Below are 72,089 nucleotides of genomic sequence, written 5' to 3' on the forward strand. Positions count from 1 at the left end.
CAAGGAAATGCTGCCAGCATTCTTGGCACAATTCCACGCGGACATGATTTATACCAAAACTATCTGTAAATATTTAGTTTTGAATTATAAATATGTACATAATGTTTAATAAACTATTGTTAATCTTATTTATGAAATAAAAAATTTGTATAACGATGATTCTCAAGTTCTTTTAAAGTCTGCTTGAATAAAATAAATTTTAATTTTGATTTGTTTTAAAATATAAAAAGTTATTTTCTGGCAGAATTTCGAAATAGTTTCGAAAATTATCTCCTTAATTGTAACTCTAAACTTAGATGACAATATGGGATACAGAAAAACAATTAAAGAAACTAAATATATTGCTCCAATAAATACATTTATTAACTTTTGCTTTACATTTTCTAGACGATTAAATTGAATATAACTTTTTCATTAAATGAATTCTAGTTAGGTACATTCATATGAGTAATAAACGACGAGCTAACATCACTAAAACTACGTAGATATACATTAGTAAAATATTACTATTTAAAATATACAATTTTTTTAAGTTTATTGATGTGGCACAGCAGTATTTTTTCACGATTTTTTTTATTTTTATATATTTTTTCATTTTTAACATCTACCTTAAATATGTTAATACCTAAATATCTTAAATATTGAGTATATAAATATATGCTTTAAAATCACTATAAGTATTTTATGACAGTTTTAATTGTTATATTATTATAAACGTACGAAATATATTATAAGAAAATAAAAATATTTTATATCGGCATTTGACTATGAACTGTTACAATTTTGCGCTTCTGTTTTAATATATACAATATATGTATTTTAATAAATAAAACGTTATTTATGTATACATTGTCTATATAATGTTTTGTGCTAACTGAACAAAGTATTCGCTACTCTATATAATTATACTACCACTTAATATTAAATAATTATGCAAAAAATTACGATTGAAAAAGATTAATCAGGTACAAAGCACAGATATTTTGACATGATTATATATTTTTCTACTTTCAAAGCATATAACTGTTATAGGTATATAGCTGTGATCGCTACGATTAGTATAATGATTATATCATTACTTATTAATTCTACCTTTATAGTGAAAGCATTTCTTACAAATCGCATCAGCCCTATCTTTTATAGTTTGAGTAGTAACCGCTTTTTGAACTTCAGCATTTGTCTCTTCCGTTTCAAAAGGCCCTTCACTGAATTGTTGTATAAGTTTCTTTATATAACTACCCGGTCCTTTGATAGTAAGTTTTGAATTCGAGTCACCGCTTTTATCAGCAACTTTATCGCTGGTATCATTTCGCTCAAGCAAAGTACCTTGAAAACTATCAAACGCTTGACTGATCCTGTCGCCTATATTGAGTTTACCATCGACAGCGTTAAAACGAACTTGATCGTCGATTGTTTTAGAACCAGTCGGAGTGATTGTTATTTCATTGTTCTTCATATCGATCGATACAGTAGCGTCATCTAATTTCAAGTCTGGAAGCGATATATCAAAGGATTTTGATCGAAATTGTCTCGATAGCACCGCAGGTACTAGTAGTTGGTTGGGCGGTGGGTTATCTGTATTGGTGTCTTGCTTTATCGTCATAGTAGATGTTACTGGTGACGATGAAATAGAAGATCTGTCACCAGGATCGCTAGATGCTGAAACGTGAATAACAATTATTGAATTTATTGCTTCGATTTTTTATTTTTTTTGGGAAGCGTTTAACTAGAGGAAGTATCAGCTGTTTCTGGTGCTGAAGCGTTACCCACCACCGTTTATTTAAAATTTATTACCTCAGTACTTCGCTCCCATAGGTTCGCTTTTCGGTCCTAAAATAAACCAATATAATTAACAATAAACATATACTACCGTAACGTCTGGGCATGCGCATACAACATAATAAAATCTCTGACTGACAAAAAGTAAAAAACATATAAATAACTGGATGAAATTATGAGTGGCATGTTAATAGCGAGACCATAGTAAATTTACCATGCCATAGATACCATATAGAGACCATAGTAATTTACTTTTTGCTTTAAGCAATTTCTTTCAGAGACCCCAGGTAAAAAGGCCTATTTATTTAAAATAACGAACGGGATAGTGTTAAAGATATGTGTATATATAAGTAAATACAGATACACATACACAACATAAACCTTACATAAGAATATACGCATATATTAAATACTTACAACACACACATACAATCATATACAACATAAGTACATATATAGCTTCCACATAACAGTATAAAAAACGTTGAAAGCAATAGATAATGTTAGTAAAGGCGATTCTTAAAATTTAATAACGAATCACAATGACGAACTTTTCCATTCAGGCTAATCCATAGTTTCGCAGCCTTTATTGTAAATGAATTGATTGCTTGCGATTGCGAAACAGACATCTTCAGCTGATTGTCCTTACGTGATCGAAGGTTTAAGTAAAAGTCAGAATTGGAGCTAAGACATATAAGATGGTCTTTTAAATAAGAAGGAGATATGGGATTATAAAGAATGGAGTAATTAAGTAATAGCATGTAGAGGTTACGCTGCAGTTTGATTGAAAATCATCGGCATATATAAAACGAGAAAAGGGATTTGGTGACAGTATTAATAAATATGGAAGAGGGGGGAGCAGAACGCTACCTTGTAGGACACCACCAGTAAATGAACAATAAGTTGAAAGGTGGTTATTATAGCTTTGAGCACACTGTTCACGATCACGAATATTGATGGACTTTAGGACAGCTAAAAGGATGTTAAAGGACGAAAATGCATGTAATAGAAACTCTTTATTCTACACCAAGAGTGAGCAAAATTACAAAAAAAAAAGAAACAGGAGATAAGTACAAAAGGCGAATTTATCTCTAATGAGTGATCTCTTCCAGGCATACTTTTGGTAGGGGAAATGGTATACATGTAAATGGTTTAGGTGTACAGTTCTATCTCAACACATAAAATATATTTAGACAAATAAATAATTTAAAAAAATAAAAATAAAGTATATATATAATACGTACATGGCACATATAAATGGAAAGTTAAGTAACGCTTTGAATGTAATGTACCTATTATCCATATTAAGATAATATTACGTCATTAAATACCTTAACAATATATGTTACAATACTATGGTTAGAACGGATGCCAGGCTGGTAAGGACTAAGAATGTCATTTTTAATTCGAAATAAATGAAGTTGATGATATACTATATGTTCAAGAACTTTAGAGCGAAAAGATTAAATATAAAACCGTTTGAAACGAGAAATAGAGAAGTTGGGTGTGTAACTTAAGAATAGGAATTATTTGAGCATTCTACCAAATACAAGGAAACTTATGGTAGAAAAGAGAGCAATTTAAAATGTGAGATAGGAGATATGTGGTCAAGCAGTAAAATTAGCATATTTTGGCTTATTCCATCCAGCATCATATCCAGCTGCATTCGATTTGACAGAGAAAATTTGTTTTTGATGTCATCTGGTGTTTCTGATCGAAAAGAAGAAGATATTGTAATCGGCATAGATTTAAGGTCATTTAAAGTCTTCTGTTTAATGTCATGATCCATGGGCGTAATGGAAGAGAATTGCTTGTTCAGGGCATCTATATCTAATTTTTTTGTTTATTTAAATGAAGCTTGCTGACAGAGCAAAAAATACAATTATAAACATTTGATTCATGACTGTTGCTGCTTCAATTACAAGCAAAACATGTTTCATAGACAAAATCAACGAATGACAAAAACAATAACATAAATTTACAATTCAGTGTTTATATAAAAAAGGGTTTATATATCTATTAAAAACAAAACGACTATAGTAATATACAATCCGTTACTAAACGGACAATCGAACATGCTCCAAATTCATCATCATCATCACTTCAGCCTATCGCGATCCACTGCTGAACATGGGCCTCCACAAGTTCGCGTTAAAATGGTATGGTCGGTGCTCCAAATTGTTAAATTGTTATTGTTATGATATTCTTATTGTTAGGATTTCGAAAAGTTATTATTTGGTATATTGGTAAATGCTAATACATGTTATATCGGTGACACTGTGGGATGTGCATTTTCCATTACATTTCTTCGATGATTTTTAGTATCATTTACGTGGTTATAATTACCTACTAGGTTATTTCTGAGTCAACCGACTTATTACTATGGAAATTAGTACTTATTTTACCTACTATCCTTTAGAATATTATATAGAATTTGCTCAATCGTTACTTTGTTAATATCAGTGTTCTATTTACCGTTAGAGGCATCCTCTCTCTCCTCCTCAGAGCACTGAGGGAGCGACTGCTCAACCATCAGGCCTTGCACCATATCCATATAGGAGTCCAGAGAAAATTTCTTCCCGCACATGCGCATACCACGGATCCGTCTACGCATCTCTATGAGAAAGTTAGTAAAGCTGATAGTTAGTAAATCACAGGCAAGATGATTTTGATGATTTTTATCCAATTAAAACTAAAAGTGATCGTGAAACTGTAGTAGGCCATAATTATGGTTTATGTGAAGACGTGATGAAAAAAACTAAAGTTATAACCATGGAATAAAATATAGCTAAAACATGCATCAAACACAACAGTCACTCACCAGGGCTATCCTTTGGTTCCATTTTGAGTTGTGCAAATGTTTGCGCGCAAGACGAGAGCACTTTTTCATAATCACATATAGCAACGTGGGTTCCGTTCACGATTTTAGGGCTCATGGGACTGTTGGCGAGGAGAAGGCTTGTACCGAACGTGGCGTTCAGTTCGCGAGTTTCTAGAAAGTAGTTGATGGTACATGTATATAAACAGATAAGGATTTGATAAATCGTCCTGAAATAGCTATATAAATCATAGTTAAAGTTATGAATAATCGTGAAATCAACTTAACTAGCGTAACTAATACTGAATGTGATAAAATAGTTGTTAGACTTGAAGCGAATGAGCTAAGAAAACTTAAATGTTAAGTTTTTATCAAAATATGTAAAAAGTAAGATGAATGATGAACAAGGAAGTAAATTAAAGGAGCCTGTTGACGAATTTTATAGGTGTAATAGAACAGGTACCGCGTGATCAAAATCCTAACCCATTTTTAAATTTCACTTTAAATATATGAGCTATTTTGATAGACTCGTTCCGCATGGTACCTTGCGATAGCGCATAGCTATAATTTACAATGAAAAATATTCAACGAGAAATAGAATTTGTTTCCAAGATCTTAGAAAATAGAATTATAACTATTAGAAATCTTATTTGTATCTATTACATGTGACTAGTATGTACAAAAATCAACATTTCTTATAAGTGAAAATGATAATATGAGATTTTATGAATATGAAATTTTATTGCCAATACGTTACACAATTATTATATATTTACTGTATGCTAGATAGTAACGCTTTCGTTCTTAACAACACCTAAAGGTAATTTTCTTGTCCGCCGTTAGGCGAATCTTCAAATACTCCTAAACATACTACCGAGTGAACTTCCTATCAAACTGTTTGATAAACGCGTCTTACAAAGGCACATTTTTTATATTTGAATCAATACGTTTAATGATGAGGATGGTTTAATATTATATTTTTGTTATTTTGTCTTGATTTCTTTGTTTAGTAATTGTATATAAAATAGTTTTTATTGCTCGAGCTGTGTCTAAAGAACTATTCGTCTGATAATTATATACCCGCAGGCCTAGCATGCATACAACGAGATATCTCTTGACGAGAGAGAGAGAGATAATGTCTACATCGAGTATTTTCTCGATTACCCTAACATGCGCACTACGAGAGACAAAATTCTCTTCCGAAGACTTCGCCTTGTCGAGTAGAGAAACTTGTGCTGCCCTTACAAAAAAATATACCATTTTTTTATAATGCAACACTGGTATCATTCTAAATTTACACTACGTTTAATTATATTTAATTTTTTATTGAGTACTTTGATTGAGTATTAATTGACACTTGTCAGCATTAGACGTGGGTTATAACAGGTGAAACATGTTACCTGTTATATCTGTTACTGTTATAGAAAAATAACAGATATCAATACCTGTTATAAAATAACAACCTGTTATTTAAGTTTATGCGGATAACGAATTTTGTTCTTGTAAATTGTAAACTAAATAATTCCCTTCATCAACCGACTCCAAAAAAGGAGAAGGTTCTCAATTCGAGTGTATTTTTTTTTAATTACCTTAGAACTTTTCACTGGGTAGACCGATTCCGATGTTTCACTCACTTTTTTATTGAAAGACATTTTTATGCCTAAATAGGTAAAAATTGTACACCTAAACTTAAGTCCTAACAAATAATAAGAAAACAAACTAACTATACACTATTTTTAATCGAAATCTAAACTGTATATACAATGAATATAAACACTAACTAAATATTACTAACTAACAACACTAACTAACTATTAAACTAATTTAAAAAACAAGAAATACAAGAATCTTAAAATTTCGCCTATCACTTCCAAAATTCAAAACACTTAAGTAATTCGTTCGATTATGAAATTTTAATAAAGAAGGAATTTCAAAAATTAAACATTATCAACCATAATCACAACTGAATATCATTCTTATTTCTTATGTCGTAAAGTTGAATTTACAAGGTTATTGACCAATCGTGCCAAACCGGGATGAGCCAACGTTTGGATTCACAGTATAATTTCAAACGAGTGACACATGTTTTATTTAACAATGTTCTCGGCCTTTTGGCTAAGATAAAAAGTGTATATCTAATTTAAAAAATCTAATATGGAAAATAAAACGGCTTAAGTAAATGAATTTAATTATATATGTAAAACAATATGCTCGTGTTGTGCTTTATATCTTGTCGCACATTAGATAATTGTAATTCTATCACGCATTGTTTTAGAATAAGAAGCAACAGGGCGCAAATACGTTTTTTGTGCCATTATATGGCACACTTCACTCGACTTTTCGCGCTTCCCGCTCTTCGTATACCGAAATTATATAATTATAATAGGGAAACGCCATGGTATACAAAAAATAGGCACCCAGTTTTATTTATTTTTTATTTGTCGTCTTTCTCGTCGATAATATTGAAAACGAGAAGTTTCTCTTCTTAAAACGTCAAAATTCGACAAAATTAGGATGGCATGTTAGCTTCCGTAGAGATAAATACCACAGATCACTAAAATTTAATGATTATCTCTTCTATTGACGTAACGAGAAGAGTATCACGTGCACGCATGTTAGTTACTGTAGACATAGAGAGATAATACGAGAAAAGGGGTAGACAAAATTTTGTCGTGGCGCGCATGCTAGGCCTGCTGGCATCTGCGATACAAGCTGTGCTCAATGCAGATGCCGTTAGAAATAAGTACCGTTGTATAGTTTCATGGCAATAAATATTACTATTATTAAATATTATTATTATATGTTCAAAGCTACAGAAAAAAATTAAACAAGCTGTATGCTTATAAATATATCAGATACATGCTTATGTTTTAAAAGCAACAGTATTTTTAAATAAAAGACAATTTTTAGTTATTTGCCAGTTTTTTTATAGTTTTAACACTCATATACGCATTATACAAAGTACCTTTCAACGAAATCCTTGGTTTTTTATGTATAACAATATTTCCATTGTCAGTACCGAACATATCCATTAATATTTCAGATGCAACCGTCTTTATTTCATTCCAGTCATCTGTAAAAAGGACATATTTTCAATTTGCTTGTATTCTTCTACATAATTCTGTATCTTCTATATTAAATATGTATTTATTACCAAGTATATCCTGATTAGTAGTTCTCTGGGAAGTGACAGTGAAACGTATAACGTAGACTCCTTTAAAGCAAGCAGGTACTGCGTGAATATAGCCTCGAGCGTTCAGCTTTTTGAGTAGGCGTTCGGTCAAAGTATTATCACCTTTCAGACGAAATACGACCATACCTGTCATAAATATATTAATAATTATATAAAAGTTAAAGAATATGTAGTTATAGATAGTTATAAAACACTATGCGAGTAACAAAATAGCAGTGTGGCGGTACGAAGTTAGCCAGGTCAACTAAATTTTATTAAAACTATTTATAGCTTCAAAAGTATTCCAAATTACATCTTTGTGCCGTTTGCAGTCGAAACACTTGGACCTTGGAGTAGCAGTGCTAAAAAATTTTTAAATGAAATAACACCTCGCCTTATTGCCTCCACTGGTGACAAGAGGGCTGGTGCATTTTTGCCCAGAGAATCGGCATAGCGATTCAACGGGGTAATGCTGCCAGCATTCTTGGCACAATTCCACGCGGACATGATTTATACCAAAACTATCTGTAAATATTTAGTTCTTAAGTTGTGAATTGTAAATATGATAATCACTGTCAATCACTGTAATATCACTTCTGTTTAAAAAAAATAGATAATTAAAGTATTTTTCTTTATCTACTTCACTTTATTAATAGACTATTGATGAAAATATAAAGAAAAATTGACGCAAATATATAAAATTCGAAAATATATCACATAAAAAATATTTTTGAAGAATTGATCACCATAACGATAGTGAAAGGACTAAACTCGATTTTAGACTTTTTTTTTTAATTTCAGGGCGTAATTGCTTACTAATTTAAATGAGGTACTGAAATAGTCGAAACAACCTAAAAGGGCACAGGGTTCTCACGCAGCCTTTAAGGGGCTAATCTGTAATGTTTGACATAGAAAATGAAGTTAATCTATTTACGAAAACTGTTTTTCTTTTCTTGTCTTTCACATTTAATTTCATTTTTTCATTGAAAAGTTGAGTCTATATATTACGGAATCAGTGTAAAATTGTAAATGAAAGTAGTGTAACTATTTGTAATATGGGATGAAACCATTATAAATGCAATAGATTTAAGTGAAATACTAAGATCCTTGAAAAAGAGTCAGTTTTATCAAAAATATACCGTAGATTTTTGTTACTATAAATAATGTAATATGGTAAATTGGACATGAGAAATTGGGACATTATTTCAATATATTCTAAAGTACTTAAATCTTTTGTAGGGTACGGTTTACCTCGTGGTACGTGGTAAGCGATTACCGTAGCTTTTACATGCTTGCAACACCAGAAACATCGCATGTGCGTTGTGTACCCTACCCCTAATCCCCACAGAAACACAACACTTCTTGAAAGTAGAACTATTTGGCTGTGATCTTCTGTAAGATCGAGGTACTTCGCTAGTCGAGCTGCTCCGGATTTTGAGCAGGATATTTCCTGCTATGTCCTACTTCAGTACATACGTATTTTTCTTTATATACGAAGTATTTTATACCGTGCATATTTTTTATCTATATAATTTACCTAAATTCCTTGGTTGTGGAACTTCAAAACGTTGGTCAGCGAGCACTAAAGCTTCAAACTTTTGAGCTAAGCGGACGCTCTGAAATAAAATAAGAAAATGTCTAGTTATTACGAGTATTTAGATTAAAAAAAAAAAAAATAAAAAAATAATCACAATTAAATGCCACGTGTTATTGTGTAATTTTAATGTTTTAGTAATGTATTTTGTTGGTGATCTAATATTTTATATATAATCAGATTAAAAAAATAATTTTGATGGAAATCTGAAATATATTCTGTATATTTTCCCTTTAGTCGATTATTTTGCGTAAGGGTGGCCTAAAAATTTCAAAATAAATCTATTTCTTATTATTATTTTTTTTCCGAAATGTCACACTCTTAAGACATACCCAGCTTTTGCCTTTTGCCTTAATTTATGGAGTGGCAAACTTTATTGGCCCGTCGCGCTAAATCTTAAAATACGCCACTATATATACAAAACAAAAACACCAATACCTATAATAAATTATTATACCATTTAGCATTTAAACCCAGCACCCTGAAGATAAAATTTAATAATTTAGTCATCATCATCATCATCATCATGATCATCATAACCTACCCGCCTGCCCAGCGTGGTGACTGTGGCAAACACATATGAGTTCACGCCATTTTTGGCACGAAATTTTGGAGGCCTATGTCTAGTAGTGGACTGCAATAGGCTGAAATGATGAGGATGATGATGATGATGATGATGATGATGATGATGATGATGATGATGATGACCCTGAAGATAAATTTTAATAATTTAATAACAACGATATATCAGACTTACCTCGCGAATGTGTTTCTGTAAACCGACAACACCGTAGTTTCGCAAGACGAACCACAGTTTCAAGGCTCTGAAACGACGACTCAGAGGTATTTGCCAGTGCTGCGAAAAAAAAAGTTAAGCAATTAATCAAATAGGCGAATAGTTTTAAAAGCTAAAACATTGTTAAATTCAGCGGCATGGTTTAGGGCATTAGCAAAATTTTTTAAAAAGCTATTATTATTGTCTCCTTAATCTTATATGCAAGACATTTTAGTTTTATTTAAATTATATTTAGCTCTTCGTGTTAGGTTTACACTTGTAACACATGCGTGGAGTATGCACCCATTTATTATTAGTAGATTATTTCTTATAATCACAAATTTCTGTTTAATATTAGTATTATCATTATCATTAGTATTATATTCATCTGTTACGTTAAATTATTAGTCTAAATTATTAATATTAGTATCATTCAATTTTCTTTCACCGCTATCTGTTAAAGTATCACGCGACCCTTCATAAGAATCCAACCAAAAAACATACAAGAGCCTCTTTCTTATCTGGGTTTTCTAACTGTATTTTCTGGGCACAACCGTTCGAAATCTTATCATAACCGTGTAGTTTTTTTTCATCATCGCTCTCATTATAAAGTTCATCACCAATCGGATAACCTTCATCGCTGTGGGTTATGTCTTCAGGTCCGTTGAGTTTTGTATCACTCTCATTGTTGATTATGTTTATATCATGTTTCGTGTTCGCTTCTTGAGATCCAACCTAATATTGTTATGAAGTTATAGGATCAATCTTTTTTAACATTGTCGTTTCAGTTATATTCACTGTACAAATGTATTTCTATATATTTTTTTCGAGTATGTGCGATATTTTTTGACGATGCGTTGGCGCAACGGTCACAGCATTAGTTTGTGGCTGTTGCGCGAACGGTTGCGGGTTCGATCCCCGCACATTACAAACATTTTTATTGGCTATACAGATGTTTGCCATGCTCTGGGTGTTTGTGCAGTCCTTGTGTATCTCGCCACCGTGCCTCAGAGAGCACGTTAAGCCATCGATCCCAGTTGTTATTATGTACACCTGGTAGCGGTCGTTACTCATAGTAGGAAATATATCAGCCAACCAGCATTGGAGTAGCTTCTTTTAATGAAACAACTTTTTTCGGATTTTATCGCGGTTTAATATTAACTTTTGATTCCCGACGTTTCGGATACTTTACAGCAACCATGGTCACGGGAGGACTCCGAAAAAAGTTGTTTCATTAAATGAGTAAAATTCGCGTAAACATTAGAAAACAATCGGAGTAGCTTGGTGGATTGAGCTCCGATTCTTCTCCTACATGAGAAAAGTAGCCCTATGTCCAGCAGTGGGATATTGCTAAAACTAAAATGATGTGTACTAAAATGATTTTACTATATGTACTGTTTGTTTTCCAAATGGAATAAAAATATACATTTAATATGTGTAATACTAGCTTCTGTCCTTGACTTCGTCCGCGTGGGATAGTTACTTTGGGCTAACGATAACTTTAACCCGCAAATAAACTGTTTACGCAGCGCATGCAACGCAAGTTCTTAAAAGGAAAAAAAAACCCGATTTTAAAACATTCTTCATTGGTGTTCCGTTGCTATTGGTCTTAGCGTGATGATATATATCCTATAGTCTTCCTCGATAAATGAGCTATAGCACTGAAATAATTTTTCAAATCGGACCAGTAGTTCCTGAGGTTAGCGCGTTCAGACAAACAAACAAACTCTTCAGCTTTATAATATTAGTAATACACACATATACATAGCTGTTAATTGCGTACTACTGGACAAAGGTGATTTCTGTTTTGATATATTTTCTACTAACAATTCCTACTAATATTATAAATGTGAATGTAAGTTTGTTTGTTACGATTTCACGCGAAAACTACTCAACCGATCATCATGAAACTTTGTACACATATTCTTGGAGGTATTAGAAGTAAAATAGGATACTTTTTAGTAAAAAAAATCAAGGCGAGTGAAGCCGCGGGTAAAAGCTAGTATCTAAAATATTATAAGTATAAATTTATAATTTAAATTTATTAATTAAAAGTAAGACTATAAGACTATGGGCAAAACACATGAGTTCACGTTATTTTTGGCGTGAACTTGTGGAGGCCTATGTCCAGCAGTGGACTGTATAGGCTGTAATGATGAATTAAAAGTATAAATTCAAGTCGTTTCTTTTTAAAATTTCTGTATGATTATATGCAGCATTGATCGAAAAGGAGTAGATACATTTGTATGAACTAAAGTATTATTATTATTATTAAAGTGTGAAGGTTGAAAAGAAAAATATTTTATAAGGCAGTATAGACTTATAGTTCACACTTCATGGTTTGCAAAGTAAAATTTTGATAAATGAGCAAAAATATTAAATGAATATATAATATATATATAGAATATATATATATATATATATATATATATATATATTTAATATATGGTGAATGTATATACATATATTAAAAAAATTAACGCATTGCTAAATAGATTCATAGCTCTCTGGTTCTACATCAGCTTATTTATTTTTTTACCTAATATTTTTTTCCTGATAAAATTTTCATGTATTATATGTACTCACCATGTAATCAATCGCTTTGCCTGAAAATAAAATAATAAAAAAATTAATAAAAATAAGATTAATAGAAATTTTCAGTTATTTCTATTGCTATCCTCTTATATATTATAAAAGTTACAACATTTATTTTAATTAAGCAATGCTATGTTTTTCTTGTTAACGTTAGCTATTTAAAAATAAAAAAATGGAAGAAATTTAATTTTAATGACGCAGGAACAGAAAAAAAAATTGGCATTATTCGTTGTATTCTTCGATATCTTATCTAATATATGACATATAGCCACTTAAATAATCATTATTTTATTAAGAAGAATATATTCCAAAGATCATACAAATTTTGAACGAATTCAAAATAATTGTATTTGCTCGCAAACTCGCAACAAAAATCAGTACTCCCAGTAAACAGTTATGCGGTATCATACAACGTAGATCAACAAAAAAAATAGTCAAGTAAAAACGCATTATTAGATATAACTCAAAAAGTGGTTGTTAGATCTCAAATAAATTTAAATGGGACCAATTGACACACACCACCTTTCGATTAAAATTTTTTTTGTCGAAATCGGTCCACCCATTCATACATAAAAAAATACAGTCGACTTGAGAACCTTCTCCTTTTTTGGAAGTCGATTAAAAAGGAGGTTCTCAAATCGATTATACTTTACTTTCGTGTGTTACATCATAACTTTTTACTGTGTGTTGTGTGTATCTATTTCATTTGTTCTTTTTTATATTCAAAAGCTGAGGCTTGTTCTTGTTGTCTCATTTAAAATTGAGCGAAATCCCTAAAAATAAAGATTATCTAGCTGAATATTTTTTGGCTTCCTACATCTATAATAATCGACTCTAGTTAGATGTTAAATTGGAGTCGATTTTTTTTAAACAAACAACAATTTTTAAATAAAATGGATAACCTCTAAAACGTGTCTCTATGCATTTATTACCTGAATTTTCGTGACGCAAGTAAATTGGATTAACATTGAAGGTTCTGTGTAGGGCCGTGCTGTCCTTAATCCTGAAAAGACAATCCTCCCATGAAATTCCAATTGATTAAATTTTTTTTATTATTAATGATTTTAACATGATATGTCGAAGATATTCTAGAGGTTGTCCAGGTCGTCGTTCAAAAGTACAAAAGTACAGAGTGGAGCGGAGATGAGCTGGTCAGTCGTATATATGTCATATCCATGATTTTTTTTAGATACTATCATTTAGTTTAATTATAGTAAACCCTAGGAAGCCTAAATAGGCTTCTTCACGCCCACCTGCAACCTTCAGCTTTGTTCGCTCCGGTCGGTGCCACTGGTTGATTGGCACCGTTTTGTTTAGCTCGGGGCTATATATATATATATATCTAGTTTGAAAGTTCAATCAGCTTCTCTCCACTCAAGCTATTTCCACTGATATGGAGTGAAGATTTTGAGCACTTACAGTGATAGGCTAATTCATTGTCATCACCACTCCACCCAGCTTAGTGAAATCGCAGTCTAATATATATGCCACTATGTATGTATGTGTGGTCCACAAGTTGTATGACATGTGACTTGGGTTCAATAGAAACTAAACTTACCACATTCCGGTACAGTCAAAATTCACCATGAGCCATTTCGATGGGTTAAAAGCAAAAGAATCGGCCAGTTCCACGCCATCCAGCCAGTGTCTGAAATTAGAAAAACAAAAGTACTTCATTTTACTGTAATGCATTCCTAATAGTAAATAATATTTTAAATGTGAATGTAACTTTGTTTGTTACGCTTTCACGCGAAAACTACTTAACCTGTCATCATGAAACTTTGTAAACATACTCGCATTCTTGGAGGTATTAGAAGTGACATAGGATACTTTTTATTTAAAAAAAAAAGCGAGCGAAGCCGCGGGTAAAAGCTGGAAAGTATTTATAATAAATATAAGATGGAAAGATATAATAAATAGCACTGCTCTTAAGCAGTGTTATTTCTGTGTGAGTAAGGTGACCAGAACTCCTGGAACTTGGGATAGGGTCGGCAAAGCGCTTGCGATGCTTCTGCTGTTGCAGACGTCTAATCAGGTCACCAGGTGAGCCGTACGCTTATTGCAGATGTCATGTACCTAGTTCCATTTAAATATAATTGAAATCTACAAGTACTTTTTGAGTTATATCTAGTAATGCGTATTTACTTGACCGTTTTTTCGTCGACTTACGTTGTATTATACTGCATAACTTTTTACTGGGAGTATTGATTTTGATGATTTTTAATTTAATCGAAAGCTAATGTTTATCATGTGGTCACATGTAGATTTCATCGAGATCTGATTACAACTTTTTGAGTAATCTTTGATAACGCGTGTTTACTTGACTATTTTTTCGTCTCCCTACGTTTTACTTGTAGATGTAATTAAAGTCGGTTTTTTCCGCATATACCGTATAACTTTTCGCTGGATGTACCGATTTTAATGATTTCTACTTTAATCGAAAGCTAATATTTGTCATGTAGACTCATTTAAATTCGATTGAGACCTCTTCACAACTTTTTGAGTAATCTTTGATAACGCGAATTACTTGATTATTTTTTCGTCGACTTCCATTGTATATTACTTGTCGATGTAATTGAAGTTGAGTTTTTTTAGTTTGCGATCAAACACAATAATGTAATATTACGGTAATTGTTTTTGTTCAGTCGTGTGGCGGAGCTGAAATACACACTTTTTTTATTACCTGTATTCCGGACAAACAAACGCGCTGCCTGCGTATGCGGCGTCCACGTGCAGCCACGCGGAATGCTTCTCGCAGACTTCGCCTATCTCACGAAGATTGTCGAAAGCAACCGAGCCAGTGGTACCCAAGGTTGCACAAACCTGTAAAATTTTTTACAAAAAAATAATATTATCACATCATCACAGCAGCCTTTCGCAGTCTAATACTGGACATAGGCCTCCACAAGTTCACGCAAAAAATGGCGTGAACTCATGTGTTTTGCCCATAGTCACCACGCTGGGCAGGCGGGTTGGTGACCGCAGAGATGGCTTTGTCGCGCTGAAGACGCTGTTGCCCGTCTTCGGCTTGTGTATTTCAAAGCCAGCAGTTGGATGGTTATCCCGCCATCGGTCGGCATTATAAGTTCAGTGGTAGTGGAACAGTGTTATCCCTTAGTCGCCTCTTACGACACCCACGGGAAGAGTGGCTATATTCTTTGATGCCGTAACCACACGGCATATAATACAAAAATAATATACTAATACTTTTTCAATTATTTTTAGAACAAGATTCAAGAATAAATATTAGTAATTAAGTTGTCTTCATTACCGAAGTTTTTTTCTACTTGTTACTAAGGGCTAATGTCCACAAAATTATGTCAAATATTTAGTTTTAAGTGTTATATAAAATATCTATCAAAAACAAAATAAAAAAAAAATAATTTATTCAAGAAGGCTTCAAAAACACTTCGTTTGATCGTCATTTTAGAAATTTTAATTATATTTGTTTTAATTGACTTGTTATAATTAAAAGTAAAGCTACGGCCGGTTCATAATGTAAATTCTGCTGAGAAGAATCCATCAGAAACGTAGAATATACTACATGTAATACAAGTACTTTTTACTATACACCAAAAACATTACAAGTAAAGAGTAACAATATTTAGAAGAGAAATATACAAGAGATGGCCTTATAGCCAAAAAAGCAATCTTGGTAATCTTAGGAGTGTGCGCAACACACAAATGTAATACATATAGGTACATATCAGAATATATACATAATTATGAGTAATTAAAGTATTAAGTAATTAGAGTATATTAAGTAAATAAAGAATATAAATATACCTAAACAAATTCGAAAAAAAAAACTATGGAGCAAAATAATATTTAATATAGAAAATTAGTAAAGTCTTGTACGTTCATCACAGTTCACCCTTCTTAAAAACGTTTATTTTGTTCTCTTGTGTCATAGTATCATCAGTACGGATTTTCGACTGTTTATCTTCAAATTTATTTAAACATTTTATGAATATAGATATATACATTTAATGAGAACTAAGTATTTTACAAGTGTCAAAGAGCGACGGAGCGAAGCATAGCAGGTTATAAGGGAAAAGATAAAGTTAAAAACTCTGATCTCAGAAGTAAAACCATAAGTACAAATGGAGGTGGACAGGTCATATGATGCGTGACACAAAATTAAAATGGAGTAAGGACTACCATGATCACTAGATAGAATGGTATCTAAGACGGAAATAGGAAGCGCGGACGACAGAAGACAAGATAGGTGGACGATATCAGAATGACGGCTGGCCATCTGTGGACCAGAGCTGCACAGGACAGAGCTCAATGGAAATCACTGGAGGTCTATGCCAAGAGGAACACCGAGATAAGGGATATTTTATAACACACATTTATTTTGTAACTATTTTATGATTTTTGGAAATAAGTATTTTCATCATGGACATCGGCGTCTAAACAAACATACATACATACATATTACTTAATACTTAATAAGGTGACGATAATAATCAAAACACAACTACACAGTGTTTATTGAGTTCACCAAATTAGGTCAAATTTATCAGTTGGATAGCGTCTTCCGTCAAATAGCATTATCCACAACTGATGAAGGAGGTCCTGACTATCATAATCATAACCGAAAATTCGAACAAAAAATACAAAAAGAACGCTTAAAGTAAGAGCGAGTAAAAATGCGCGGATCGTTACGTACTCTGTTAAATATAAATGAACACCTCTCCAATCTTATTTCTGAAACTAATTATCTCAAAGATTGTCACAGCACATACTTAGGATAATATCGTTGAAAAGCTATCGAACAGGTAAGTAATAAGATACTGTAGCTCCTCTTACGTATGTATAATGTATTTGTTAAGTAAGACACTTTAACTTATAGTTAGCCTAAAGAATCAATTATCTAGATTGAATAAATTTTTTATAATTATACTAGCTGACCCCGCAAACGTTATTTTGCCATATATGTTTAACCCCTTAATCCCCCCCCCCCCCTTATAACTTAGGGGTATGAAAAATAGATGTTGGCCAATTCTCAGACCTACCCGATATGCACACAAAATTTAATAAACATCGGTCCAGCCGTTTTGGAGTAGTATGGAAACTAATATTGTGACACGAGAATTAGCGTACAGCTCACTTGAAGGTAAGCGATAGCCGTAGCTTATAAACACCTGCAACACCAGAAGCACCGCAGGCGCGTTGCCGACTCTATCCCTATCCACCCCCCAGGAGCTTTAGTAGCCTCACACACCCTTCTAAAAGGTCGAGGTACTAGCCCAGTCAAGCTGCTGCAGATTTTGAGCAGAATATTTCCTGCTGCGCTCTACACAATTCTATTTCTATGGCTATTTTACTTATTTCAGAAGAGTTTAATACCTAAATATTTCATTAAACAGTACTCAACATAATTAAAATAAGAAGATTGCGATTTATAAAATAAATCATTTGAATATTTCCCCGAGGTTTTATTAAGAAAATAATAAAAGGAATTTTAAATTTGTGATCATTTTTAAACAACATCTGTGGCGTGCGCAGAGGGACCAATTTGTATGAGATTATGAACAAGTAACAAGGGACGAGCTGTCTTGAATGTTATTTTAATGCTGTTTATTGTTTATTCTCTATAGTTTAACTTATTTCAATTATCCGTATTTTAATTAAGCTGCTTAAGATTATTTTTAAATAGTAATTGTTTTAAGTGCAGCTGGAAGTGTCTGACTTTCTCTGTTTTCGTTTATAATATGGTTTATGTTATCGTATGGTAGATCACAAAATTAACAAATCTATATTAATACGTGAAGCAAAAACTTTGTACCCCCTTTTTATGAAAATTCTGCGAACGGCGGAGTATGAAATTTCGCACACTTATACTTTATATAGAGAAGGAGTGCAGAATGCTAATATTATTTTTTTTTAATTATGCATAAAAATATATTAAATCAATAACAAAAACACTACACACACTACCGTGTATTTGACACAACACGCATATTATACTGTTTTGTTGATTGGCAGTCTGTAGTCAAATCGAAAAATTTAAAAAAGGTTCTTTACTTTCAATGTTTTTTTGGTTTTCGTTTATTTACATTTTTAATTATGGTCAAATTTTGGCGACCACTAACTTCTGGGCGACCACTAGTATATAATAATTCTTTGAAATCATATTCGTACAGTAATTTTTACGAAGGTTCTAATCCCGTCAGTAGTAACATTCGCCAATCCATACTATTTTTTAACCGACTCCCAAAAAAGGAGGAGGTTCTCAATTCGACTGTATTTTTTTTTTTTATGTATGTTACATCAGAACTTTTGACCGGGTGGACCGATTTCGACAAATTTTGTTTTAATCGAAAGGTGGTGTGTGCCAATTGGTCCCATTTAAATTTATTTGAGATATAACAACTACTTTTTGAGTTATATCTAATAATGCGTTTTTACTTGACGCTTTTATCGTCGACCTACGTTGTATTATACCGCATAACTTTCTACTGGATACACCGATTTGAATAATTCTTTTTTTGTTAAAAAGGGGATATCCCTAGTTTAGTACCATGATAAGGAAACCAGGATCTGATGATGGGATCTCAGAGAAATCGAGGGGAAACTCTCGAAAATCCGCAATATCTTTTTACTGGGTGTACCGATTTTGATAATTTTTAATTTAATGAAAAGCTGATGTTCATCATGTGGTCACATTTAAATTTTATCGAGACCTGATAACTACTTTTTGAGTAATCTTTGATAACGCGTAGTTACTTGACTATTTTGTCGTGGATCTACGTTGTATTACTTGTCGATGTAATTGAAGTCGGTTTTTTTTCGTTTGTCTGCAAACACAATTATGTTATAATAATATATTGTACGCGGTCGATTTGGAATAAATTTTAATAATTTGTATTTTTAACGTATTTTTTTATTAAGTAAATTAAGTAAAATGTTATGAAAATAAATTTTTATATAATTTACATATATATATTTTTAGAATTTACATATCTCATCATTATCAAAATAAACATTAAAATGTTGTTTGCAATTAAGAAATGCCTTCTTTCAAATCGGGTGTTTTTAATTTTTTAAGTCAATATTTTAAAGGAGCGTCATAAAATATTTACCTTATGTACAAGTTTCAATAAACATAATATTTATTATTATGTTTTACCTTTTCTTCTCATTTAAAACCTAATTAAAAATACTCATAGCTCTAAATACGTTTAGGAATAGGAATTAGGAATTTCATTTGATTGAAATCAATCAGCATTTAAAATATGGGCCCGACTTATTTTCAAATATAAAAATATATGATTTATGTAATACTATGTTATAAGGTATAATATTCGCAATATAAGGTACAATAATCGCTGTGTGGTTACGGTAGTAAGAATATAGCCACCCCCTCTCTTCCCGTGGGTGTCGTAAGAGGCGACTATGGGATAACACAGTTTCACTACCACCATGGAACTTGAAAAGCCGACCGATGGCGGGATAACCATTCAACTGCTGACTTTGAAATACACAGGCCGTAGACGGGCAGCAGCGTCTTCGGCGCGACAAAGCCAGCCCTTCGGTCACCAACCCGCCTGCCCAGCGTGGTGACTATGGGCAAAACGCATGAGTTATGCTATTTTTGGCATGAACTTGTGGAGGCCTATGTCCAGCAGTGGACTGTATTAGGCTGCAGTGATGATGATGATGATGATAATGAAGGTATAATGGCTTTCAATAGTGCCACGAGAGCATAAATGATTTCGTCAATGTCACGTACAATGGAAAAATAAACGAAGAAGTTTATCCGGTGCGGTTTGGGCTACAAACTATGGAATTAAAATAATTATAGGAAATTTTTGTACATACCCAGAAGGGCACCAATCCCTTTGCCTTGTCAGCGAGGATGGCTTCTTCGAGCTTAGCACCACGCATGCACTGGTTGTCATCAGACTCGATGTACCTCATTCTCACCAATGCTAAATACATAATATATTATTATTATTATTATTATCTTATTATTATTATTATATTATTATTATTATTAACAAAAAAATATTTTTAGTACACACACAGGGTCGTCTGTTCCTAAGATAAGTAATTTAATATCTTAAAAAATATTATTTTCTGTATGTTTTGCGATTGTTGCTTTGTATTACCGCACATCGTTATAGGATTTTAATTGTAAATTTTATGTAATGTTCTCATATAAGTGAATAATATATTCTTTTTGAGAATAAAGTTTCTTCAACCCCAATACCTGTTATAGGTAAAATTAGGCTGATATAGCTACATATTTATTTGTGAATTCGATTGTCCCTACGTACAGTATCGAAACTGAAAATATTCTATTTTTTTATTGCATGAAAAAACTACTTTTTATGTATATTTTCAAAGAAAAAATAAAAAATGCTATAAAATACACACAAAATCACATTTTTCATGAGCTTATACTCAATATCGATACTTAACAAATCATTCAGGTAAAAAATGTAAAGTGCCTTTTTTCAATTTCGATATTATATGTAGGGACAGTCGAATTATATGTATCAATCACACGATTGACGCGACAAGACGATCAGACGGGACGCGAATCCCGATCAAATCTGTGGTCATTTTAATCTCCAGATATTTTGACACTATTATCAGCACAGGTCACAGATGGACTTACATTAATCAATAAAAATATGCCATATACCTCGTTTTACACATAAGTCACAGAGTTATTGACCACGAAAATTTATAATAGCTTTATTAATAACTCCCTGAACCTACAGACGTTATGCCGCCTTGCGAATTGTTAAACGTGTCAAAAAAAAAAAACGTTACATTTTCTGATTTTTTTTTTATTTTTTGAGTAATTTTCTTGATTTATCATACCACAAGCTGTGACCCGTGGCAACACACGCGTTGATTTGAGGAAAAAATACCTTATATACTTCCTCGGTAAATGAGCTCCATCCAAATCCAACACAAAATAATTTTTAATTTTGAACCAGTTGTTTCTGATTTTAGCGCATTTTAAAAAACGAACGAAATTTTTAGCTTTTATATTAGTGTAGATAGTGAGTGACCTTTTACGAAGTGATAGAAAAATTCATATAAAAATTGCTAGATTCGTCCAGTGGAAATACATTTACCCATTTTTTTTACTTGCTTAGATTATAGTAACATAACTTTTACTATTATACAATACTTTCCAGTGAGAAACAGAACAGAGATACTTAAGTTCGTACACTGAAACGCTCACTGAGCTGGATTTGTAGTAACTATGACTTTATTATAAGCGTATAGTCGTGTCTCACGTGGCTCGCCATTTTACCTACTTGTACCTTCGGCAATGTACTTCATTTATTAATCCTGGTTTTTTATTTTTTTATTTTATTAAATACTATTTTCATTACTTTTTTCGTTACTTTATCTAGTTTTTAAATGTAAATCTAACTTCCTGTGCTGGCAGCATTTGTAAAGGTGCGGACTGAAAAGCAGCAATAAGCTGAGTCTACGACCTTTTCACCAGCATTTTTTATAAAATCTCTGTAAATTAGACTAAGAAATCTTTTGTTTTTTTTATGCTTGGTAAATAAATGTCCTTATTATTATTATTGTACTGAATGTCACTCCGCCCGCCCAATACATAATAGATACATATATTATAATAACTACTTATATAAATAATATAGTAAATTTACTTATACTTACATATATAAATATAAGCGGGTGGAGGAATACGCCCCGGCAGGGAGATCAAACGGCCGGGGGTTAGGGCTGTAGGCTGAGAAACCGGCGGACAATCCTAGCCGAGTCAAGTAACACCGCCTTCTGCATCCTGGCTGCGAGCGAACCGTCCCGGATCCCCAGTTGCCTCAGATGGTGAGCGAGGCTAACCGGGATCAAACCGTTGGCAGATATTACGATAGGGATTATTTCAGCAGACCCCACACCCCACATGTCGACAATCTCGTGCGCCAGATCCAGATATTTACGTTTTTTCTCAGTCTCGGCTTTCACGAGGTTCTCGTCATGCGGGACGGTGATGTCCACTAAAAATACCCTCGACCGTGCCCTGTCCATCACCACGATATCAGGCTTGTTCGCCAGTATCGTCCTGTCTGTGGCGATAGGCAGGTCCCAGTAGAGCCGGACTCCGTCGCGTTCGAGTACTGGCACCGGTGAGTATTGGTAATACGGCATCCTCTGTTCCAGGAGACCGTACATAAGAGCAAGCTCTTGGTGGAGAATCTTGGCCACTTGGTTGTGTCTGTGCAAGTACTCAGTATTAGCAAGCACGGAACAACCCGAAAGCACATGCCTGAGTGACTCACCGGGATGACGGCAGGCTCGACAGAAGTCGGGAGTGCCATCCTTCAGGACGTGCTTTCGGTAGTTGTTCGTCTTGACCACCTGATCTTGTATTGCACAGACAAAACCTTCGGTTTCCCCAAAGAGGTCGCCGAATCGCAGCCACTGCACGGAGGCCTTACTGTCCACGTGTGGTGCGTGAAGCGCCTTGTAGAACCGTCCATGCAGTTCCTTCTCCATCCATACGGTCTCCCGGTCAGAGGTGCTCAGTACGACCGGTTTCTGCCAGTTCTCTTTGGCCAAGGCTAGGGGGGTTAGTCCTTTGTCACACATTGAAACGTCACCATGCAAAGCGCTGTCCCGTCTCATTTCAAAGTAGGCCCTGAGGCTGCACACCTCGCGGTTATGCATAGTCTTAGCGCTTAACATGCCTCGACCACCACACTTCCGCGGGATGTACAGTCTCATGACCGACGACTTAGGGTGGTGCATGCGATGGTGCGTCATAGTTGTGCGGACTCTTCTGTCCAGGGCGTCAAGTTCGGTCTGAGTCCATCTGAGTATGCCAAAGGTGTACAAGAGAGTGGGCATGACCCAAGCGTTATAGGCTCGGACCTTGTTGGCTCCAGACAAGTAGCTCCGAAGAACTTTTGTCAGCCGTCCAAAAAAGATTTCACAAACTGCCTGTTTCATGTCCACTTCCTTCACCCCTATGCATTGTGACATACCCAGATACCGGTAAGATTCAGCTTCGGAAAGGGTCTTGAATGATGTTAATTCGAGACTAAGCTGCGACGATTGAGTCACCTGACCCCTGTCCACATGCACGACCGCACACTTATCTACTCCAAGCTGCATCCTGATGGAACTGCTGAACTCCGTAGTGATTTTCAGCAGTTCCTGCAGGCGTGCAGCGTTAGGTGCCAGCAATTTGAGGTCGTCCATGTAGAGAAGGTGGGAGACTTTAGTACCTCCTCTCCGAAACTGAAAGCCTGTCCCCGAACGCTCCAGCAGGGTGCTTAGAGGGTTCAAGGACAAGCAGAACCATAGTGGACTCAGGCAATCACCCTGGAAAATACCCCTCCGTATCCTGATTGGGTCATCCGCCCCCGTCAGTCGCTCGCCCTGGAGACATAGGATCGTGCTCCATTGCCCCATACATACTCCGAGGAAGTCTCGAACTGCCTGGTCAACCTTGTACAGCTCGAGGACCCTCAGGAGCCATGAATGAGGTACCGAGTCGAAAGCCTTTTTGTAGTCGATCCAGGCGGCCGAAAAGTTCCGACGGTTGCGTCTGACAAGCTGGCCCGCCACAGAGTCGATGAGAAGGAGCTCCTTTGTACCGCGACCGCCTCCACGACATCCGTTCTGAGCTGCAGACAAGATATTAAACTCACCAATATGTCGTGAGATCTTACAGCTCAGAACGGACGTCAGTGTCTTGTAGATGGAGGTCAGACACGTTATGGGGCGGTAGTTGGTGGGATCTGCGGTGTTGGTGGACTTAGGAGCTAAGTGAGTGATCCCGGTAGTGAAAAGGTTCGGGAGTGTCTTCCGATCTATTGCCTCTTGGTATTGTCGAGCCAAGGTCGCATGGCAGACCGAGAGCCCTTTCAGCCAGTAGTGATGCAGACCGTCGGCCCCCGGACTTTTCCAGTTCGGAGCCCGCCGGACCGCACCACTGACGTCCTCCGTAGAGATGGCGATTGGGTTCATCGGTTCGATTTTAGCACATGCGTCCTGAACCGCCGCAATCCAAGGGCCCTCCTCGTGCTCCACCTCCCCTGACCATATGTTGCGCCAGAAGGCGACGAGGTCAACCGTACTCGGTTTTAGGGAAGCAGAGCTCGATATCGGGTTCTCCAGCTTTCTATAGAACCTTTTCTGATCACTCACGAAGAGGCGATTTTGTCGAAAGCGCTCAACTCTCTCAGAGTACCTGCGAATGCGCTTTCCCCATGCCGCGATTCTCTGCTTCAGGCCGTCGATGCGCTCCGTTAGTTTATCGGCTATGTCAGGCTGATCGAGGCTGATGCCTAGCCCGTTGAAGGCCATTCTAACAGAGCGCACAATCCTTGGCCTTGTGTTGCCCGACCTGAAAGCTAGCAGCCTACCAATGAGGGCCCTGGCCAGGTTGATACGGCGTTCTATTCTCCTCTTCCAGGCTGGTACGTCGCTATTCTTATGAGTAGCGCGTCCAGACTCCTGGGTCTTGGCTCCGACAAGGCGGTGCACCGCTAGAGCGGCGCCGAAGAGAATAGAACCCGTATCCTCCAAGCTGAGGCTGCCTTCCAAATAGGGCGGCAACAGTCTGTTGGCTGCCTCAATGGCATTCCGCGTCGCGACATTGAGGGGGAGGCGAGAGAGTCGCGGTCTCATTTCCAGAGGAGCGCCTCGAGTCTCGGAAATCGCCTCTTGCAAGATCCCTCTCATCTGTTCTACTTTTTGGGCGACTGCTCCCTCAGTGATGACCTCCACAGGCGCTTCGCTACGAACGCCTTCTTGTTGCGTTGACACTTCGTTGCACACCGTGGACACGGGTTCGACTTCAGGAGCAGCCTCACGTCGAAATCGTTCGAGCTCGGCGGCGTCAAATATGCCCTTTCGTTGGATGTACCGAGCTCGATCTGCCAGGTTCTGTTCCGTAACAGTTAGCGTAGGCTCAAGCAGTAGGAACTCGCGGTGCATTACTGCCCGGTAGCCAGTCCGCCCGGTTTCACGTCCTACAGCCCTATAGTACGCACGCATGACACTCTCGTTCATTTTCGGTGTCCATCTCATGCGACGTACTCCACCAGCGGCGGGCAACGAATGCTGAGTCCCTTGGGACTCTGTCGTCGCCAAGCCAACTGGCGGGGATGGTGGATAACCCGACCGGTCAGGTGGTGGTGCCGGTCGGCGGGGTTGGCTGGCGGCCCGCATGCTGCCACGTCCAGCGCCAGCTCCAGACGCGCCCTGGCGTCCCCCAGGCAGCGGCCCTATGCGCCTTTGTAAATCATCCTCCATCATAGTATTTTTTTTTGAGTGCTAATATACTCACTTGGAGAGGCACTCACGCTCTCCAAGGAGGCTGCGCGGGTGTTATGCAGCTTTTGTTGCCCTTAGTCGCCTTTTACGACACCCTAGGCGTAGGAAGGGGTGGTCCTATTCTACTCTGCCGGGAACCACACGGCTATTATTATTATTATTATTATTTCCACGCACTTCAGAAATAGTCTTTAAATAAATACAATACTTAGTCATGATTCAAAAATATATATACACTATAAACTACATGTTACCTCCAAACTGTATATTTTAATAAAAATCAGCAAACTCAGTCACAATGTAAATTATTCCTACTTTCTTAAAAATACAAATGAAAATTTACAAATACCAAATCGTACATATAAGGGAGATTTCACTTGATTTCTAATAAAGTTCAAGTCATAAGTTACTGATAAGATATCATAGATAATAATCTAATCATTAAGTCGAGCTTTCGTCGACTTTAATTTTGATATGTCAAACTCTAACCTATAGAGTTTGACATATCAAAATTAAAGTTGTTCAAATAGGCTTTAAAAGCATCTTCAAATGATTATGTTACAGATTAAATTTTTTATTATTTTTAAAAGTGAAGCTATCACTGATTAGGAATGTAGATTCTGTAGAGAAAAACCGGTAAGAAACACCTTAAAAATGTTTTAATTCAAAATTTGCAATTGTAATATTTTGCATGAAATACAGCGTCACTAAGTCTAGCTTTAGCTATTAGGTAATTTCTTTTTAATTATAGATACTTTAACTAATGAACAACAACTTTTGATTTTCTCAGGCTGCCTTTCACATCTCTCTTAGGTATAATAGAAGTTGATGTCAAAAAATGGTAATAATACCAACATAAATAAAACGAAACTGAACGAAAACATTCATTACGCTATAAGGACAACGAACTTTAAAAAATAGATTTTTTCACTTCAATTTTTCACTTCAAAACAAATAACCAAAAGGCCAAAGTCAACTGATAATTTCTACATTACAACATTGGGCAAAGTACAAACTAAGGCAATGTACCCAGTGTGATGCAATAACTTTAATCATACATACCAATCAATCCAGCTTTCTCGACTGAAGAGTGAGCTTGATCAGAACAATAGCATATCAAGTGTCCTAACAGCTCAGATGATTGTAGATCAGGATTCAGTTTCGACAGCTCCATAAGTGCCCGAGTTCGAGCAGCCAGCAGACTGACCAGAGTTGCTTCACTTGCAGTTGTCTAAGAGTTTTAAAATTGGAAATGAAGCACAATTCTGATCAGGTAGTAAAGATAAAGGGATTTTTTACGATAGTTATTATTTCTGACGTAATCTGTATTATTAGCTAGAGATCAATATGAAATATGTAAAGCTCTGACTGGTGCTCCTTACTTAAACATTTCTCGTGGTAGATTTTTATGTTAAAATAATGACAAGTACCTAATAAACTATCAAATTACAATCGTTTCATTATTTTACCTTTAACCTAGTTTTAAATACCTTCATTTTGTAAGAATTCTATTACGTCTAACGCTAAATACGACTGTAATTAAGATTTCTCTCTAGAACTACTACCATTTACTTAAATGTACACCATGGTTCGTGTTGTTTCGAAAAATAAACTAAATTTAGCATTTAATTGGCGATCATCATCATAACTTAAGCCTATTGCAGTCCACTGCTGGACATAGGCCTACACAAGTTCACACCGAAAATGGCGTGAGCTCATGTGTGTTGCTCATAGTCACCACGCTGGGCAGGCGGGTTGGCGACCGCAGGACTGCCTTTGTCGCACCGAAGATGCTGCTGCCCGTCTTCGGCCTGTGTATTTCAAAGCCAGCGGTTGGACAGTTTGGATGGTTTCAGCTTTATAAGTTCCAAGATGGTTGTTTAACAATATTATCCCTTAGTCACCTCTTACGACATCCACGGGAAAAGAAGGGGTGGCTATATTCTTTACTGCCGTAGCCACACAACTTTAATTGGCGATATTGTTCTTTAATTTACAAATTAATGGAAGCTGTCATTCACTTACCTTTTGTCTTTAGCTACCTCAAAAGGGAAGAAATGACCTAGAGTCAGTATATTGTTTATGACTTCTAGTAGTGCGTGGTTTGGGCAACCTTCTGCTTCCTTTTCGTTTACTATGCATTTTATTACTGCTATTATATTACTACTTACTTGAATAACACCTCCTCCTTGGCTGTCATTCTTCTCATTTAGGAAACAGTCAGGTAGACCAAGAATTTTTCCCAGCCAGTTCATAGCGATAGTCTCGAGTTCTGTTCCAGCTGGAGACGACGCCTAAAATGATAAAATTCTATAAATGTTTTTTTTTAAGACAATTTGTTGAAAGAAAGATTATGTTTGCAATGTCTTTATGCTATATGTCATCGCTAAGTTCTTTACAATTCTGTCCTTTTTTTACGTGGGGAAAATCCATCGTGGATACCCTCCGACGCGGGGGCGCTAGAGGGTTATGTCAGACTCCTACTGACTTAAAAACCACCACGTGTGAACCGCGAGAGAGTCCGCCTGGGTGGGGCGAGATGGGGTTGTACTAGCATTCGCCACCTCGCTCCGGCCTTACGATTCTGTCCTGCTTCAAGTACAAATACGAGTAGTACCTTACAACCAAGATATGATTCTATATATTCCCCGCTATTTCATGTAAACAGTTACTATTCTGCTTTATCTTAAACTAAATAATAAGCTGTGTCTCTCATCCATTTCTAAATCATTAACGCTTCAACAAATATAATAATAAAAGCAGATTTACAAATACATTTAAAATAGTACATGTAAAAACCTTTTCATATAAAACCTCATCATATAACTATTTGTATATATTAGCTGTGCAGCAGATTCACCCATGTTAATTTAAAAATATAGTATGAAATAAATTATTATTAGTTTTATTATTGTAAAATATTTTTGCAACTCAGGCTACTTACACCGGTACGCGGCAAGACGTTACGTTGTATTTTTTTGGATTTAAATTATGCCTCAGAATTAAATTCTATAAAAAACAAAGTTTATGTATTCATAAAATTACCTTGTTGATGAAGTATTTTTCATTCGTAAGGATTCAAATGCCCGGCTAAAATTTTTTGTGATCATTAATTCGTTGCACAGTTATTTAAAAACTGTGATATTTTCTAAGATATTCATTGAAATGAAATTATGTCAAGGACAGTTTTGTACAAAAATAAAAACTTGTGACAAATAACGTAGGTATTTGGTTAAGGATTTAAATATTTTTTTATAAAACCATCTTCGCAAATAGTGCGTTATTTGAGAACAAACTTGATTACCATAAAAAAGGTTACAATGACTTAACCGTAAGAAATAGATAAATACTGTCGAGGAATTTTTGAAGTGAAACTTCTTTAGGCGTATGAGGGTAAAATTTTTAGGAAACGTGCAACGTTTTATGAAACGGCAACGATTCCATAAAACGGTAACGTTTTGTCGAACCACAGTTAATGTTGTTTTTGGTACGTAGAGCCATCTAGTGTACACTATATAAACTACAAAGGTTGTTAAATATATATCGATAGTATTACATTGGAAACTAAGTAGATGGCGCTGGAATGGAAATTTAAATCTTTAGATTAGTATAAATATAAACGAGACCTAAAAATTTGTTCACTTCTGACATGTGTAGTCATGTTTTTTTAGAACTTTTAATGGCGATCAGTTCCGTTATTTTTGCTTAGGTTGATCCGTTTATGCACCGTACACAACGGAAACTTCCAAAAAATAATATTTTTTCGGTTTTCGTAATATTTCTTATGAATACTCAGCTCCTATTTGTCGTAGCATGATGTTAAATAGCATATAATCTACATCGGTAAATAGACTATACAACACGAAAATAATTGTTTAGTTCAAACCAGTAGTTCTTGAAATTAGCGCGTTTAAACAAACAAACAAACTTTTCAGCTTTATAATACTAGTATATTCTATACAGTTAGCTGTTGTGACAGATGCTGCTAACCGTCAAACGCATGAAGTTGAAATAATCGTTACGTTTCTGACATTCTTTGATTTTCCTAATTCTTCATTCGTAACAATGTTTAACTGAGGAAGGGCACAGCAGGAATTTCCTGCTCAAAATATGGAGCAACCCGACTGGGGTAGTACCTCGACCTTACAGAAGATAACAATCACTTTCAAGCAGTGTTGTGTTGCTGTTGGTGAGCAAGGTGACCAGAGATCCTGAAAGAATTGGGGATAGGGTCAGCAACGCGCTTGGGATGCTTCTGGTGTTGCAGGTGTCTATAAGCTACGGTAATCGCTTACCATCAGGTGAGCCGTTGTGTGCCGATCTAGTCTTACATATAAAATTCTCGTGTTAGAATGAATACACCTTCGAAATGGCTGGACCGATTTTTATAAAATTTTGTGCGCATATCGGGTAGGTCTAAGAATTAGCCAACATCTATTTTTCATACCCCTAAGTTATGGGGGGGGGGGTTTAAGAATAATTACACATTTAACAATTTATTTTTATTTGTATACACGACTTACCCAAGTGAAACAAAGGCAGTTTAAAGTGCTCGATAACATTTCTCCCATTATGGAGGGGTAGGAGGTCAGAGCTGGGAAATACGCATGCATGTGAGGGCTTTGCCAGTGGACGAGCTGCAAAGAAAACAATTTCTTAATGTAATCAAAACACTACTGTCTTTAAGCTAGTTTTTTACGATATGAATGATAAGAGTGAAATATGGTAGTCCAACTGTTCCAAGCCCTCTTGGCGCTAAAAAAAAAACGCGGGCGCGCGCCTGTTTATGTATGTGTGTTATGATGATACGACACAGAAAATGTGCGCAAACATGGGTATAGTGAACTTACATAAGCTTCAGCCTGTAATATCCCACTGCTGGGTATAGACCTCTTACCCCATGTAGGAGAAGGATCATAGCTTAATCCACCACGCTGCTCCAATGCGGGTTGGCGGATGAACTATAATTGTAGCTGAATTGAACGAAAAGTGGGCAATGCCCCCACTAGAATCCAGTCCGTCCCTTAACAAGTGATTATTGAAAAATAACTTAAGTTTGCACTATTAGGCTATCAATATTAACAAGAAGAGGGGACAAATTAGTTAACTTATTTATATGTACCTCATTAATTTCATGAAACAGTACAGCTGAAGTCTGCCTAGAAAACAATCCTGAATCACAATATCTTACTAGAAAAATTAATTTTTGATACTTACTCCTGGCATAATATGATCCTCGACATCTTTAAAAATGTCATCCCATTTCTCAGGTAACTGTGGTGCTTCAGTGGGCAGACGCCTGTGAAGGTATCCCGGCTGGACGCCAGGGTACACGCGGTGATCTCTGATGTTCTCCAGATAATCTGCCATATAATCCACCAACTCTTTTGCTGTGAATGAACAATGTAAATGTAGCATCGTGTATGTAAAATTTATGGATTTATATATATTTTTATTTTAGTGTATTATTGTTTCAATTAATTATAATTTGATTCATTCAATAGAATTAATTTTAATTTTTAAATATCGTGGTAAGTTTTCTTAAGTAATTGAAAATTCACTATTAATACATAAATTAATCATATTTTTTATTAAATTATCTATGTGTTGAAACGGAAATGTCAGACTCTTTTATTTCTCCAGCTGTAACTAACAATTTCGATTCTATAGAAATTTTCATACAACGTCATATCCTATGGTAAAAAAATAAATAAATTTAACTTATCATCGGCAGTGTAAGATTTTAGGGTAATAATGAAAAATGTAGTAAAAACTGCTATTATTTTCATTACTGCCGCTCATATTATTTGTTAACAAAATATATTAATTATTGTAATATAAAAGTAGGTGCGTAGGTACGCGATACGTACACTTTTTTAAATTTATTTGTTTAAAAATACAAAAACACATACTTAACTAATTAAAAAAAAAAAAAAAAAAAACGAAAAAATGAAAAAAAAATATTGATTCCAGTACCATCGAGTAATTTTACACATTGTGATTGACTCCCTCAATTAGGTGATGAAAGCACCTGAGCCAGAGGAGTCGCTTTTCCATAAAAAATAATACAAGAAAAAAACAGTACTTAGCGCTCATTCATACAAAAAGTCACATTATACTTATACGTGTTTTTATAAGCGATAATATTAGTATAGATTTTTATTTGCATTGATTCAAATATTTAATTTAAGCGGGTGTCAAACCCATTGTCTCTGAAAGCCTCCGCTTGCAAGAAGAGCTACGAATAAAATCTATCTCTGAGGAGAAATCAATCAAGATGTGGTCTGCAAATCTAATTGAAGCGCTACCAAGGAGTGAAACAGTTCTTAGAGAACTTACTATCACAAAGAACTCAGAAGATTCACAGATTTAAATCTTAATTACAATTGGATGAGTTAATTTAAAATGTACGACTAAGACTAGCGTGGCCTGTGTGGCGACAATTTCTTAGATTTACAAGCTGTCGCCTAGGATTTCGTTTGCATGGAAGCTTAAAGCTGTCCCATATGCTAAATAAAAAATATCGAGCACGGATTGAAACAGTGATCGAAAAATAAAATTACAGATTTATAAATATATTATAAGCACCACTAGTCCCCTCGTCTACATAAATATCTTTTCTAGATATAAAAAAAAATCCTAGTCTTAATTATTGAAGTTAATTCCTTATGAAATGATATATAACGCGCAAGGTATGAAAAATTTATGGGGAGCGAAGTCGTGTGACACAACGCATGTCGGAGTCTTAAAAGGTTTTTACTGAGAACTCAAAGGGTAGAAGATCTTAATTATTACATACTACAAAACGCTTCCCGCTGTCTGTATGCTTAGATCTTTAAAACTACGCAACGGATTTTGATTCGCTTTTCTTTAGTACACAGAGTGATTCCAGATGAAGGTTTGTATGTATAAAACATGCATAATATAGTAGATGAACATTGATAGTTTTTGTAACCGTGTGAAACTGAGTCGGATCGCTAGTACGGATATAAAACAAATAATTTTATTACAAATTCTCAGTACTTTAGTAATTACAATGTATTGTCCTTGCTCTCTTAGAAATATTCTAGAACTTATAAGTATTCATAACTACCGACAGACGTTCTCCTGTCTTACTAACAATAGAATGCGTATAGTTGAAATAACTGTTAGTTACGTTTTCAAAAAAATTACAATCTACACAAATTTCTGAGTTTTCAATTTCGTAAGATATTCAACAAAGTGTTTGAAAAGCTAAAAAAATAATATTTGAATCGGCCCATTTGTTCTCGAGTTTTGTGCTTAGCCTATAGCGATTTATTTTTATAATAGTAGTAGTCGCCCGTGATCGAACTTCGAACATAATTGATTTGAACATTATTAAGATTCTGTTGTCACAGTATGTATGCGTGTGTGTGTCAAATACATGGTAGTGTGTGTAATGTTTTTTTTAATTCACTTAATGTATTTTTTATACATAAATTAAAAAAAAAAAACAATATTAGCATTTTGCACTCTTTCTCTATATGAACTATAGTGTACGAAATTTCATTCTCCTCCGTCCGCGCAATTTTCGTAAAAAAAGGGTACAAATTTTTGCTTTACGTATTAATATATAGATTTATATAGCTATAAATGTAAACATATAACATATATAAATATAGTACTAGCAGATAAGTAAATGTACCTCGTACATTATGAACCGGCATCGACGACTCCTTATACGATATATGAAACAATTTACAACTTAGTACAAATTGTATAGAGTTTGAGTCTCGATATTGAATCGTTCGCTTCATCCTCTAAGCCTTTTTATGGGGTGTTTTATTTGTCTTTATTGATGTGATTTCGTTTTACTGTTTATTCATTATTTGATTTGAAACTATATTTCATTTTATTAACTCCTGTCTTAGGTTTTTCTTTTTATTGTATCTTTTTTATATCTAGACAAATAAATAAAACTGGAGTCTGTTTGTAATATTAAAATAACCGCTTTTTGTACATATATTTGTACATATACCAATATATTTTTTTTTACAATTTTTGACGGTCTGTCTGTTTGGTCCGACTAATCTCTGAAACGGCTGGACCGATTTTTATGAGACTTTAACTAGCAGATAGCTGATATAGTAAGGAGTAACTTAGGCTACTCTTATTTAGAAATTTATTTTATAACTCTTCGAACAGAACAATGACTAAAATTGTAAAATTGTTAAATTTCACGCGACCGAAGTCGCTGGCATAGCTAGTATATATATATATATATATATATATGTATATATATATATATATATATATATATATTTCCATATAATAAAATTGATAAAAATGTAGCTGCTTGGTTCCATCTGTTATCTATTGTCCATTATGTTAGTAGGAGTAAGTCCTAGTCGGGACCGTTGATCGTGAGATGTTTATTTACTTATTTATTATTTACTTATAAATTTTATGTCTAGTCCGTTGGCGCAGTTTGTAGTGGCTCTACTTTCTATTACAAGTACAAGATGCAGGTTCGATTCTCGCCTGAGTCTGGGTGTAATATTTGTATTAATGTATTGTTTCTATGTATATTTATAAAAAAATACTTAGTTATAACATTCGGCTGGTATCTGTAACATAAGTTAGAAAATTCTGGATCAAAAACAAACACCCAATTATGAGACAAACTTAAAAGCTCTGACTGGACAGATCTGTATAGTCTGTGCAGACAATTGTCACAATGGTAGCAAACAAGATTACGTACCATCTGATGGCAAGCTGTTACCGTAGCGTGTGTATGCCTGCAACACCAGGCGCATTTCAAGCTCTGCCTACATAACTCACGATAGATAAAGCACTAATTGAAGTGATATTATTCAGTTATAACCTTCTGTAAAGTTGAGGAATCTCCAACGTGAACCGGCTAAGATATTTCGAGCAAGATACACCTGCTTTGAAAAATAAAATAGGTCTAGTCAGAAATAGCTTTATAATTAATCCTACGATTATATTTTTTTCAATGATCCGTGTCAATAATAAAATCCTTTTATTATTTGTAATCAGTGTTCTAGAACGTTCATTACCTACATAATCATCAACGTAAGATGTCATTGACAAATGAATTAATTAAATTGACACACATTTATCTTTGAAAACTATATATTAAAGTAATGAACTTGTAACAATTTAATTTTACAAAATTATACACGGAATTCGTACGTGGTATGAATATTAAATAAGTGTAATACAGTAAGAACGTACTTGCGTACTTATAATAATAAATTGTTAGCTGCTGTGGTAACAAATTAATGTTTTTATAACTTGATTTTGCTTGTGATTTGACTCGTGTAGACGCTTAAGGCTGTTAAGCGTGATTTTTTACAGCCTATTTTACTGTTACATTAACTTTTAAATGGTAAAAGAATTTGACAAATTGGTTGAGTCATTTAACAGTTATAACAAACATTTTAAGCATTTAATAAATAGTACCTGGATGACCGAGCTTAGCTCGGTATTTTTAGTAAATCGTGTTTCTTGGAAATCATTATTTATAAAATATGAATAGTATTTTTTTTACCGACAATGATAAAAAATATAAATAAATATAAAAAATTAAAAATAAAAAAATAATTAAAAAATAATAATGATAAAATATGAATAATATTTTTCAATTCTACATAGATTAATAAAAAAAATAACGAGTGCAATCAGAAAAAAAAAGAAAAAATAATAATAGACCGAGGACATGAACCATGGTCTTTTCGATCGTGACTGGTAGATTTCCCACCTACGCTATTACAATTTTATTAACAGTTGCGAAATTTACCTTCGTATTCTAACGATATTTTTTCATTGTCTAAAAACTGGGATAAAACGACATTTCCTAAAAATAAATCCTAGCTAGATTTATTTATCTCCCCCGAAATTCCCTTTAAACTAAATTTCATGAAAATTGTTGGAATCGTTTCCGAGATTCAGATTATATATACATATATATACAAGAATTGCTCGTTTGATAGTATAGATATGTGTTAAACATAGAATTCTCTTACAATACGGTTTTAATCGGATGTATATTTTATTTTACTTAATCATAAAAAAGTACATATAAGACGATACTTATCAATCGTTTTAAATGAGAAAAATAGTGTTTAACAATAGCAATAAGTTAGCAATTAATTGCCATAAAGTACGGCTATAGAGCAATTGATCGCGCTATCAAAATGCATTCATTACACACGACAATATTATACATATTGGTTATCTAATAAATGCTTTAGTTACAATTGAAATTTTCTAACTGGGTTTGAATCTAAAACTTATTCTCATTGAGAATCTTTTTTGGAGATCACTTGAATCGTCTGGGAATGTCATAGTTATACATTTTTAATGTTATGTTGAGACAATTCGTTATTCGGTGTAACATTGCGTTGTACAATAATACAATTCGTTTTAATTCCATTCTACGTGTACATATATTATTAAATTAATAAATAATTTCTTGACAATGTGAGAAGATCATTCGTTGGAAATTTTTGAAAGAAACACACCGACAAACAGTTACAATATATAGTAACAAGTGGAGCCAACGGGTGGAACGTATTTAGGGTACAGCAGGAAAGTTCCAGCTCAAAATTTGAGCAGCCCTACCGTGGAAGTACTTTAACCTTACAAAAGATTATAGCTAAAGAATAGAGAAAGACAGCTAGACCTACTAGGGAGGGAGATAGGGCCGGTACTTTGGATGTTTTTGGTACCGCATGCATCTGTAGGCTACGAAAATCGCTTACCATCATGTTGGCGTTACGTTGGCTTGCTGTCAGTTTCCTTTAGGTATATTAAAAAAAAGATACGCGTAACTTAATGGTTAACGATATTAATTTTTAAAAGGTAGTATAGCAGTGCAGCAGCAGTAACTTTGTCTCGCAACTATAGTTAGTTTTTTTAGCTCTATAACATAGCCTTTCAAATAAAAAAGAGATTTTCAATTATATTTTTGAAGTTACATTTCTTTTGGCGCGTTAGGGAAAAATTATGAAAGTAAATTCTAGAAAGTATTCTATTATTATAACTGCACCACCTACCCGATCCTCAAATAAATAGTTTTCAATCCTATTTCGGGTTGTCTGGAAGAAATGGCTAACTAGCCATAAGACCGCCTCTTGTACTACACATTCTTAAGTTGTCTGTATTATTATTATTTTGTATTTGCATATTGTGGTGTACAATAAAGAGTAAATAAATTCTTAGGATGCGCGCGCACAGCTTCACAAAACTGACACCTTGAAGTTAGCTAGTCAACGAAGAAGAAGTTAGCAACGTGAAGTTAGGTAACCAATGAAGTATAACTTCATACGTCCTGTTAGGAGCCTCAAGGCGAGAGTCTTTTTAAAAAAGGAAACAAAATTTATTTTTAAATTACACGTCTAGCGCGGATGGAAGATGGGAATGAGACTGACTGTGGCGGATAAGTAACAACACCTGCTAAAGGATAGAAGTGCTAAATATGCAGAATAGGATTGCTGAATAGGGAATAAGGGTAACTGATCAGGGTTATAACAGTGCGTACATAAGTGCACACTGACTTGTTTTATGTACGTCACCTTATAACTTTTTAGAGGTGTATCGATGTGATTTGTCGTCTGGTCCGACTTGAAGTTTAACGATGTCTGAGTAAAATAGGCCATAAGCAACTGTTCGTCTCAATTAAAAATTTGCAACTTTTAGATTTACAATTGCAAATACAAATATGCCTCAAAAATAGCAATATTAAGATTCGATGACAAATAGAGCTAATAGCAACTAATAAAACAGGTCTTTAGGGTATTAATAATAATGAAATAAAGTTACCTTTAACGCGAAATTCATTGTGATCCATGACGTACTGGAAATACTCTGAAACAAACAAGATTAATTAAGTTTTAATAAAAACGTAGTTGGAAATCGCAAAAAATTACAACGCTTACCTTGAAACGTATAAAAATTAAAAAACAAAAAATTGGAAAATTATGAACGTATAATCTTTAAAAAAAAAAGATGAACAAATACATACACAAAATATGATATACACTAGTATTATATATGTCGATGGCATCGTCTAGTTTTACTTTACACATATGTATCGTAAATGTATATATTATATCGATTGCATATTTATGATATTAAAATATTTTTATAGATAGAAATTAATAGATAATGTTCATTATTTGGTGCAGGATTACACAAATAATAAAGACGCGTGGATGTAGTGACGCAGTAGCTCACGCAAGATATTACCGATTTTTTATTAAAACACATTTTTATAAAGAACTAGCGACCCGCACGGGTATAAAATATAATTATAGCCTATGTCATTCACTGATAAAATGATTAAAATCGATCCAGTAGTTTTGATTTATTCATTACTGCCCGTGGCCCGCACGCGTTAACTTTAGGGTAAAGGCGGCCGGAACCGCCGCAAACGCTACGTACCGCAATTTTTAAATCTGTAATATCTTCGAAAATATTTAAATTATATGTACTGTATAGGGCCATAAAGATCTATATTAAATCAACAATGTATTTAATTAGATAAGGATTAATGCTGTATTGGTTAAAATCGCTTTGAAAATTAGCCATTATTTGTCGTAAAAAGTAAATGACAAAAAAATATTATTGTGGGATATCCATAAGAGATAGACATATAACATTACAGAGTTTTCTGTAGAACTTTTTAATGTGTACAATACTTAGTACATTATTTTGTTAAATCTTGTAGGGTTCAGGCTGCATTTGCAATGTAAGCGGAAAAAATGTAATAATTTACGACATCAAATTAGAAACCTCAAAAATAACAGTATTTTTCCACTATTTAATGGATGTTATCATACATATAAACCCTCCTCTTCAATCATTCTATCTATCAAAAAAAACCGCATCAAAATTCGTTGCGTAGTTTTAAAGATTTAAGCATACATAGGGAGGGACATAGGGACATAGGGACAGAGAAAGCGACTTTGTTTTGTACTATGTAGTTATGATAAATTGCGAAGTTTCTTGCCGATTATTCTCTGTAGAATCTACATTCCGAATCGGTGGTAGCTTCACTTTTAAAAATAATTACAATTTTCATTTGTGTAATGACGGTACGAAGGTGCCTTTGAAACCTATTTGAATAAAGCTATATTTATTTATTTATTTATTTTATAGGCAATCCGACAGCGTTATGTTACAATAGTATGTTACAATATAAAGTACAAATATGGCCAAAATAGGATCACACTGATATATAAAAATATTATTCTTTATAAAATACATAACTAGACACTATATTTAAAAAATAACAGAAAGTAATAAAAAGTAAACGGCTATGTTGAGTGTAAGACATGAAAAGGTGAATGCGTGTTCGTGTAGGTGTGTGCATGTAAGACGAAGGTGTATTAGTGTGGGTTTGTGTATAAATCTGTAGGTGCTAGTTTTGAATATTTTTGATGGTACTACGAAAAATGCATCATTTTGATTTCTTTTTTAAGTGCCGTCTTCGTTCTTAGGTAAAACAGGTCTAAGTTTGGATACTGCGTATTATACGTATTGACAATACGGCAAAGGACCGAGTTACGTGCGTAATTAGTTCTTACTCGAGGTGGATGGAACAATGGTTTAATATATCTAGAGCGTCTTGATGGTATTCGGAATTCAATCTAGGATAAAAGCTCACTGTAATCTATTTTCCCACTCACGATATCATGCAATAAGATAATATCGTACTGCTTACGACGTTGGGATAGGGATTCAATTTGGTAGTTGTTTACATGAATCAACTAGGTGCGACAGAATCTGTAACTTTTGAAATTTAAAAGTTTTATAAATTTTTTCTGCAGTGATTCAATCCTGTCGATGTGTACATTGTATACAGGGGCCCATATACTACAAGCGTATTCCAGTATAGTTCGAACGAAGCAGAAGTATAAAATTTTGATACAACCTATATTTTTAAATGTGTTGCAAACTCGTCATATGAAACCTAGTTGACTATATGCATTAGAAATTATTGTAGCGATATGATTTACAAAAGTCATTTTGGAATCTAGTATCACCCCTAAGTCTCGAACAGAATCTACTTTTACAATGGGGACATTGTTTATAGCATAAGTATATAATATAGGATTCTTTTTACGAGTGAAAGTAATTTGATGACATTTAGCTGTGTTTATAGTGATACGGTTAGTTAAATAATATATGTATAGATTATTTAGGTCACATTGTATTTTGTGGTAATCAGTGATGTTATTAATTTTTAAATAAATCTTCTTGTCGTCGGCAAACATTATAAATTTAGAGTAAGTTAAACATGAACCAATATCGTAGAGATACGCATTGTAGAGTAATGGACCCAGTATAGACCCCTGAGGAACTCCAGAAATAACTGAAACGTAAGAACTTTGCACTCTTCCCAAAGTTATGGCTTGACTCCTATTTGTTACGTACGAGCTTATCCATCTAAAACGGTCACATCTTATACCCAGGGCATGCAACTTGTGTAACAGAATTACGTGATCAACCCTGTCGAACGCCTTTTCAAAATCTGTGTATATAGCGTCAACTTGAATACCACTATCCATTGAGTGAAAGATGTAATCTATGAATACCATTAAATTGCTTACAGTAGAACGCCTCTTCATAAATCCATGTTGCTCATCCGGGATCGAAGAGAGAATTAACGAACTTATAGATTGGTATACTAATTTTTCGAAGATTTTACAAAATAAGTTTAATTTTGAGATTGGCCGATAATTCTCAATCCGACCACGGGAGCCACTTTTATGAATGGGTATAACTAACGCTTCCTTCCAGATACTAGGAAAAGTGCCAAAAACGTTTAAAGAAAGATTAAAAATTAAGGTCAACGGCTTAGCTAGGCAAGAAGCACAGTTTTTTATAAACGTTGGAGGGATCTTATCACTACCTGGGCCCTTGTTAAGATCAATATTTTTTAGCAATTTTAAAACCACATCCTCAGAGAAGCTTAGCCTATGAATTGTATCAGTTGATTCTGCTAGTGGTGGGAGATTATATTGAGAAGCTGGTTTTTGAAATACACTCTCGAAAAAACGGCTGAAACCTTCGCAGGCGTCCGCTTCATAGCGGTAAGAATTGTCACCCAATGTTCGTACGTTGGGGTATCCTGTGTTGTTGCTACGTAATGTTTTCAAGTATGACCACAGGTATTTAGGGTTCCTCTTAAGATTTATTTGTATATATTCTTGATACGAATCGTAACATTTTGCTTGGATTTTCTTTTGTCGCCTACGTAGAATAGAAAACTCATCGTAGTCTCTGGGATTAGCGTGCCGAATCCACCGCCTATGTGCTCGGAGTTTGTCATTTATTACGCGTATTAAGGGTCTTGAGTACCAAACGGGAAATTTATCTGTCTGGTGGAATGATTTTTTTGGTACAAAATCATGTATGACTTTATTAATAATTTGGTAAAATTTTTGAGTTATTTCGTCTATGTTATTTCCTTGAAATATTGTGTGCCAGTCAACGTTGCGTAGAAAGCTATTGATTTCGTATTAGTCGGCTTTAAAGAAGGAATATTTTATAAAAGATTCGCGTTTAATACAATATTGTTTTCGATTTTAATCTATGTAAATAAAAATGAATGTAAACCTATAATGAAATGGAATGAACTCGTGAACAGCTGGAACAACTCTAGCCTTAAAGTGTTTTATACTTTGCAGAAGATTCTTACGGAAGATAAATTTTAAGAAAATAGCGCAGAAAGTTGGCAAATTCCATCAAATGTAACTAGTGTGTGGCGCAACGGTCACAGCACTGGTTTGTGGCTGTTGCGCTGGTGGTGGTGGTTTCGATCTTGTGCAGTCCTTGTGGGTTTCCCCACCGTGCCTCGGAGAGCACGTTAAGCCGTCGGTCCTGGTTGTTATCATGTACACCTGATAGCGATCGTTACTCATAGTAGGGAATATATCCGCCAATCTGCATTAGAGCAGCGTGGTGAATTAAGCTCCAATTCTTCCTCATACATGGTGAAAGAGGCCTATGACCAGCAGTGGGATATTACAGGCCGAAGTATAACTGTACACATAATATGCACTTGACAGTTTGAAAAACAGTTTGTCGGGTCGCTTTAGCCTGTAACATCCCACAGCTGGGCATAGGCCTCATTCTCTATGTAGGAAAAGGATTGGAGCTTAATCCACTACGTATTGATGGGTGTAAGGTCAGCTACTTAATAATGAATAGGTAAATAACTTATAGCATTTTAGTTCTAGGAAAAATTAATATTTAATATGGATGTAATTCTTATTGTTTCATTTTATAGATGATCCAAACGATTATGAATTTATTATTAACAATAAAATCAATAAAATGTAACCTTCATATAATTTGTAACCTTCTTTTAATGAAACCTCTCGCTTCTAATATATTAAACTTTCGCTTTTACAAAAAACACAGACTTTAAACAAAATAATAGCCGTTTCAGTAAAATATGTTATCGTTTCGATTACTTTTAACCTACATAAGAGATATATTTCGTAATTTATCGCCACGTCTTCAATCAATACTAATTTAGCACACGGCTTGTGCGTTACTACGGCTTCGTGGACTTAAGGGATTATTGAACTATGTCAATAATTATGAAACCGAAATTCAACATTTCATGACGAAGAAGGGTTAATTTTGCAAATAGAATTGCAAGAAAGAAATTCTAATCAACATGCCAATCCGTTATTAAAATGCTTGAGATTATTTTGTAAGTAAACAACTCTAAATGTAACAGGTACAGTAGGAAATATGCTGCTTCAGCAGGGTAGGAGCAGTCCAAAGGTGGGTAAAAATTTTTTTTCTCTATTAAATACTATTAATTGTAAAGAATTTGTCAAAAATTGTTTATTTTCTTACAATTCGTTAAATTTACTATTATTCTAATTATCTGTTGGAATTTTGTGTATGTTTATTAAGACTTAACCGTGCTTTTGTATTGTATTGATTCATACCTGTCAACTCTATGTGCTCACTAACTGTTGTATAATAATTGCTGTATACACCTTAAAATGTCGTGTGGTGTCGGCCGAGTAGAATAGCACCACCCCCTTTCTTCCCGTAAAAGGCGACCGAGGGATAAACTCGGCTCAAAATCATCAGAGTCCTGGAGAAGGAAAACTTCATGTGAAACCCGGAACGGGGTCTCCGTCAAGCATTCGTGGCATAGCTCTAAAATGTGAAAGACTCGACTCTGCCTCCACACGTATCGACTCGTCGTTCCTGTGGGCCTAGCCAGTGAGATCGAGACAGTGGCGCAGAGCTTAGAGAGCTCTGTGTTTTCCTGAAGAGTGATCTAGGCGACGCAGTGTATGTCTGACACTGTCTAAGTCGTCTGCAATAGACGGACTAAGGCCAATGAGACACCTTAAAAGACAAATCATACTATATTGTACCTGTAAGTACCTTTGTATTTGCAATGTTTTTATGATCTACCGATGGTGTGTCTATTTAATAAATAAATAATAAATAAATATACGTTCCGCCTGATGTTTGATAAGCGTTTACCATAGCCTACTATAGCCTTTTTTATATGAAGGTAGCAAAGAAGGTAAGTGAATATCGTAAATTATAGACGACTGCAACAATGGTAGTCTTGTCACAGCATTACCGACTCTACTCCCGACTCTACCCAAGGCCTCTGCCTTCCTCACAACAGGAACACAGTAATGCTTAAGAGAAGTGTTATTTAGCTCAGATCTTTTATTAGGTTGACGTACTTATTTAACCCGTACAGAAGACCTTCAATCTTGTGAGGTTTTTCTTCAATCTTTTCAAATTTTGGCAGGATATTTACCATTTTGCTCAACTTTGTTATTGAGGTTCGGAATAACAAATGCATTTCCAATCTTTCCCCCGCTAACAACACTCTGCATTTCTAAATTGTCTAAATAGATTTTTTTTTAATTTTACTAATATTATAAATGCAAAAGTTTTCGAAGATAAATATAGTTAGATATGGTGTTTGTTTCTTTTTCACACAAAAATAACTGAAATAATTGAAATAAAACTTCGTACGTAGACAACTGGATATCCAGAATAACGTGCAGATCAATTTCTAATCCGTCATTGTCAATCAATCGGAAATTACGCGATGAAAAACGCAACTAGTATCAACGTTGAAATAATTTTTCCTTATGACATATAAAGAAGGCATGTAAATTAAGTTTTTATTTGCACGAAATAAATAGATTTATTTAATAATAAAAATAATTTTATTTCAAACAAAGTCCATACAATCAAACAGCATTATAAAAAAAAGTAAAAATAAATATCTTAGGTAAATTTAACAGTTACCTGAGATGTTTATTTCTACTATTTTTTTTTATATCTAAAAATCAACGAAACGTAAACAAGTAAAGAAAAACGTGTATGCGTTAATGAAATCACTGTAATTAAACGTATTATGACAAAAATATTAATTCATACATTATCCTACAAAAAACACCGCTATATAGACACACCCACCCAAAACTGATTAAATTTTGCTTACTTAAAAAATTCTGTATTTCATTCCCATACGGACAGATAGATATTCGTAAAATGATACTCTTTTGTATATCAAAAAAAAAAGTGTATTCAACATACACAGTCAGCTGTTTCTAAGTTGTCTAATTTAAAGATTGAATTTTAGGTTACAGCCGAATGATACAATTATTTGTATAAATTTTTACAACGAGGTTTGGAGAAGAAATCCTATATACATACAGAAGACAAAACAAACAAGTGCAGAAAGCAAGGTCACTGCTAATTGCACCTGGAAGTGTAAAATAAAATTGAAAACGTACAGATAAAAAACTTATATTGTGATGGAAAAATAACGTCAGCGTCGGACCACGTCCTAGCTATACTAGTCTACACAGAACTGTCGATCTGTAGTCTGAAGTAATATCGCATAGATAGTATAAGCATAATTATAATGCATGATATATAATTTTTGTTGATATTTTAAGTGGATTTTAATAAAAAACTGTTTAGAATACGGAAATATATCGGCGTTTTTTATTGAGCAACTTTTAACGGTGCAACAGGAAGTAAGAATGCGAACATAGAGAAAGAAATGTTGCTAGCACAATGCACAAAAAAAAAATAATAGTAGAGTTCTCAATTCCTAAAAATTAAAAAAGAAACTTGTGACAGAAAATAGCCAATTTCATATAATAACAATAAATTATTCAATGAAAACATTTCATTTCATAATACTGCTCCAAGTAAATAATCTATTGATAAATAAACTTCATATCTATGAGGGGTATAGCTTTTAAAGAAGAAGTTGGAGTTACAATATAAATCAAATATCGAACGGTAAATAAGAAATATATCAATTTACAAACAAAACTTGATAGATCATGACGTATGAGGGGAAAACAATTTTAAAAATAAACATTCTGCGTCAAATATTAAGTTCAATCACAAAATATAGTATAATATCTTGTATATATTTGGCTAGCCCGTCGGCGTAGTTTATAGTGACCCTGCTTTCTGCTCCGAGGGTTATGGGTTCGATTCCCACCCATTGTTTATATATGTATTATTTATATAACAACACAACCACACCACAACCAACCACAGTTTATATTGAATAATATCCCAGCTTCGCATGGGTATTTAACAAAAATAAAAAAAAAATATTTTTATATATTTTTTTTGTTTGAAAATATAATATAGCCTAAATCACTCGCGGATAGTGTAGCTTTCCAATAATGAAAGAATTCTTCAAATCGGTTCAATGCAAACAAACAATCAAAGCTTTCCCTATTATAATTTAGTATGGACGAGTATATATATATATTATGTATGTTCGGGGATAACTTCGTCGTTTATGAACCGATTTTGATAATTCTTTTTTTGTAAGAAAGGAGATATCCTAAGTGTGGTACCATGATAAGGACACCAGGATTTGATGATGGGATCCCAGAGAAATGGAAGGAAACCCTCGAAAATCCGCATAACTTTTTACTGAGTGTACTGATTTTGATGAATTTTTATTTTCATTCCCTATTCATTCCATTAAAATTTCATCGAAATCTGATTACAACTTTTGAAGTAAGCTTTGATAATGCGTATTTAGTTGACTATTTTTTCGTCTACCTACGTTGTGTTACTTGTCGATGTAATTGAAGTCGGTTTTTTTTTCGTTTGCTAGCAAACACAATTATTATGTATGTTACAGATAAAAACATCCTGTTAGCGCATAACGTAGAAAATACTGAATTATTTCTTTTAATTAAACTGAACTTGGTTTGAGTACATGTCGCATACTATCCGGCGTTGAAAACATTATGAAATATCACAAGGCTATATTGAGATATTATGTGTACTTATTTTTCGTTGAACGCGCGATTTATGAAACAAAAATATAATCAAAAATTACTATAATTACACATTGTCACTACTTCATAGCTAGCTTACTACAAGGTAATATCTTTTTACTATGAAATTAATCAAAAAAAAAAAATAGTAAAGATTTAAAGCCTTTAAAAGCACCTTAGAAGAATAAAGTTAGATAAATCACTGTACATATGTATGTATGTTTATGCTTACACAAAATCATCATGACCAAGGACGTAATGAGTTATGAAATGATTCGAGCACTTTGTATTTGATAAAAATAATAAAATAATATAAAACGAAATAATATAAGATTTACAAGAACAATTATCACGACATAGCAACTGTAATGGACAAAAAATAAAATCTTTTTAAATAACATGATGTCTCATTAAAATAGCTTTAATGAGTATAGTCAATGTTTTATCCACCGTTTTTTTCTACTATTTGTAAATATTTTGTGCCAGTAACGAATCATTACACTTAAAAATGGTAAAAAGAAATAATTAATGTAATGTGAACCTTAGATATCGAATAAATTTATATGTATATTGATTTTAATACTAGCTGACCCCGCGAACGTTGTTTTGCCATATATTTTGCTAAAAATCCCCATTAACTTAGGTTAGGTAATGAAAAATAAATGTTAGCCGATTCTCAGATCTACTCGAATTGCACACAAAATTTCATAAAAATCAATCCAGCCGTTTCGGAGGAGTATCTTAACTAACGTTGTGACTCGAGAATTTTATATAAAAGATATATTTTTTATTTTTTAAAGTACTATGGTGGAAAAAATTGAACGGTTCGCTTGATGATAAGCTATTAGCGTAACCTATGAACGTCTGTAAAACCTGAAGGATCGCAAGCGTGTTGCTGTCCGTAACCCCTGTCAACCAGGAGCTCTGGTCACCTTGGAAATAGTGGAAACTCTTAATACAGAGCATTCACAGAAGACCTTAGTGTCGTACTCACCACAGGAATAACTTTAGTGCGACAAAGCCAGCCCTATACACAGGCCGAAGACGGGCAGCAGCGTCTTTGGTGCGACAAAGTCAACCCGCCTGCCTAGCGTGGTGACTATGGGCAAAACACATGAGTTCACGCCATCTTTGGCGTGAACTTGTGGAGGCCTATGTCCAACAGTGGACTGTGATAAGCTGAAATGATGATGATGTTGATGACTGTAAGGGTATACTTCCCCAGTCTTATGCTTCAGAATTAAGAAAGATATTTCCATTTGTAATCTTCTTTTAATATCTTTAAACATCATGTTTTATGAAAATCTTTATCTAGCATTTCTAAAAAAATATTTTTATACCAGGAATCCTGTTCATATAAATTTTAAAGGCTATTAAAGATCACGCAGTAGCTTTTAGGAATAACAGTATTCACTGACTTCACGAATCAAAGAATTATAGTATTTATTACATATAAATTTCTACTCTGATACTTGAACACACTTTAAAAAGAAAAACATACTACATACATATGTAAATTAAATTTGATAATGTGTGTGTGTGTACATAAATACGTACCTATATTAAAAAAACCGGGCAAGTGCGAGTCGGACTCGCGCACCAAGGGTTCCGTTTAAATAAAACTATGAAAAATATTTTTATTATATGATGTAACTAAAAATTTATGCTTTTCGCAATGTTTCCTTTATCTTTGCTATAAGACGTTGCTTCCTACAAAATTTCAAAATTCTGAGTTCCCGGAGAATACCCGAAATACTACCCGAATAGGTTTTGATCCCCTTGCGAATGTCGAAAATTTGTAGTATAAACGACTGTATCTTTTGATTGCGTTAGCTTAGAAGTTTGATTTTTTCACAGCTCTAAGAGACAATAGACCTGAGTATTTGATATATTTTTCAGCTTGCTAGCTCCACGAGTTCCCGAGAAAAAGAGTCTTGACACACAGACGGACATTCCGTTTTTTTCTTTTGAGGTACGGAACACTAAAAGTTATTTCAAAAAAGTTTTTTTTTGTTTAAATCCTAAAGCATAGAGATGTAGGAGTTTATATAAGGCAATATTAGCTACTCTTTTTGTCATGACAGTCCTAAAAGTTGGTTTTTGGTCGAGCTCGACTCATCCATAAAAATAAACCAAAATTTATTAAGACTTTTGTAACCCGATTTGATTCAGTTTCGTAAGACAATTACAATACAATTAAATGTAATAATTTTTTTTTGTTTTTACTCAGAGTGAATTATATATATTTTTTTTAACTGACAATTCGTTTCCTATCATTCATATCTCCGGCCCGTTGGACCGACGATCTAGGTAAGATTGCCGGTGTAAGGCTGGGTGGGGTTTGCGGAAAACCGGGCTGTCTGGCGCGAACTTAAGGAGGATTATGTCCAGCAGTGGACTGCAATAGGTTGAACTGACTGACTGTGTTTCCTATAGTTTTTCATGGATTAATACATACGTATAAACTTTTTACATTAAAGAATAAAATATACTAACCAACTTTAGCAGTGAATCCTTGTAGGTCTCCCCACCGTGCCTCGAAGAGCACGTCAAGTCGTCGGTCCCGATTGTTATCATACACACCTGATAGCGATCGTTACTCATAGAAGGGAATATATCCGACAACCCACATTGGAGCAGTGTGGTGGATTAAGCTCTGATCCTTCTCCTACATGGGGACAGAGGCCTATGCCCAGTAGTGGGATATTACAGGCTGAAGCGAAAGAAAAAAGGAAACACAAAACAGAAACAACTTTAGTGCATACTCGTATATTTTGCTTTGACTTCAATATTAAGTCAGTACAAGTCACCGGTACATAGATTGAAGCCTGCAACCATCGATTTTAATCTGTGTTGGTACGGTATGGTAAGCACGGTCTGGTTTCCGTAACTCGACGACTTCGCGCCTATTTTGCGTGTTTTAATCTGTGTTACATATGATGGTTTTAAATTTTATTGAGGTAGGACCAAGCACTAAATATTTTGCTTAAAATTTTATTCAGTACTAGCTGTGCCCGCGACTTCGTCCGCGTGGAATTTAAACAAAAAAGTTATTGTTTAGTTCGCAGTGTTATAAAATAAACAAATTTGTAAAATAAAAGTAGCCCCAGCTACTCCTTATTATATCAGGTATCTGCAAGTGAAAGTCACATCAAAATTAGTCCAGCCATTTCAGAAATTAGCCGGAACAAACAGACAGACGGATAGACACACAAAAATTGTAAAAAATGTTATTTTGGTATATGTACTTTGTATAAATCCATATGAAATTAGTAAAAAGTGGTTATTTTAATATCACATAACAGACACTCCAATTTTATACCTCTACCTTACAGAATATTACAGCTGAATAATATTGCTTTCAAGCAGTGTTGTGGTCCTGTGTTGAGAAAGGTGAACAGAGCTCCGGGGGTGAGTCGAGGTAAGGGTAGGGGACGCGCTGTGCTCCTGGTATCCTGGTATGGCTACGGTAACCGTCCATCCATTGCAATTAGCGGACCATACGCTTCTATGTCACCTTTGTAGTATAAAAAAGAATCATACGTTTGTACGTTTTATTATACGTTTAACGGAGAATAACATCAGTAGATAATGATGTACTAATTAAATACTGATGTCTAGAATCCATACTTTTTATTTAAATATTAACTAAGTAAAAAAAAAAATCAGCTGGTTAGTAAACATTTTTCATGACCTCGTTATCGTTACATGTTGAAAGGACTCTTTGATCAAACCATACATCATCATCATCAAATCAACACATTTTATCCCTTTTACCTACCACAATCGAGAGTTTTCGTACAGATAATTGTTGGACATCTTATCAAAATGAAGCTACACATGGAAAATTAGCTTGATAGTAATCAAGTGCGAAAATGGCCGACGGATCCTGGACTATAATTGTTATTATTTTAAAATTTGTCGAACACAAAAAATCAATGTAAACTTTAAAATTATAAATGGCAAGTAAGCATAATTATGTGTATCTCGACTTCTAGGGTGATGCGTCATAGTAGATTAGTGTATTTTTATATCATTATGAAACGAAAAATTAACAGAACTAATTATGTGGTTATTATATTTTAAGCTCTTGAAACTAACAAGGAACAAAAAATTAATAAAAAGTTAATACGGAAATATTATATGTACCGGTGAAATTTATTGAATTCAACACCCGGGACAGACTTTTTTCTGTCAAAAGTTAATAGTAAAATTATTATTTTCTTTTCGTTAAAACCTTCCGTGGGTCTAAGGAACATATAAAAAAAATAGCGGTAATCGTCGAGCCATTCTCGAGTTATGCGCTTAGCAACATTCATTTTTATTTAAATACAGATAAATGAATTGACAGTAAAGGTTTTTTTTTTGTTATATTCCTGTAAAAAATAAATAAGGTAATTAACTACTTTTGTTAATTTATTATTTTTAGCTAATAATTTGTTAAAAAATATTAAGCAATTAAAATTTTTATTCACCTGGATATTATTTTTATTTTTATAAAGAGGAGGAAGATCACAATATGAGCTAATTTTTTTTGTGTATCTCCTCATAAATTTTTACAGGGTGTACCGATTTTGATGATTTTTCTTTCAATCGACGGCAAATCGAAAATTTGACAAGAATTTTTTAAATTATCTCTAATAACGCGTATTTACTTGAATATTTTTCGTCGACCTACGTTGTATTCCTTATCGGCGCCATTGAAGTCGATTTTTTCTTTAGCGAAATTATTTTGGTTATATATTATTTTACTATTATATACTATATATGTATGTTTAAATTAAAGAAATAATTATTTTATTTAAAATATTTAAAGATTATTTTTCCTCTAATTTTATATTAATAATTTTTATAATCATTTATTTATACGATAAGAATGACAACAAAAAAGATATCCACCATTTCAATTAAATTAAAATATGTAATTTTAAATTTTCAATAAATTATTATATAAAAAAAAAAACAAAAATATACTCACCTCTATGAACACACGAAACTGGCGCAAACGAAAAATATTTTTTTTATTGTTATATTAAGACGACCCGTGTAACACTGGTTAGTTGCGATGTATTGTATGGCTTTTATAGGGGGGTGAACACGCACACCGTTTGACCGATCTCTAGACCAATCGCTCGACCACTGCGCAAATTTGTCGGGTAAATATGTTCATAGGCGGAAGCGGATTTATTTGAAAAAATATGGCAAAATAAATCATCGAATTGCATATATGCTGATAGCTTTCGAACGACTGCAGAGGATTTGATAATTCTTTTTTGTGTTTTTATATTTTTAAAACAAGGTTTATATTCAAAGAAAATAAAAAAATATATATTAGATTAATAAATAAAAGAAACATGGTGCTACGAAGGCGAAAACGAACGAAAACGAAGAGGTTCTCAATTAGATTATTTTTTATGTTCATTTATTTATTATTTACTGTCGATTTTTTTCCCCTTGTGAGCAACTACCTTCTTTATTTCGTCGGTCTATCTGGCAGGATGGCGTTAAACACTATGTTTGCTGAGCCAAGCCTTTATTTGAACATCTTCTTATTCTGCCGATCATCGATTCTACGATAGATATGATCAGCCTACTGTCTTTTCAGTTTGCTACACTTACATGTAATTCCATTAAAAAAAAATAATAAGTATGTTTATTTTTAAATGTCAGAAATTACCCATGTTCATATATCAAAATTATTTTTGCACTAAAATATAATAATAGACATGTGTGTGTATTTATGTTATACTATTTAAAGTATCTACATTAATTTGTTTTTTATTGTTATTTCATTTTTTATATGTTATTTTGCGCACTTCCCATTATTTCTCCGCTAGTCCTCTTCACAAAGGTTGCCTGAAAGAGATCCATATGTTGGCGATAAAGCTGCTCATTTCATCTGAGTCCAGTTATTGTTTTAAATTTTATACATAGTTTTAATTTTTTATTGAGAAAAAATTGTAAGTAAATAAACAAATAAATATATTTGTGTTTGTTTTCAAACAAAAATCGATACAAAAACAGTAAGCGTGGCAATAAGCATGCGGCCCAGCTGATGAAGGTCTAACATAGCTCTTAGACGGCTGCAACACCAGAAGCATCGCAAGCGCGTTGTCGACCTACACCTGACCCTTCCCAGGAAGTCTGGCCTCCTTACTCATCACAGGCACACAACACTATCTGATAGTAGCATTATTTAGCTGTGATTTTTCTACACTTGATATTTAATTGTGATCAACAAGTAATAAAATAGAAACGCATGTACGCAATTTTTGGGACATCTGAAAAAGTATTCGACAAATCTCGCTCAAACATAAACGGGACTATCCGATAAACACGAGCTTTTGAATCAGGAAATCATTGGAATCGGTATAACTAGTAAAAATTACGATGTTGTCAGGAAATTCAGGACTACAGTCAAACTGAGAACCTCCTCTTGTTTGTCAGTTAATAACTTAATCTTATAAAAGCTAAGCTATAAACATCACACCATCGTCACACATCGGCGTGTCCAGTACATACGCTTTTTATTATGCTGTATAAAATCGCAAGTTTATTTACCCGCTGCGCTTATCACTAAGTCCGAAGATCGCGCGAAGTAGAAGATGTCAGGAATAAATAGTTTTAATAGATTTTCCGGTAAAACTTTAAGCGATCGTTATCATAAATGTTATTTAAATATCATTTATAAATCGACCGTGTCCTCACTGAAGGTTCAATCTAAATTTTGTCATGCATTTTTTTATATTGTGATTAGTAAAAATACCTTTCTTTAGTTATCTGACTTTAAAAAAAAGGTTCTCATTCCTATTGTTTTTTGTTACTAACGAGATCGGTAAAGAAGCGTACGTCTCACCTGATGATAAGCGATTACCGTAGCTTATAGACGTCTACAACACCAGAAGCATCGCAAGCGCGTTGTCTACCCTATCCCCAGTCCCCCAGGAGCCATTTAGTAGCTGTACTGATTTTGCTTGAAATGTGGTCCTATATAAATTTGATTGATATCTGACAAGTACGTTTTGAATACTCTCTAATACTGAGTATTTAATTGATTGTTTTATTGCTTGCCTACGTTGTATTATTTGCCAATGTGTTTGAAGTCGGTTTTTTTCCGTCCACAAGCAAACATAATTATTGATTAATAGTGTTGTACAGATGGAGAAAAATAGAAAAAGTTCGTACATATGTTGGTACGCCGATTGACTAATTCTATCATATTTTTAAAAGTTTTCTAATATTTTCTAGAAGGTTGTTAAGGAATGAAAAATTTGGTAAATTGTGATGAAAATAGTAAAATTTTAAGAAAACATAAGTATAATTTAAAGTCTTTGTGAATTGACAGTTCGCAAGATACTCCTATCTTCACACTATCACAGTCCACAGCTGGACATGGTCCTCCACAAGCTCGCGCCAAAAATGGCGTGATAAGCTGAAGTGATGATGATGATGAATGTCTATGTCACTAATTCTCAATGAAGATTCTATTAAGAAGAATCGGCAAGAAGCTCAGTTACTCTTGTAAGCAATAAATAACTTTTTTTATTTTAAATGTACATTATTAACCAGGCTAACACGAAGGACGTTCTCCTATCTTGCGAATATATATATATATATATATATATATATATCTTAATGGATTCGAAGCTAAGTTTTATCCCACATATAGAAGATATTGTTAAAAAGTCCCTTAAAATGCTGGGATTTATCTTTAGAAATACAAAGGATTTCAAAAAATCATATACAAAAATAGTACTTTTTAATTCATACATCAGGAGCAAAATCGAATATTGTTCAATTTTCTAGAACCCATACTACCAAATTCACAAAAATAGATTAGAAAGAATACAAAAAAAATTATTACGTGCATTATCTTATAAAGACAATTTAGAATATAACCACAATAAAATGTTGAAACACTATAAAGTATTGTCATTGTCTACACGAAGAGATGTTTTGGATCTTTGCTTTTTAAATAAAATTATTAGAGGAGATATTGACTGTCCTGATTTGGTCCGAAGATTAAAACTGGCAATCCCTAGAAAACCTATGAGGACTTCCAGATCAAAACAAACATTCGTGAGCAGATTTGCTAGAACCAATTTGGGCATGAATACATGCTTAAATAGAATCATAAACTTGTATAATTCAATTTTAAAAGAGGAAGCAGATATTGATATTTTTAGATATTCTGGGAAAGCATTCAAGAGAAAAGTTAAGATGCTTTTTTTACATTTGAACTCAAATTAGTTACCTACTGTATGAAGTTATGAACATTCTTTCCATATTATACTTTAAATTAGCTGATTTCTTGTACCTCAAACCGTTTACTTATAGATATATTGTATTTATAATTTTTATATTTATTCATAGAATTTCCGATGTATTATCATATTTGTTTTTTTTTACATATACCTACATATTTTAACTTTTTCTTTTAAATATTTTTTACTGTTTTAGCACGGGTTTTAATTGTTGTAATTTTTTTTTTTGATAGTTTGTTTTATACTTTTATTGATGAGTTAATTTTTCATAAGATAGATATTTATTGTTAGTATAAGTTTCGAAGCAACTGTTTAAAGTGTATTGCATGCTGAGTTAGCCTATAAGTGTGGTGTATAGTATAAGATATTCTGTTTAACTATATAATTATGATAGAAACCACTGTATACTACGTTGGCTTCCTATGTAAATAAATATATATATATATATATATATATATATATATATATATATCAATACTAGCTGACCCCGCAAACGTTATTTTGCCATATATTTTATAAACCTTCTCAATCCCCCCCCCTCCTTATAACTTAGGCAAATAAAAAATAGATGTGGGCTGATTATCAGACCTACCCGATATGCACACAAAATTTCATTATATTTTATTAACCCTCTTAACCCCCCCCCCCCCCCCCTTATGGCTTAGGGGTATGAAAAATAGATGTTGTTCGATTGTCAGACCTACCCGATATGCACACAAAATTTCATAATATTTTTATAATTATTTTCAATTTAAAAATAAAATAATTAACTATATTAAAATATCAATTTTTAATATTTCGACGTAAATTAACATTATTGGTTATCATTGGTTCAAATCAATATAAAAGATCACTATCGAATATTTTTTATAGATCAACAAAATAATATTTATATTCATGACATCAAATATATAAAATTATTATATGACTTATAATTCTCATCAAGATGACGAAATGACTTATACACAATTATGTAATACAGGATAGACTATATGCTTTAGATTCCAATTATTGCAATCATGCATGCTTTCAGCCTGTAACATCCCATTGTTGGGCATAGGCCTCTTTCATCACGTAGGAGAAGGATTGGTGTTTAATCCACCAAGCTGTTCCATTGCGGGTTGGCAGATATGTTCCCTACTACGAGTAACGATCGCTATCAGGTGTACATGAACCGGGACCGATGCACGATGGCTTAACTTGCTCTCCGAGGCACGGTGGTGAGACCCACAAGGATTGCACAAATACCCATACCACGACAAATATCTGCATGGCCAGTAAATATAGAGCATAGTAGACGAGTAACGATCGCTATCAGGATTTTATGATAATAACCGGGGCCGATAGTTTACCGTACTCTCGGAGGCATGGTGAGTAGTGTGAACACAGACATCCAAACCGGAACTTCTTATCAAAAATTAAAATAGCGATTATTTTCAACAAAGGGATTATTAGTAAAAAATTAGCACACATCAATAAATAAGTATATCATGAAACTTGCGATAAAGGTAGGGTCAGTTCACTAAGTTAAATTTGTTTTTTAATAAATATACATGTAGCCCACAATCCTAGGAGACGACACCAGGGTCGTTTGGAATTGCGCAATGCGCAACGGCAATAGTCAAAGTCAAAAAACAACCTTTGTAAATTTATATATTTCACCTACGGGGTACTCCTTGGACTTCTGAAACTTGAATTATATTTGACCCACAAATCACTATAATCTTAAATTTTGATTCCCGCTCAAGACAATTGATTTTTAGACTATATAGGTGTTATTCGCAATTAAAGTTTTTTTTTTTATACTTCAAGGATAGCAAATAAGCATATGACCACCATAATGGTAAGCGGATACCATATCCTATGGGTGCTGGCAAAACTAGAAACATCGCAAGCGCGTTCTCGACCTTAACCACGGCTTGAAGTTCTGGGCACCTTACTCACCACAGTGTGTTATTTAGCTGTGATCTTCTGTAAGGTAGAGAGAGGTACTTCCCCAGTTGTGCTGCTCCAAATTTTGAGCATTTTGTTTATGTTTCGCGTATTCAGACTCCCACACACAGACACAGAATTGGCCAGAATGCCATTGAGTATGAAGCGTCTGTTATTTAATTCATAGCTTTTATCTACCGGTATAATTTAAGTAAAATTATAAAGTAAACCAAAAATATAATTACAATAATAATTATTACCGTACCGTATTAATAACCGTATTCAGACTCCCACACACAGACACAGGATTGGCCAGAAAACCGTTGAGTATAAAACGCTTGTTATTTAATACATAGCTTTTATCTACCGGTGTAATTTAAGTAAAATTATAAAGTAAACCAAAAATATAATTACAATAATATTATTAATTATGAAATTAATTTATTAACAACATTGAAAAAGAAACATATAATTGTAAAAGATACGTAAAAAGCAGCGCTTAACTGACGTAAGTATTATAAAATTCATATTACCCATATATTAATATTTTGATATTTAATAACTAATTTAATAATTAATAATCAGATTTCCTAAATCTGATAAGGATCGACTTTTCAAGATCGGTTAAACATTCCACCTTCTTAATTATACAACTAATTATGGAATCTTAATAATATTATTTTTAATATTTGTATAGTCAATCAATGGTAAACATAATAGGCCAAAGTCATTGGAAATCTTTACAGAAACGTAAATAAAATTCAATTATAAATTGATACAGACTTCTAAAAAGGAGGCGGTTCTCAATTCGATTGTACTTTTGACTGGATGGACCCATTTCGATGATTTTTGTTTTAATCACATTCAAATTGAACTGAGACCTAATAAGTACTTTTTGAGTTATATCTAATAATGAGTATTTACTTGACAATTTTTTCGTTGACCTACGTTGTATTATGTACCTCGTGACTTTTTACTGGTTTAATCGATTTTGATGATTCTTATTTTAAAAGAATGCTGTAGCTTGTTTTGTAGTTCCATTTAAATTTGATTGATATATAATGCCTAATTTTTGAGTAATCTTTGATAACGCGCATTTACTAGATTATTTTTTCGTGCACATACGTTGTATTACTTGTCGATGTAATTGAAGTTGCCTTTTTTTGTTTGTGTGCAAACACAATCATTGATTGATTAAGCATGTAACATCCCACTACTGGGTAAAGGCATCTTTTTCGAATAGCATAAGAATCATTATTTAATTAATTTATTTATTTATACTTTATTGTGCACCAAAACTACATTTTAAATATTAAACATATTTTAAGACAGTTACAGACTGTGAAGTACAATGCGCGGACTTATTTAACCATTTCTGCCAGATAACCCAAATTGCTTAATTGTTACTCTATAAATAAGTAATAGGATGTGTCTATACATAAATCATATACATAATATCATAAAGAGGTAAAGTTTCTTTATTTGTTTATAGGGGGTAATCTTCGCAAATACTGATCCGATCATGAAAATTCTTTCACTAACAAAAAGCTACACTATTCAGGAGTGATATAGGAGTATATATATTTTATTGTTATTGAACAAAAAAATTAGTGAAAAATAATAGTATATGTAAATCATGTCGGAGAAATGCGAGCGAGATGAAAACAGATTTGTACTAAGCTTAGACAATTTTTTAACCGACTTTCAAAAAAGGAGGAGGTTCTCAATTCGACTGTATTTTTTTATGTATGTTACATCAGAACTTTTGACCGGGTGGACCGATTTCGACAATTTTTTTTTAATCGAAAGGTGGTGTGTGTCAATTGGTCCCATTTAAATTTATTTGAGATCTAACAACTACTTTTCGAGTTATATCTAATAATGCGTTTTTACTTGACGCTTTTTTCGTCGACCTACGTTGTATTACTTGTCGATGTAATTGAAGTCGGTTTTTTTTAGTTTGTCTGCAAACACAATTATGTTAAACAAAGTTTTGTGTCTACCCTACTTATTAAAAATAGCTTCTCCTTTATTAATTTAACAATACTATCATCGACGGTATGGTCACAAAGACGATTACAAAAAACATACGGGTGTAAGCGAGATAGTTAAGTTGTTTTTATTTGCTCAGAAATAGCTAGCTAATATAGAAAAATATTTTAATAAAAGTTTTTATGCTGCAGTGTGCTTTAGACGACACGACTGAAGTAACATTTCTGCGCCATAGTCTGCACTGTGTCGTAGATATTTGAAACGTAATAGGCTATGAGAGAAAGAGAGAAAGTAAATGTGTGCCCGCACCTCTCTTGCTCCGTTCGCCTCGTCCGATCACACTTTTCGTAACGCTCTCGTCACGCATTCACCAGCTTATTCCCCAAGTCAAGCGTGCGTAAAGAAGTTTTACTTCAATAAACTTTGTAGTAGTCAATAGTGCTGACGACATTTCACACTTGAATTACAATACAGATTTCCTGCACAAAAATATTGCACCAGCCCTCGATTTCTTAATTTCAATAAATGTATGTATGAGTACGTGTACGTATGAGAATGTGTATAGGGTATTTGACCTCCTAACTACTTCAGCGTGGTGTATTAAGCTCCAACCCTTCTTCTGCATGGAGAAAGAGGCCTATGCCCAAAAGTGAGATGTTACAGTCCGAATGTATGTATGTACATACGTTCTTTCAAATGAGGGTTTGGGGGCGTGAGGAAAAGGAGGATCCTCCGACCAGACGGGTGTTGTGTCTGGCGGGCTAACGCCCCGACGGTTGTTGTCGGGATCTTGTATATATACTTAATCACTTTGAAAACTCTGATAGCGCGATGTAGCATACGTCAGTTTTCTCTAATTACGTAGTTTGTAGTCGTTCGTATTTCGCGCGATAGATGTCGCCACAAGGGCTTCTGTAGATAAAATAATACTCGTAAAATAAGATCTCGCGTCAGCAAAGTAGATGTGGTGCCATCTAGTGTGTAGCGGTCGTACCTCATAGCATTAATTTATAAAATGGATGCTAGCGACATCTAGCGTCCACATTGATACTCGACCTGACTCTAGCGAATAATGTTATATTAGCTGACCTGGTTAGAGTTGCTCTGTCGTATGAATAGGGATACCATTATCATCTAGGAGTATAAATAATAGCCTACAACAAACTTTTTTGCCACGATTAGTCAAAATTCTATTTCTAGTAAGTAAATTCAGAGATAGACCGACTATTGAAACTAACCATAAGCCGATTTTAAAATATAACTTCTAATGTTTAGTACTAAAAGTCTGCATCTCATTTATTTCGATCGTCACACAAATTCCTAAAATAAAAAAAATAAAAAGAAAAAGCATTCAGCAAAGAAACAAATGACAAAATACGTAACAAAAATATGGCATATTCGTTCTTCTCGCTCGCTTTCTCACTCGTTTCAGCCAATCTTAGTCCACAGCTGGACGTAGGTCTCCCCAACTTCGCGCAAAACATGACGGTTATCCACAACCCTTATCCAACTCTACCGGCGATCTTACGTACATCGGTCCAGCGGCCACAGAGCGGCCTCCACTGCGATTGCCAATATGCGGACTCTACTCCTGGACATGTCATCTCCAGCGGCCATCGTTCCTGAGACACAGGTGACCAGCCCAATACCACTTCAACTGATTCTATAGTAATATTATATACCATTCAATAGTAACACTAACAAAAAATACACTAAAATGTGTTTCGTTTATTTCAGAAGATACGTATCATTCATGATACTTTGGTAATGTTTAAAGCCATTTATTTATCTAAATGAATTTATTACAAATTTTGTATTATTGTTAAGCTAGAAATAATTAAAATCATAACAAAACTAAAGTATTAAAAGTATAAGTATTAAATATACAATATATTAAAATAATCTTATATATAAAATTATCGTGTCACAATGTTAGTTACGATACTCCTCCGAAACGGCTGAATCAATTTTTATAAAATTTTGTGTGCATATCGGGTAAGTCAGAGAGTCGGCCAACATCTATTTTTCATACCCCTAAGTTATAAGGGTAGGGGGATTAAGGGGGTTAATAACATATATGGCAAAACAACGTTTGCGGGGTCATCTAGCTGATGGTTAACCTTGCCTTAAGATGCCTGGAACATCTGGAGTAACACAGGCCGCGATCCTCCTCAGGAGCTCTAACTTACGGTCCACAGGATACCTTAAGGTATATACACCAGTATATGTAAATTTAACATGTACTTAACTGAAAAACGTAACTGTACTTTAGAGGTAGCGTCGGCAACGTGCTTCGAATTGTTCGAATGCTTCTGGTGTTGGAGGCGTCAATGAACTAATAATAATAATTTACTCTTTATTGTACACGTAAAACGAAGTTAACAATTTAGAAAACAATACACAAAAAAAAAGTAGAACAGGCGGTCTTATCGCTAAACAGCGCTCTGTTCCAGACAACCAGCGAACTACGGTAATCGTTTACCATAAGGTGAGTCGTCCGCCTGTTTGCCAACCTTGTTTTATAAAAAACAAATAAACAGGTAGGAATTATGTAGCTAGAACAGTCTCAGGTCACATTGTACAAGGTCTAATAAAATTGTATTTACAATATAACGATAATTGTTATGTAAACTGAGTACTCGTACATAAAAGCAAAAGGTCTCATGTTTTTTTTTCTATCTTGAAACTAGCGCTTACCCGTGACTTTGAATCTACTATTAATATTTTACGAGTATTAGTTGTATAGATTTTATACATAGCTTAGACATTGTATGTAGTGTATGTGATTAAATTATAAAATTTTGTTTGTATACACCTGTATGTGAGATATAAATTGTATGTAAAAACTATAACTCAAAAAATTAACATGAAAATTTTCTGTAGGTAACAAAATATTTTAAACATTAAATTTAGTAGAATAAAATGTAAAACACGAAATATATAACAATATATTTATTTATACATATTTATTAAAATTAATTATGTAATTATAGGAAATAGTTTCAATAATTTATTGAATATAATTTTTTTTTCTTAGAACAAGTAAAGTGGTAGAATTACGCACATTTTTCGTATGCAAATTATGTAAGCAGATTGTGAACAATATGTGAAGAATCGTACCTACTAATACATTGATCATAATGGGTGCGTATTTATTGTATACTAGCGACCTGCTCCAGATTCTAAAATGTGCAATGCTGATACTAAATATAAAATATAATAAATATACTGTATATTATATGCGCAAAAAATGTGTTTATTTATGACATCACATTAAAAACCTCTAAAACTACCAGTGTTCCTCTACTATACTATGCATGTATTAGACATATAAACCTTTCTCTGGAATTACTTTATTTACTAAAGAAAACCACTCCAAAATCCGTTGCGTAGTTTTAAAGATCTCAGTGTATGCAGCGGGAAGCGACTTTGTTTTATACTATGTAGTGATGAATGCTTACTAGAGTCTCTTAATATGTCACAATTCTAAAAGTTTTAATTTGTTTTGACGTGTATTGTGTTTTGTTCTACAGTAGTGATTCAACACCATTACATGTTTCGAAAAAAGTGGTTAATGTAAAGACAATGCGTGATCCTAGCTCAAATAACCAAAATATGATGATCTCGGCAAATAACAATAGTAAAAGAGAGAATAAAGACATAGTCTATAAGAAACTACCCTCATAGACCTGTTGTTTATATATTATATAGTTTCGTGCATTCATGTCTTAGCGATACACGTACATATTTTTTTTAAGTTTCTGTAACATATTAAGTCTAGAATAAGTTATATCCGTTACTAATTCTAAACTACCATCTAAGCGCCATTTTTTTTTTAATAACTTATTTAAAATAAATATACGTTAAATATTACATAATTTATTTCATTAAGTGTTGTTTTGGAAGACATTGTTTGTTTTGAGTGTTGTTTGTTGAGAACCTTCCCATTTACTCTCTTTTACGAAGTAAAGGAAGCCATACCTTTAGGTACAAATATTGTAGCATTGTGTACACTAACTTTTTCTGACACGCAAATATTAATACATATTTTTATGTCAGACAAATTAACAAAATTCTTAGATCTAAGAGACAATTATAATATTTCTTTCATTTCCTACTATTAAGTCGTAGACAATATTCGTTCGTATTAAATAAATAAAAGATTCAACAAATTTAATACCTTAGCCTCCATATTTTATGAACCAGCTTTGACCAGAGTCTATAGCAGATCAAAACGTATTTATCAATTTCTTTATCATATCGACAGATTCATTCTTTCCTATATTATCAATAAATGAGATCGCTTTTTTCGCGTGATCCTCATAAAGCAATCTTGTTTTATCAACTGCATCCGTTTTAAGAATATTAAACTTTAAATCTTCATAATCAACGTCGTTAACATCGTTTTTAGCTTGATCTATTATTTTGTAAAGTTCAGGATTATCTTCCAGTGCAAACAAAACTGGGGCGCTTGCTAGGCAAAATTGATCTTTACTGTCAGAACTGAGCTTCTGTAGTTCAGAAGCCGCTTGCCAAGCTAATCCGACATGACAGCCGAATTGATAAGCATAGTTCTGGGTTTCGTGACTCTGTCTCCCGAGTACCATCGCTGATTGGCATCCTCGTCCTAACAAACTAACACCGTTGTATACAGTTCTAGCAGTCCATTCCTTTCTCGGCTTACCCAATACATCATCAGCGTTAATGGATGTCGTATCGAATGTTATATTCAAATCATTTTTAGATACTTTCGGTTTTCCAGGCAGCGGCATGTTCTGTCCGTCCCTGTCTCCAAGGAATTCGCTTTCAGACAAATCTCTTAAAGCAGTTGATATTAAGTAAAGAATATCAGGATTTTTCATTCCAGCAAGCATTCCATTTGCTGTCACTAGTAGATAGTCGCCAAGTAATATAGCAATTTTGTTGCCAAATATAGCTGATTCAGTGCTTTTTGATCTTTTTGAGAATGGTACGTTGACAATACCTCGGTGAATGAGATGACCTGTACGTATCATCTCTGTTAATTCGGCAAGATCTCGTTGTTGTTGGTTTATAGTATTTGAGTTCGTGGCTGTAGATTTGACTGACTTCGACAGAAGTAGGATGATGAGACCCCATGGTTGCAAGTTCTTGGAGTCACCGTAGAGGACATTTTTCGCTGTTTGCATTACAAGGTGGTTGCTGCCAACCTGAAAATTCGTAAAATGTTTGCTAATTTATTTGGTATAGAACAGATTGAAACTTAAAACTAAAAAATACAGGGGTGGATATAAATTAGTATGTATAATAACTGAACGATCGTTATAGACTATAAATAATTAACATATAAGTCAAATAGATTTTTAGTTTAAGAATATCACTCCGGCCTATCGCAGTCCACTGCTAGACATAAGCCTCCCCAAGTTGGATCCCAAAATGGCGCAAAATCATGTGTTTTTCCCATAGTCACCACGCTGGACAGGCGTGTTGGTGTATATTTTAAAACCAGCAGTTGGATGGCTATCCAGCCATCGGTCGACTTTTTAAGTTCAAAGGTGGTAGTGGAACTGTGTTATCCCTTAGTCGCCACTTACGACACCCACGGTAAGAGAGGCTACATTCTTTAATGTCGTAACCACACAGCTAAGTTTATAATAATATAATTTTGTATATTTCTGAAGAAACAACATTGTAGCGTGTCTAACGTAGGTTTCTTAACCTTTACTCTACCATAAAGCAATGTGACGAAACTCTTAATGGTTTAACATATATACTCATTAGTAAATGTAAAGTTATCCACGATGAAGTGCTTACAAAGATACTTAAGTGAGTAGATGTAGATAGGTAGATTTATAACTGTATATCCTGATTATAACTGAACATTTCGTAATGCTGTGCCATCCATAACATCCTTTAAATAACAGGTTAAAATCTGTTATTTTGGGGAAGTGATCTGATGCTGTAAATCAGCGTTAAGACAAATATCTCGATAAATCTATTTTATTACATACTTGTTTACATTTCTGTAAAGTAAGTGTAAGTAAAACTGCACTGATAGAAAAAAATATGAAGAAACTGTAAAACGCCACATATAACGTCATAATAACCTCTTAAAAGTATCTAAATTTAATAAATAAACCAGAAAAAATACTTCTGGGAGTTCTATGAATCTTTTAAAGGAATATTCTAGATATTTGTAATGAATCAGTAACAGCTACAATTTAGTACATCAACGTACTCTATGATAATTATATCACGCGACAAATACAAATGTGCGTTTACATATGTGATATAAGTTAGATTTTTTGCATGGCTTTCTATGATGAATACAAAAGCCAAAACAACTTTTTTTGTTTTTGCCCGTTTGTCTATCCATCTGTAGAATTGCTCGATCGGAAATTTTCCATTCACCAGGTAGTGGAACGAACTAAATTGTAGTTTAGTGTTCTAATTATTCAATTAAGTTCCTTTTATTTCCTAATATGTAACACGAAATAATGTAACAGACATTCTGGTAAAATAATTAGTTAGTTTGTACTGCAAGAAAAAACTGTCCACATTATTGCATGTCTTATGTATGTAATTTTAGTGAAAGTATTATGCAGGAGAACATAAGCCTTGAAAATTAAGACATATTAATTAAAAAAATTAAGTAATCTGAACATACGTATATATATTACTTAAATAAATTAATATAAATGTATATATTATTTTTTTGGTATTTATAATTACTAGTGGTCGCCCAGTGGTGGAAATTCGACCATAATTTAACCACAGACTTTAACAATAAACAAAAAAGGATATATGCGTGTGCGTGTGTGTGTGTGTGTGTGTGTGTGTGTATGTGTGTGTGTATGTGTGTGTGTGTGTGTGTATGTGTGTGTCAAATAATATAATATACAATAACATAATTTGTATAGTATCAATTTTTATATTTTTATTTCATTGTAAATAGGTTAGGTTTGGAAATATGTTTTGTAAACATAATTATTATTAAATAAATAAGCGATAAGTTAACGTAGCGGTAAGAAAAATATATATATAAATATTATGTAAATAAAGTAATGCATTGTTAGATCTATACATATAAGTGAAGCAAAAACTTTGTACCTACCCCTTTTTTAAGAAATTTGCGCAGACGTAGGACTATGAAATTTCACACACTTATAGTTTATGTAGAGAAGAAGCGCAGGATGATAATATTTTTTTAAATTATGAATAAAAATATATTAAATCAATAAAAAAACATAACACATACTACGATGTATTTGACACAACACGCATATTATACTTTTTTGTTGACTGTCAAAGTCTAGTCAAATTGATAAAAAAAAACTTTTTTTTCACTATTTTTCGATATTCTTTAATTTAAAATTTTAATTATTACCACTAGTATAAATAACTGGCTGTGTCCCGCGGCTTCGAACGCGTTAATTTGAGCAAAATTATAGCCTTCCTCGGCAAATAGGCTAATTAACACAAAAATAATTCAATAGAATGAGTCACTTTTAAGATTATCGCGTTTAAATAAACAAACTGTTCAACTTCATAATCGCTTCACTTCAGCTTGTGTTATCCTACTTCTGGGTATAGGTGTGTAGGAGAAGGATTAGAGCTTAATCTACTACGCTGCTCCAATGCGGGTTGGCGGATATTCCCTACTATGGGTAAAAATCGCTATCAGGTGTACATGGTGTTAGTTTTATGATATTTATATAGATATATTAGCGGGCATTGTCCTACCCGAAAAATAGCAACCAAATTTGACACCGGGTCCAATTGAGATAAAATCTACCCTATCTCCCAAGTTAGACCAAATTACAGATGTTTACAAAATTTGATAAAAATTGGCAAATTTGGTAGCTGTTTTCCGGGTAGGATAACGTCTGCCGCATCCGCTAGTTTAAATTAAAAGTTTTAACATTATTAAGGTTGTGTGTATGTATGTATTTATGTATGTGTATATGTAGGTATGTATGTGGGTATGTATGCATGTATATTGGCATGTAACTATGTATGTATTTAAGTAGATATGTATTTTATATCACTAATTCTGAATGTATATATAGCAAAATATGTATATGGCTTTTTTTTTATTTTTAACTTTTTGTTCAGTTTTTTTTTCTCACTTTATCACAAATGCGCTTATGAGTCCCGCGATAACATCTTCTCTCACCACCATGGGTAGACTGGTAGAGATCTCTTACAGAGATAAGTTCGCCCTTGCCAACATTTTTTGTAAAAAATGACTTGTAATTATGATTTTTTTTTTAAAGTGCAATAAAGAATATATATAAATATAAATATATATAAGGTTCTGTTGTCAAAGACCATACTTCTATAATAATAAACAAAATAGTATGCGTGTGTGTGTCAAATACATGGTAGTGTGTGTATTTTTTTTTAAATTCTTCTCTATTTGGTATATGGGTTGACTGGAAGAAATCTCTTTCAGAGATAAGTCCACCTTTACCATAAACTTTACTATCATTTTATGTTTCTATATGTATTTTTGAGTGCAATAAAGTATATAATAAGTGTGCGAAATTCCATACTCCTCCATCAGCGCAATCTTCGTAAAAAGATGTACAAAGTTTTAGCTTCACGTATAGATATATCTTTTCGGGACAAGATTTTCGCATTTATAACATTCTATTAGCAAAACAACGTTCGCCGCTTTCTCTTTAAGGCCCACTTAATATCTTTTATAGAAAAAACTTTTATAATATACATGAACTCAAACTTAAATTTGGTATCTACTTGAAGTAAGAATAGTTTAGATTTGCATTAGACATGCATTTTTACATGTGTGATTGAAACAAGTTAAATATATTTATATTTTAAGTTAGTGCTATGTTTCTACGAGTTATAGTATTTTATATATGTACAGTTATGTATTTTAATTTTATAGCTTACACACTAGTAAATATCCTCATTACATATAGTATATCAAATTGGAAGATAGTATATCACAAACTTTTTCAGTAGTGACTATGGGCAATACACAAGAGTTCACGCCATTTTTGGTGCGAACTTGTGGAGACCTATTACCAGCAGTGGGCTGCTGTGTGATGATGATGTGGTGAAACTTTTTCAGGCCTTTTCACCTATTTTTAACCGACTTCCAAAAAAGGAGGAGGCTCTCGATTCAATTGTATGATGCGTGTCATTCCTAGTATCTATATCTACGTTGTATTATACCGCATAACTTTTCACTCCGTATACCGATTATGATGATTCTTGTTTTTATCGAAAGCTGATTCTTGTTTTGTAATCTCATTTAAATTTGACTGAGATCTAATGACGACTTTTAGAGTGATATTTGTTAACGCGCATTTGACTATTTTTTTGTCTACTTACGTTATATTACTTGTCGATGTAATTTATGACTTTTTAAACACAATTATTTTAATAATAAAGATCTTCTCAAAAATATCTTTAACCAAGAGTAACATAAAATTCAATTATTTATATGATTAACTTGAATATAATCTATACTAATAAATGGAGAGTCGGTTTTTTTATTCGGTTATACTGTGAAAACTACTGAACCTATCGGAATAATACTTATACGATAAGATGCAGCGTGTTTCGGAAAAGGTTTTAGTATATAATATGTTGGTGATTACTTATCGCGTAAAATGTGAACGGACAGGACAGAAGTAGCTAGTATTTAGGTTTATATATATTTTTTAGACATAATAGACAAATTAGCGTTCAAAAGAACTCTGTCTCTAAATATTACTTGAATTTAAATTTACTAACGAATAATTAAGAAAGGTTCGAGAAACTTAAAAACGGAAAAGAAGGGTTCGAACCCCGCTGGAGCTGTCAATTTTTGATATGATATTCAAAAAAAAAAAATGTTTAGAATTCCTAATGTGTGGGTAACACAAAAATAAAATCGTACATATTAAAAATAGCATGGTGTCGTCTCCTGTCAAAGATTTTCATTGTAATATGAAACTTTGAATAGTTACGGGTCTCTGTAAAGAACTCACTATAGACGGCGCCACGGTTCGCTTAAACCGGAAATAAAAATCATCATATCAAAAAAATTTCGCTCTAGCGGGTACATCGTTCCAAAGCTTAATTGGCTAGAGCGCCGACACGGTCAGTCGGAGACGCGGGTTCGAACCCCGCTGGAGCGGTCAATTTTTGATATGATATTAAAAAAAAATATGTTTAGAATAATTAAGAATTAATCGAGTGTTTAATTTAAAAGAAAAAAAAATCAAATGTATTATTTTAGATATTATAAAGCAAAAATATTTCAATAACGCTTAACAATAATTAAATTTTGTATGAAACACATTTACTTTCGAAAAATCTACAAAAATAGGCAAAAACTTAGCGATAATATTTTTTTAGAGACAAGCGATAACTACTCATTTAGAAGACTCAGAACTTTCACTCTGAGAACTAGTTTGATATATAACAAATTATGAAATTTTTAGTACCCATACAAGCTGATCTGCTAAAATTCATCATCTGTTCCTAAAGTAAGCAACTTAATGCTTGTGTTTATAGGTAACAGCCGACTGGTACAGCTCCATATATTTTTTGATAAACAAGAGGCAGTGAGCTGGTCATTTATGTTGCAGGATCGATGGCCGTTGGAGCAGACGGATCCTGGAGTGGAGACCGCCTTCTGGCAAACGCAGTGTGGGACGTCCGTTGCCGGTGAAGGCTGGATGAGGATTGCGGAAAACCAGGATGTCAGGCGCGAACTTGGGGAGGCCTATGTCCAGCATTGGACTGCAATATGAACTGATATCTGGCTGATATATGTAAATAATACGTATGTAATAATATATAAATGAATATATATATATATATATATATATATATATATATATATTAAACCCACACTGGAGGTAGAAATCGAACCCATAACCCCCGGAGCAGAAAGCAGGTCCACTACAAACTGCGCCAACGGGCTAGTCAACTTTATATTTTTTACATAAACATTGTCCTGACAATAACAAAAAAAAAAGAATTAACCAATTTGTTGCTGTCGGAAGCTGTGCAATTATTTTTTATTTATATTCATTTTGAAAGAAATAGGTAAGTATGTCAATGTAACTCATAGAAGCCGGTTCGAAAGCTCTAAAGCTAATCGTACGTTATCTGATGATTTTTTATGATATTTCGAAATGAACGCAAATCTAGTGCAAAAAGTGTCAGGTTTTGATCAGGCTTTTGATAAATAATAATAACAAAAAAATTAGTATATAATATTTGTAGTCAAAGGCTTTTGAAAACACAGCACATTCCCAGGAACTTTGGCTAGCTCAGTCACCACATTAACACAACACTATTTGGAAACAGAATCACTTGACCGTGATTTTGTGATGATAAGCTGTTACGTAGCCTATGGACATCTGCATGTGATCTCTACTCCTGCTGTCAACACAGCGTATTCTAAGCAGCTCTCCCTACTTTACACGCACAAGATTAAACTGAGGTAGAACACAGAACGACATATCCTGCTCAAAATCTGGAGCAGCCCGACTGGGGTAGTACCTCGACCTTACAGAAGATCGCAGCTAAATAATACTATTTTCAAGCAGTATTGTGTTCCTGTTGGTGAGTAAGGTGACCTGAGATCCTGGGCGGTTGGGGGTAGAGACGGCAACGCGCTTGCGATGCTTCGCTTGCTTCGATGCTTTGGTGTTGCAGGTGTCTATAAGCTACGGTGTTTACTATCATGTGCGCTGTACGCTTGTTTGCCGACCTAGTAGTATGAAAAACCCACACTCCGCCTCCTAGTGTGCATAACCAGCTACAACATAAGCACCTGGCCGACCCAACCCCTGCTGTCAACACAGCGAATCCTGGTAAGCTATCCCTACCTTACTCTTAAAGAAACAACTCTACTTAATGCAGTATTATTTAGCTGTGATCTTCTGTAATGTTCGGTTACTACTCCAATCACTTGCTACATCTTTTGAAAAAGATACAAAGAAACCAGTATAAAAGCAGGTCTTTTATAACCGTGAAACCTCAAGAAGTTCATCAATAATAAACGCATCACACTCAAATGTTCCCAGTAGGATTTTTCCTGTGTCAGGGGTCCAAAAACACCAACAATGACCACGGAAAAAGTTATATAGCCTCCAAACAACATACTAGATGTAACGTGAAACTTTTACCGTTTTCAAGTTTAATAATTTTTTAATTATATTGTTACCCATAACTGTTAATAAATAAATATTATTCAAAATAATATTAGAAAGTAACTATATTATAACAGCTCACAAAAATAAACAACAACAAATACTGGTCATTTATAATATATATGTAGACAAGAAAAAAAAATTTAAGGTCATGTCGATTCAGCTGAAACCTTCACTTGTTACCGACTAATAAAATCCATGTCATTAGATAAACATGGTTGATAACATATTTAGATTTTTGAAAGGACTAAATAACATCTCATAATTAACAGCCATTCTATGATTTACTCGGTGTTGGAGGTCCGGAAACGCAAGCAAGCCTGTGTATGGCCTATACAAACATTTTGGGGATCGAACTCACGGCCATCAGCGCAACAGTGGTAAATAAACAATCATAAAGTTATATATCCAATGAATTACAATAAACATTTGGCATAATATTTAACTCCCTTCGTGTGACAATAAATAAAAAATATATTAAAAAAAACTTACTTACCAGTTTCCGTAAATAAAGGGCCAAATTCGCGAATTCATCGCTCAATAGACACCTGAGATTCATAAAAGACGTCGGATAACCGACTACTTTCTCCGCCTCTCTTACAATGTTACTCCAATTAGAAAAAGGAGGCCGTAATAATATAAGAATCTCGTCCTTAGTGAAACTGGCCACTGTTGATTCTAAACGCCTTTGAATATGGAATGTCGAACGTAAGACGCGGGAAAACGTGGTGAAAGCCATGTTATTTTTTTCCAACTCTAACGGTTTTATACGTGCAGCTCGAATGCCACACCGCGTTCAAATGATTGGATTTTGAATCTGTGTTACTAGCCTTAGATATTATAATAATTAGCAACTTTTTTATTTGTTATTTTATGTTTAAGGTTAATTTGTATAGTTTTTGTCGTGTTTTATTTGTTTAAGTTTTATTTGAGTGTCAACTAATGCAAACATACTGTAAGTGTTATTTGTGTATTTTGTTACAAATATGCCAATTGACAAAAGAAGATTTAAAAAATAACTGAAAGACACGTCTTAAAATAATATTTTGGTGAAGTTTTAATTTTTTAGTATGAAATAAAAAAAAGTGTGTATGTACTTATGTACGCACGTAAGAAGTTATAACTTCACGAAAAAATTTAATCTCATCATTTTTCCCTAACACGCCTAAAGAAATATAACTTCAAAAATAATAATTATTTTTTGATGAAAATAATAAAAACCAAAAGTACTTTTTATCACCTTAAATTAGGGTAATAGGACTAAAGATGGCAACAGTCAAATGCACTTGGCCGTGAAAATCGGTACACATTAGATTCACCGTAACTATAAGAAGAAAAAAAACCAAAGAAATTCCGAACTAAATTCATACAAAATTCAACCCTATACACTTGTAACAAGAATCAA

The 72,089-nt window shown here is 33.7% G+C and overlaps 2 protein-coding genes across 2 annotated transcripts; both read right to left on the minus strand.

The window, feature by feature from the left end:
* Positions 1 to 1,075: 1,075 nt before the first annotated feature.
* On the minus strand, positions 1,076 to 37,859 carry LOC123667747 (histidine decarboxylase-like). Its single transcript, XM_045601586.1, has 18 exons — positions 37,832 to 37,859; positions 31,241 to 31,413; positions 30,547 to 30,660; positions 28,195 to 28,317; positions 27,086 to 27,254; positions 20,564 to 20,673; positions 15,417 to 15,556; positions 14,292 to 14,381; positions 13,666 to 13,736; positions 12,725 to 12,744; positions 10,643 to 10,873; positions 10,121 to 10,219; positions 9,307 to 9,385; positions 7,752 to 7,916; positions 7,563 to 7,670; positions 4,601 to 4,771; positions 4,255 to 4,395; positions 1,076 to 1,659 (listed from the first exon to the last, which is right to left on the minus strand). Exons 1-18 carry the CDS (start codon positions 37,857 to 37,859, stop codon positions 1,076 to 1,078), a joined length of 2,616 nt encoding a protein of 871 aa, XP_045457542.1.
* Positions 37,860 to 62,755: 24,896 nt separating this feature from the next.
* On the minus strand, positions 62,756 to 71,423 carry LOC123667672 (all trans-polyprenyl-diphosphate synthase PDSS2-like). Its single transcript, XM_045601513.1, has 2 exons — positions 71,181 to 71,423; positions 62,756 to 63,715 (listed from the first exon to the last, which is right to left on the minus strand). Exons 1-2 carry the CDS (start codon positions 71,421 to 71,423, stop codon positions 62,756 to 62,758), a joined length of 1,203 nt encoding a protein of 400 aa, XP_045457469.1.
* Positions 71,424 to 72,089: the final 666 nt, after the last annotated feature.

This window comes from Melitaea cinxia, chromosome 29 (genome assembly GCF_905220565.1).
Source record: "Melitaea cinxia chromosome 29, ilMelCinx1.1, whole genome shotgun sequence".
NCBI lineage: Eukaryota > Metazoa > Arthropoda > Insecta > Lepidoptera > Nymphalidae > Melitaea > Melitaea cinxia.

What these genes read in the sequence shown, in the direction of transcription:
- LOC123667672 (XM_045601513.1), bottom strand. Translation starts at nt 71,423, where the DNA reads ATGGCTTTCACCACGTTTTCCCGCGTCTTACGTTCGACATTCCATATT. An exon ending in CCCTTTATTTACGGAAACTG is followed by an intron (nt 63,716 to 71,180) that starts GTAAGTAAGTTT and finishes ACGAATTTTCAG; the next exon opens with GTTGGCAGCAACCACCTTGT.
- LOC123667747 (XM_045601586.1), bottom strand. Translation starts at nt 37,859, where the DNA reads ATGGATCACAATGAATTTCGCGTTAAAG. An exon ending in CAATGAATTTCGCGTTAAAG is followed by an intron (nt 31,414 to 37,831) that starts GTAACTTTATTT and finishes GTTCATTCACAG; the next exon opens with CAAAAGAGTTGGTGGATTAT. An exon ending in TTTGTTTGTCCGGAATACAG is followed by an intron (nt 14,382 to 15,416) that starts GTAATAAAAAAA and finishes TTCTAATTTCAG; the next exon opens with ACACTGGCTGGATGGCGTGG.